Source organism: Medicago truncatula, chromosome 2, assembly GCF_003473485.1.
Source record: "Medicago truncatula cultivar Jemalong A17 chromosome 2, MtrunA17r5.0-ANR, whole genome shotgun sequence".
Taxonomy (NCBI): Eukaryota; Viridiplantae; Streptophyta; class Magnoliopsida; order Fabales; family Fabaceae; genus Medicago; species Medicago truncatula.
In genome coordinates this window covers 46938159-46999106 of record NC_053043.1, presented here as the reverse complement: position 1 = coordinate 46999106, position 60948 = coordinate 46938159, and the positions used below count along the sequence as shown (strand labels likewise).

Below are 60948 nucleotides of genomic sequence, written 5' to 3'. Positions count from 1 at the left end.
ATTTCTAGTCAGATGCCACGTCAGTAAAGTTACAAGACAAATCATCACACTTAACTGATATTTAACCTTTTGGATTAAAATGATTAATGGAGTTAACTTTGAAGGAGTTTTTAATAATTTTCGTTGATTCAGGGATGTGTCTGATAGCGAGTGTCACTTTCAAGGACGAAAATGAGGGTTTACTCCTATGTTTTTTAGGCTTTAGCATCCATTTGTTTTATTTACAAAATGAGCATATATTTTTCCAAATGAATGAGATTAAGAGATCGACCGATGACATATTAGAAAAAACATGGTGGACATCAGTTTTATTATATTGCATGTCTCCTGAGAAGCCATTTGATTGTAAGGTTTGCCCTACAACTTAGAGGTAGTCGGTTCAAGACCCGTCACCGAGAGAAGAGAAGAAGAGGGATCAGTTTTATTATATTAGTATCATATAACAAAAATGACGTTTGTGCAAAGAAAATAAAAATGACAGACATGTAATTTTCATTTTTAATGTGACACCGTTAGCATTTCTGATAAAAGTTTAAGGTGAAGAAATTATGTCCATGAAAGATTGAAACAAATCTATAGAAACATTAACGTTTCATGAATTCTCAAGAATGTTTGTCAAAAAAAAATGTAAATTCTCAAGCAGCTCTCAAAAAAAAAAAAAAAGAATTCTCAAGCATAAAAGGTGTGACACAGGTTCTTCTCGTTGTTTCAACTTAAAAAACCCTAGAGAGACGCAATGTCTTCTTCTCCAGCGAAGAAACACAAATTTGAGAGCACAAAAAACCCTAATTGGGTTGAACTTCCAAAAGATATAACATCAAACATACTTCAAAGGCTTAATACAGTCGAAATTCTAACAAAAACACGCTATGTGTGTCCTTATTGGTGGAACATTTGCAAAGATCCTTTCATGTGGTGCGAGATTAACATGGGAACTTTTCTTTCTTATCTGATGATCATGGGACTCATAATCTTGATTGTTTGGTTAACCTTTGTCAGTACGCTGTTGATCTAAGTTCTGGCCATTTAGAAAAAAATGATATTTATTGTTTTGCCACCGATGATCTTCTCCAATACATTGCTGGTAGGTAATGCCAAATTTATTTTCATATTCTCTCCTTTTAGTGTTATATACTTTGTTATTATCATTAATCGATAGGTAAATATCTCTTTATTGGCAAAGGGGATTATGAGAAGCTTCTTCATCAATGGAATGGAAACCCTATATGTTTTCAACGATGTTTGTTTCTTTGCAAGTTTTAATATTTATTTTTCTGCCACAATCTTAAATTGGCCACCATGTTAACAACCGCTTGTTTCATGGTATTTCGTGTTGCTTAATGTTGATTTATTTTTTAGTTTAGTTATTGGTACTTTGATATGCATTTAGGAATGCTGTGCAGTTGGCTCCATTTATTTGTTTTCTTTGGTTGTCATTTGCTTGGCCACAATAATGTAGATCCTATGGATTGGATCGTAAGGCATTGTTTGGTGGGGAGGGGGAGGAGGACTTTTGGGGGTGCGATATACAGGGGAAAAATTGAGAAATCTTCCACATTGTTTTTCCCACAGAATTCATTATAAGAAAATTGTTTGTGGCACGACAACAATACAAGCACGAAAACGCACGACACCAATATAACCCTTGGATGAAGAATGTGCAACATTGCTTTTATTCTCTCCCCCCCCATGTATTGTATGCTATCCGTTGATTTCAACGTCGTTTGTTGTCGTGGGTTATTGAATCCTGCTAGCTAACATTGCTCTTCATATAAACCCTCTTCGAGTTGTATGGGTTGAGTATCCTTTGTACTCTTATTTCTAATTGAAACTCTTCTCTGCTGTTTCAAAACAAAAACAAACTTGGCCAGGCAAGACAATTCAACAATCGTTTTGCACATGTTTGAAAGTAGGATTGGGTACGTTTGTATTTTATATATTTATTGCCATGTATTTTATGAATGTATCAATGTTATTATTTTTATGTATTTGGAGCCTTGTATTTTATGAATGTATCATATTTATAAAATTCTCCTTTCATCGTATAAATTTTATAGGGCAAGTAACTTAAGGTGCTTACAACTTGATTCATGCGATAGAATATCATATGAAGGGTGGTGCGAATTTGTAAAGAAATTTCCCCTGTTAGAGGAGATTTACATTTCATAATGCTTAGAATCTAATATATCTCTTGAAGTTATTGGGCAAAGTTGTCCTGCGTTGAAATCACTAACATTCTATGCGATGTCGGATGGAGAACACTTCACGTGTGATGATAAGGCATTTATTATTGCAAAAAAAATGCATGGGCTACTCCATCTTGTTCTTCATGGAGACCCTCTCAGTGATGTTGGCTTGCTTGCTATTCTTGATGGATGCCCTCGTCTTGAGTCTCTTGACATTTTTGGATGTTATAATTTAGATTTCGAAGGAAGCTTGTGGAAAAGGTTGCATACTCAGATCAAAGATTTATATTAGGGATAAAATTATTCACGAACCTTTCGATTTGAATCTTGATCTCGATGATGAAGATTTGTTGGCTTGTCGTGGAATTTATAAGTTTTGTGATCACGAGGATGATGATTTTGATGCTATTATCATCGTCATTTTTTGGTATGTCGGAAATTTGAAATGTTACTATCCTTGAAGAAACTTGAATGTTCCTGTTGTTTTAAAGGATTTTTTGGAAGACATTGGACGGCATGTTTGGCTTGCCTTTTCTTTTTTTGTCAATGGTTTATTGACATGCTTTATTAATCTTGTAGTTTCTTTTTCTTTTTCATTTACTGAATGATTCTGAAAGTGGTGTTTTATTTTACCTAAGTTTCTAAATGAAACCAAGTATATTTTGCTCACTATTGTAGTGGGTTTGGTCTATACTCTATATTTACCTCTACAAATCAAAACCAATTTACCAGTTTGAAAAGTGTGCCGGAAGTAAGGAAAATTATTGAATGTTGTAGATAATATCATCAAGTTCTTGCGTGGAATCTCAAGTTTCCATTGGATCATATTAAGTAGGAAAATGCAGATATGGATATGATTTGCCAATTGGAAATATTTTAAAGTGCCAAGGTATAGAATGTAGAAATATTTTACATTTCATAAATAATCTTAACATTAACAGTATATTTTAATTAAATCAGTTAATAAATTATACAAAGATTAAGAAATATACCCAATTTTATTTTATTTTTTTGAATAAAAGGAGCCAGGTCCCAAACAAGAAAATGATCTCATAAAATGTTTATGTATTTAGTCATTTCTCACTATATTTCTACAAATATTTTGGGAATAAATGAAAGTTTGATTTGAATAAAAAAAAAAAAAAGTTTAATTAAGTGTTTAAAGTAAAAGTTTAAGTTAGTGATAAAAAGATGAAAACATAAGCAAGAAAGTTGGAGAAATCTGAAAACAGAGTAACCAAAGAAAATGTTACGATCACTGAGTCACAAACCCTCCCCCTCTTCACTCTTCAACTTCACCTCACTTCGCAGCAGAATTCTAAACACCCACACGCATGCATTCTCCTCCGCCGTATCACCACCGTCAAAAGCAATCATATACGAATCCCACGGCCAACCCGACGCAGTAACAAAGCTAGTCGACATTCCGGCGACGGAAGTTAAAGAGAATGATCTGTGCGTCAAGATGCTAGCAGCTCCAATTAACCCTTCCGATATTAATAGAATACAAGGTGTTTATCCTGTGAGGCCGGAACCACCTGCAGTTGGTGGTTACGAAGGTGTTGGAGAGGTTCACTCCGTTGGCTCCGCCGTAACTTGTTTCTCTCCCGGTGATTGGGTTATTCCTTCTCCACCTTCTTTCGGTACCCCCCTCAATTTCTCTCATTTTAATTTATTTGTTACTATTATGACATTGTTTATAAGCTATGTTCAGCTTATGAAAACAACTTATAGATTATACACAAATAATTTGACTTTATATTATCTTGTGTAATTGAAGTATCTAATTCATAAGCGCTTATGATATTTTTGCAAAATAATTTGTTTATTTAAACAACTTGTTAGTCAATTTAATGGTTGAAAATGTCTTGCAAAAACTAATGTCATTGAGAATTTTAAAATTCAGTTACCATTTTGAAATCTAGCTAGTTTCTAGATGGTATCAATCCATCCTCATATAATCACGTTATTAATAAGTCTAAAATGATCATTAGAATTGCCAAGTATTAATCAGATTTGTTATCAACTTTACCCAAGATATTATTTAATTAGTTTCAAACACATCCACAACATTACCAACTTGATGTCGTTATAGTTCCTGCAAATATTACCAGAGGGACGAATTTGATTAGTATTTTGTAATGTCATACATCATTTTAGAATATTGATAATATGGGAGATTAAGTTGATATGGTCGTCCAATTTTAACAATTTAATTTAGATGTTTGCTATGCTCTATAGTTTACGACATCATATTAGTGATTCACTTGTTGTTAATATTATTATATTTGAAAGTTTGATTATTTATTTTTCCAGGGACGTGGCAGACATACATTGTGAAGGATCAGAATGTGTGGCACAAAGTAAACAAGGGTGTGCCTATGGAATATGCTGCTACAATTACTGTTAATCCTCTAACTGCTCTTCTAATGCTTGAAGACTGCGTTACTTTGAACTCAGGCACTGCCTCTTTAGCTGCAATACTTGTTTTTTATAGTTGATTCATGAGTGGATTTGTTTATGCTTATGTTATGTATTCATGTTTTCAACAGGAGATGCTATTGTACAAAATGGGGCAACCAGCATGGTTGGTCAGTGTGTCATTCAGCTTGCAAAATCTCGTGGCATTCACAACATTAATATTATACGGGACAGGTGATCTTTTTAAGGTTCTTTGCATGCTATTGTTCAAAATGGGGTGACCAGCATGGTTGTGTCTGAATGTTTTTTAAACTGTGCTCTTGTTCCCATTTTCTAGCTCATTGAACTGAACTAGATTTTTTGTGAAAAAACTTATTTTTTAATTTCTAATCTTTTTGCTTCTGATAGGCCTGGGGTTGGTGAAGTAAAAGAAAGACTTAAGGATTTGGGTGCTGATGAAGTTTTCACCGAGAGTGAATTGGAAGTGAAGAATGTCAAGAGTCTCCTGGTATGTCTTGGATTTATTATTCTTGTTAGTTTTATGACTTATGATATGAGATGGATGTTGAATTTTTAGATGAATGTCTGTTATCATAATTTGTTAAGCATTTGGGAAGTAATATGCATGTGGTTCTATCTTTATTGTTGAAGTTTTGTACCTATCTTCCTGAGATGCCATCAAAGCTGAAAAACAACTACATTGTTTTAACTTTTAAGGTTATCTTATCTCCTATCCTAAAATTGAATGATTATTTGACATGGTAGGGTGGTATACCTGAACCCGCACTGGGATTTAACTGTGTCGGTGGCAATTCTGCTTCTTTGGTTCTCAAATTTTTAAGGTATGACATGGGATATTCGGTAAAGACTTTAATGATGGAAACTTTCTCTTTTGTTACTAAATACCATTATCCTGAAGTTTTAGACATGTTTGTGCCTTGCAGACGAGGAGGAACTATGGTGACGTATGGTGGAATGTCTAAAAAGCCCGTCACTGTATCAACTTCATCCTTCATATTTAAGGTTAGACTGTAACTTGCAATCCTTTTTTTCTGCTCTCAAAATTGATATCTTCAGTCTACTATGCAACACCTTTTTTAATTAAAGTCTTGATTTCTATATATAATTTTCGACGTCAAAATCTTGATTTATCTTGGTCAGCAATGATTAGTTTGAAGCATAGAGATATTCAATCACTAGTATGTAAAGTCGAATCAAGTTACAATTGCCAGCAAGTTTTGTGACTATCTGAGTAAAGATTTTGCATCTTCAATTGATATAAATGACGGGGCTTTAGTTGGATCTTGGAAGTGATTGAGATTAAGGAGTTTTCAACTTTCAAGTTATTAAGTTGTTAAGATAATTGATCGCGACACCCTGAAAATTGTTCAATTTTATGCGAAAGTGCTGAAGTTGGGTAAAAATAGATGATATTGATACTTGGTTGTTTAGCCTGGGTTTTGTGAAAGGTTAGAGGCGATCAACTTTGGGCTAGGGATGAAGCTTAAGCTCAACAAGTACTTGTGACTTGTTAGTCAACCAACAAACCTTCTAATAGGTCTGTACTTGTAAGTTCACAAACCTTCTCATAGGTCCATACCCCGCATGACCATATTTTTAGCAGGGCATAGAAGTCATGCTTGTCAACACTGCTATCCGTCCCTTTGCAGTGCTGGGACTCTGTAGTGGTATGGGGTTCTTTTAATATTCATAGAACCTAACCGTCTGTGGTGGTATGGTGTTGCTTGTCGAAGAACTAGGGAAGTATAGATATCAACATCCCTAGATATTTGAATGTTTGGTTGAAAAACTGAAAATGGGTTTTACATTTAGTGAACAAAATTTTCACTTGCCTGCTTGAATAACTACATAGCATTTTCTGTGTGAAGGATCAGAAAGAAGTGCTGAAATTAAGAATACTAATTATTTATCTTGGTCTTAAATGGTATCTCCAAAACTTAATATTGATTGATCATTGATCCATCAAAATAAAAAAGGAGCATAAAAATGGCAATAAAAAACAGTCATGTTGGTCCATGAGCCCTAGGACCTCTTAATATCTGTTGAGCGGAGATTAGACTTGGTCTGTATGCTCAAACAGTTGTTATTATTTTGGGAGACTGACCGCGTATGATGGGGATGCAGAAATGATCATTTGCAAAGACACTCCAATAATCAAATCAGCAAGAATTTGTATGGGTATATTTAAAATTTGTACCCGAGGTCTACGAGGCCCATGTATTTCAAAGTTTGCGTTTTTGGCGTAATAAAAATTGGTAACTGAGGTCTACGAGGCCCGTGTATTTCAAAATTTGCTTGTTGGGGAGTCATAACCCCATCAACGGAGGCCAAGTTTCTTAACTGCTGTGAAATGCAGAAATCTTAGGAGGGAAAGCCTCTGGGCAGGAGCTTGCAAAGATTATGAAATGGTTGTTTGAGGCATGTAACTTTCGACTCCGAATCGCGTTGTTTTACCGAAACTGGGTGCTTTTAGACGTCCAAAACAAATATCGGGACTTATTTGTAGCATAACCTTTTAATAACACATGCTTATACTTTCTAATTGAAATAGCATTGCTCTGGTTTATTAAATGTAACCATGGTTTTAAATCACATATTTGCAGGAACTTTCCTTGAGGGGTTTCTGGTTGCAGAATTGGTTGAGCACAGATAAAGCTGAAGAGGGCAGAAGAATGATAGACAGGCTTTTGGGTCTTGTACAAGATGGAAAGTTAAAATACAAGTATGTCTTATACCTATCATAGAACAAGAAAAATAAGCAAGGGGTTTATATCCACTCTAAATGATCAATTGCTCATAAATATTGAAACATTAACTGGCCGCCCTTCTTTGCAGGATGGAATTGACTCCCTTTAATGATTTCAACACAGCATTGGATAAAGCTCTAGGAAAACTTGGGAGCCAACCAAAGCAAGTGATCAAATTCTAATTTGAAATGTGGGATTGGATTTAAGGCTTGCGGTTGATATTTACTTTCTGTGAGAAAGGAGTTCTGCATTTTATATGGCATTTCTATCTCACTGTTAAGTACTCATCTTGTAGGAATCCCATGTGTATTGTACAAGAATACTGAAACATAGCTACAACTTTTCCAAAATTTGCTCCAAGTAGTTCAAAACAATCTCAGTCAAAGTATGTGATAGAAACTGGTTTTTATAGTGATAAAATTAACAGAAACAACAATTTATTTATAACAATCTACGGACTGTCGTCTCAGAATAGAGAATGAGTTATTTTACATAAAGATTAAGGAAAGAGACAATATGTTGTTACAAAGCAATTGATATCCAAAAAAAATGAGAGTCTTGGTCTCTCTCTCTTTCAGTAATTACAGTGGTATTGCTGGACCTCTTATATATATATATATATATATATATATATATATATATATATATATATATATATATATATATATATATATATAATAGGGATGTGGTAGAAAAATTCAGAGACATCCATTTTTGGGACTTGATACTGATCGATTCAGAGACATCTAGAATTCTTAGGAGACCAGGACTCAATATTTTTTTATTTTTTTATTTTTTTGTGTTTATGTGTTAATTCCTGATTTGTTGTATTGTAAAAGAACACATTCTCTTTCTCTTTTATGAGATAACGGTCCAAAGATTGTTATTTCTACTAAGTTAAACCAAGTGTAGCTAAACTAAGCTGCCAAATTAAAGTTCTCTATCAGAATAGAAAAATTGTGTTAATTGAACATTAAAATGAAGAAATCGAATCTTACAGTGTAGGTTTTTATCCATCTCTCTTACTTTTTATCTTCCTACAACTTATACTAATTTCAAAAGTACACATAAAAACCAAATGTCACCGTATTTGACATCAAAATTATCATTTCTCATCAGAACAACAAACATGAGCAAATGAGGAAATAATCAATTATACGTGCGTCAAATGAATGGCATGATTAAGCCATAAATTATTACATTGTTTTTCTGCTCACAGAATCACAATTTTAATTTAGAAATGTCTTCTCTTAGAACCCTTTCTACCAAGAATCAGAGCCTTCTAAATGTAAAGAAGACCGAACCAACTAAGCACATTCCTTTGCCAATATGTAGTCCACGGCTTCTTCTACAGTGTCAACAACCTGCAGAAGCAAAGCTTATTTTAATCACAGAGTTAAAACACTGGCAACATTTAGTCACAAATTAAATCATCACGAGGCACAATATACGATAGGTGGTGTCATCTTGATCACAAACTTCCCACAAATTTCAGAAAACATTGGCTAGTTCCCATCACGGCACTAACAGTGGAACAAAAACATGATTTCTTTCTTAAAAGAAATAGAGAGGAAAAAAGGATAAGTATCTGAATTATTTTTTAGAGGATGGCAAGGAATTACCAGATCTGCTGGAAATTTGTCATGATTTTCCTTCCCCTTGAAAACACCAGTTCTTGTGAGAATAGAAAACCAAGGATGCCCGGTCTGAAATACAATATTTTTGTTATTAGCATAAGTCGGCAAATAGTTGTCGTACCGTAATACTTGTGAATTCCAACTCCAATAGACATACCTGTCGTGCACCTCTGATGTCAACTGCAGGATTGTCTCCAATCATGTAAAGTGTTTGAAAAGGTTGAGCATTTTTATGATTTATATCGTAGGAATCTTCATCGACTCGTGGTACATGTTTCTGTAACACAATTTCTGCATTCTTGAATACAGATGGATGTGGTTTGCCAAAACATGTGTACTCCAAGGAATGATGATGAGTCCTGCGGATACAGTGTTTCACGATTATAGATGAATGTTCTTAAATATGAATTAAATCAGCACCATCCTACTAAAGAACTTATCTGCAGTTTTGATTATAATAAAACAGCTTCTCATGTTTACACATATATGGTGACACATCTAAATTTTTTGAAATGTAGAGACAACACTACTCATATATATGAAGTTGTGGGGACAATACTCGTATAATATATAGTATAGATAATATATGTTGTGGCAGCTAATCTATAATACTATATATGATACTGAATTTATCAAAATCCTAGTAAATGGCCCAATGTCCCAACGCATGTCATGTTTCTGTGCTGAACCTGAAGTATTCAATTTAAAGGAACTAGAGAACTACCATGAACAACAAGATAATACACAGTCTTACCTATTGAAGATGGATTCTAATGCAATCCTGAAAGCTCCCATACCCAGACGCTCAGAAGGAAATTTCGTCTACCTTTTGTAGAACTTTGTCAGTGAGTATAGTAGTATGATAGTTTAAAAGGGATCCATATAATCTGTATCATAACACTTTTCTGTAACAAACATCAACCAACCTGGTACTCAAGGTCATCATTTGCAAAATATAAGTGTGGCTGTGTTCCAACATTTCTTCCAGGAAGCCCTCCAGTTTTCAAGATATCACAAAGAACCTAAATAAGAAGTGATGATCAGTTCATAGATTCATTGGTTTGATTCATAAAACGTAAATCTAAGAACTTTTAGAAAACCCAAAGAAGTAAAGAACTCTCTTCTTTGTTCTCAGCTCTTAGAAATAGAAGCCAAGTTACAATTCAAATATGATTAAACTAAATTTAGTAATGTGGACAGCAGCTTGTAAGAAAAGGGACAGTCATCTGATATGGAACCAGTTGTAAGATTGTTGTAGTCAGTTACCTGTACGTCCCTGCTCCAATCAACAGGATCACTAACTATGAATGCTGCTTGAACCCTTTCAGAGAACACATCAATTTGTGGACCACTCTCATCAAACTTTGGATTCTGAGTAGTAGCTAACTTGGTTGTCCATTTCTTGTATGGTGCCAATGGATCAATGTTTTCAAAGCGCGATGCATATGCATCAATTGAGATAACATTTCTGAACATAAAAAACAACAACAACAAAATAATAACACATTGACACTGATGTGAAATTAATTATTCAATAAAGTCGTGAAATATGTGACAAGCCAATTATCTTAAAGCCTTACTTAAAACCGTATTCAGACATCACCAAAGCTGGTTCCCCTTTTCCCGCAGCAACAATGAGTTTATCCTCAAATCTGAAAAGTCAATTTCTATATGATAAATATAATTCAACGGAATAATTGCTGGTTTCAGCATTTAATCCTATACAGTCAGATGAGATAAGATAAGATAAGCACATTTATACCTATTAACCAATTGTCTAAATGGTGAATGGCCCTGCAAAACCTGCATAATAATCAAATTCCATTAAAGGGCAGAATCTCTGCAATTTCAGAAAAAGAATTTAGGACAACAATGTGAAAAAGTATTCCCTGGTTGTGACTTTTGAGATAGACATGCATGATGCATGTAGCAAACAGACAGAAAACATAACCACATGCATATACATTACTACTATCATACAGCAGAAGAGAAACAATCGTCATCACATACTATAGATTATTACTACTGAGCATTTCCAAAATCGATAATTTTAAATTTACTAAGAGCATCACCAATAGCAAACTTTTAAGAAATACATTTGCATTATGCCACATCATGCTTAAACAACTCATCCATATTTTGTTCCTATAGTTGAATTTTTAAGCAATCCACTTTTATAATAGTTGAATTTTCATGTTTTTATTAATGTGTCCTTGATTAATGAGAGGATAACACAAAAATCTTCTAACATACCTGTGAAGCTGAGACATTTAAACCCAACAGTTCACTAAGCTCGGAGGCTCTTTTAGCTTCAGGAATGCCACCACCTTTGTAAAACATAAAATTAAAATTATTCACCTAATGCTGGCTATGCATATGAATCATTGATTGAACTAGATTCATGCAAATATGAAATTTCATAATCATCCATAAAATCTTAACCTAATTACACGGAACTAACAGTAAACAGAACAAATAAAAATAAGAGTAAGAACTCACCATTTGTGAGAAAAACGTAAGGAAATTTCAGCGTACCTAACAAAATAAACAGATAAAAAAATTGATGGATGACTCAGTGATAGCGAAAATTGATAGAGAGTATTTACTTTTCGTTGTTTATTTACCATCATAGTTGTATAATTTTCTCAATGCGGCCGGAGAGCCACCAACGGGGGTGTTACCGAGGAGAATGACGCCGTCGATGTCGAAAGCAATGCCGAATGATGGCCTGATTAGTAGATCATTTATCAAAATTGGATAGCATAATAATAATAATGAAATAATTAGAGAAATGAGATTTGTTTCAGTAATGACAAACCTTTCAGATACGCGAGAAAATGAACGATGAAGAATGTAAGAAGAAAACTCGGTGCGGTTTAACGGTTGGATTTGTTGCCGCCATGCTTTGGTTAATAGACGGAAGCTCATCGTTTGCTCAGTTGTTTTCTTTTCCACGCATCCGGAATCAGCTTTGGTTAACACAATTTAGTACGATACAAATCATCTTCAAAATACATTCTAAACTTTGTCCACGTGTGCTTCACTAGATCTACTTGTAATTCGTGATGCAACTCGGGATCTAGCACGCACATGATTTGCAAAAGCTAGTAACACCTCGGTCGAGTATGGTTGCGGTGTACTAGATCCACTTCCCCAGGTTGCTCAAAATCGGTCCAACTTTGAGCATATATATCTTGTCCATCCTCAACATTCATATTATGTAATATGATGCATGACCTCATGATGATACCCAAATCCGCTATGTCCCACAAGCGAGCTGGTTCACAGATGATTTTAAATCGAACTTGAAGCACTTCAAAAGCACGTTCGATGTCCTTCTAACATCCATCCTGATGTTTTGCAAATAACTTATCGGGTTCACTTTGAGAAAGTCTAATTGATTTGACGAAAGTTGGATAAGAAGGGTAGATACCATCAGCTAGACACTATGCCATATTATAGGGACGTTGATTCACAAAGTAATTCACCCTTGGAGTCTTTCCCTATTTCAAATCATCAAACACTGGTGACCGGTCTAGAACGTTTATATTGTTCAACGTTCCCGGACATCCGAAAAAGGCATGTCAGATCCATAGATCATGAGATGCAACTACTTCAAGAATAACTGTGGTGGTTCCCTCATCCCCTCTGGTGAATTGACCTTCCCTTCCCATGCTTTAGGATAATTTTTCCACTCCCAGTGCATGCAGTCAATACTCCCGATCATCCATGGGAACCCTCGCGTTTCACTAACATGTTGTATTCTATGCGGGTCATCTTGGGTTGGTGCTCTCAAGTACACTTGCTCATACAATCGTATGATTCCTTTGCAGAATCTAAGTAAGCACTCCAATGTTGTACTACTTCCTATTTTGATGTATTCATCGACCGCATCTGCTGCCACACCATATGCTAACATTCGCATTGCTGTGGTACATTTTGCTAACGGTGATATACCTTTTTTATTGGCTGCATCAACTTGTTGGGTGAAGTAGTTATCACTACTTGAAAGGTCTCCAACGATTCGAAGGAAAACATGTTTTTGCATCCGGTACCGACGACGAAACATTGCATCATCGTATGTAGGCTCATTGGCAAAGTAGTCGTCAATTAGTCTTTGGTTTGCCGCTACATGATCTCTATTGAAATATTTTCTAGTACGAGATGCACTACCTTCCTCTAATTTTTTTCGACGCTGAATAAATCGGTTGACGATATAAGTGTCTTCAACATCACGTTTTTGGAAGTAGGCTTCGATATCAAAAGGGTCCATTGAAAGTTTTTTTGGAAGTAGATATGAATGAGATTTGTGAAATTGGAACTAGATATGAATGAGATCAAATAACTTATCTGTGTGGTGGACACTAACGGATTTGAAATAAATTATTGTATTGTATTAAAGCAAACAGTGGAGATAATTATTAAAGCAAATAGTATGTGAAATAATGGCCACACAGTAGGCATAATTATTAAAGCAAATAGTATGTGAAATAAGTAACGGGGGACTAGACAACACTAAGGACTATCACCGAGGACTAGACAACACTGACAATTATTAAAGCAAACACTGGGGACTAGACAACACTGACAATTTTGACCGAACAAACAAATATTTGATTGAAATTAATTTCAAAACAGCTCACGCTCCAACTTTTCCAACAGCTCCTTTTTCCGATCATCGAGATGCTCTTTGGAACTTAACTTTACATACAGATTGAAGAAACAAATATGTTTCTTCAAACTGTTGTCTTGTCCTTTGCTGTTGTAATATGAATTTTTTTCCAAGACCAGGCTGCTCCACATATATTGACATGTTAAAAGCACAACTTTTTAGTTGAGTATAATATACTTTTCGACCTGTTTATTTATCTACCTTTGATTTTTCTTCTTCTGTTGGTTCAGCAAAACCTTTCTCTGAAACCATAACTAATAGAGTAACTGCAGTTCATCCTGCTGTAGCCTACCAAACCTGAATAATAGATTCCACGATCTGTATACCAAACCTGAATAGCAGATTCCACAATCTGTTATTCAGTTATCCCAATCAACTAGAGTTAGTTTAACTAATCATAACTACTTGTACCTAACTGCGCAAAGTCAGTTAGAAGGATAGGTTAATTGTTATTAGTATAAATACCAATCCTAGTGTATGCAAGAAATAATTATTCAAATCATTTACACTCTTTCCCTCACTTTCTCAGTAGTTTACGTTTTCTATTAATGATAACCAATTGATTTTAAACATAGTTCCATCGAACTTGTAAATTGTTGATTAGACTTGCTGAAGTTGGGTTACTCCTGTGCTTGAATTTGTTGCCATCTTAGTTCAACCTGGCTCTTGATACCATTTTTTGACAATTAAAACAATAAATATGGATATAATAAAACAGAGCATTTAATGTAACACTGTTGAAATTCTCTTGTAATTCTATTTTATCACGAAGGTTTCTATCAGATTCTTTAGGCTTTGTTGTTCTTTGAAACTCTTTTGTAATTCCACTTGCTAATTAAATTACAACTGTTATCTAGTTACTCTAGACCCTTCAGCATGAGTTGTCCATTTCCCTAATAATTAAGCTTTGCTAAAATAGTTCCGATAGGTACTGTTTTAATTTGAAATCTATTGAACTATTTCTGCAACTTCCTTATCAAAGTTAAGGCATAGGATGGATGTAGAGGAATATACAAAGAGGCTATTGAATAACTCATTCTTCCTGTAGGTAGTGTTTGGGAAAGATAATTCAATAACTGGGAAGCACCGACACATACACAACTATACCGACAACAATTTGAGAAATGAAGTAATTGAATGTGGCAATCACATGTGTTGGTGCTGTGGCGTCGTACTCTAGACACAGCTTCATTATAAAGTGTTAGTGCTACATAGCTCAATAACTATCATCTTTTCATTGAAAGACAATGCATTTCTTACAAAGTGCACATATAACCAAAAAAAATAATATCATTTTTATATGATACCATCTAAAATTGAATTACAAAGCAAGACAGATTGAGTAGATTCAAAAGCATATGGGGTTTATGTAACTCAAAATAACCTTGCTTTTGATATTTAAAGATGGTCCTCATCATATGGGGGTTTAAGTACATTCAAAAATCAAAAGTATACAAGCTGACGAGTTTAAAAATAGTGGTTCGAAATAAAATAAAAAAAAACATATGTTGCCGTTTTGCTTCTGAGTTTTTCAACATAAGCTGTTTCCTCATAGGCTTCATGTCCTTAATTTTGAAAATGAATTTACAATATAGATTAAAAGGCTAATGGAAAGAGTTTAAGTTATAACTTTGAAGAAGATCGTAAAATAATTTAATATTACTACTTTAAACCAATGGCAGAGTCAAGAATTTTTTTAAATTACAATTAAAGCTGTGGTTAGGTGGTTAGTTTGTTTTTATGTTGCTCTCCTAACCATGGTTTGATACTTGCATTTTACAATGTTTTTATTGCATTTTTTGTTTGAAAAATACAAAAAATACGTGTCAAAGTTAAAAATGAACAAAGAAAGAATCAAACATAGGACCCAAGGCTGAAAGGCAAGACACTTAACCGCTTTGCTAGAGTGTAAATACATGATTTGCAATGCAAACGTTAAATATAACATAACATTTAGCTAAAAATGTGTATATATAACTATTAAAAATGATTTTTTTTTAAACTTTGAATGCCATGGCACCCTGCTCCGCCGTTGACTTTAAACAATAATAATTTTCTCCTTCCTCAATCTTTGGAAATTCTTTTTCTAGTTGACCATATAAATAAAAGAATAATTTGAGTTCTATATATTTTATGAGTGACTAAAATGAGACTTCTCCAAAATTAAAAAATCTCCGCTAATAATGTTCATCTGCTGAGTGCGTATCGTCTGAGCATACATCTTCTGTTATTAAGTATTGAGTACAGAATGTAAATGTATGAAGAACGTGCAATAAAGTATAGTCAAATTGTATTGTATGGTAGAAAGAAACAATATCTATAGTGGGTGCATATGCCCAACATCAATAGTCGGAAGATCAGTCCCAAATAGCCAAGTCAGTAGATGAGATCAAGCAGATGAGGTTAGATGATTGATAAGAGTTCACCGTTCAGAGTGCAAGCTGATAAGAAGATCTTGCCACCAAATAAAAGTTAAGGTTCCACATATAAATTTACTAATATCAAGGGACAGATGTGTCTTCCCCATCAAGAACAAGCTACAACGGCTCTAAAATCATGATATGAACCTGAAGTGAAGACTCAGAAAACGAAGAGCTTAACACAACTCGGGTGCTAGCAGGGGTGGCCTTGAGCATGAGCATGGCGGGAGGGCCGTCCGCCTAGGGTACCAATTTTTTAGGGACACCAAAATTATTATTTTTACTTGGTAGTTAGTATTATATAAATATATTTCTTTTTAACTTGTTTGGATTAATTCTATTGAAAATATATTTTTATAGAACCTTGATTATGAGTGAATCTTTTATAATGAGAAATGGAAGAAAAAAGACGTTTGATTAATTAAAAGGGTGCAATTTTACTGATTTGTCACGGACACTGAAAACTTTAGGGCCCCGGATGCAAAACTAAATGGGGGGGGGGGGGGGGGGGGGGATCACGCCAAGTATAATAAAAGTGTGATTGATCTACTAAAAAGTAAGTTGTGAACAAAACAACTGAAGACAAAATCTTTGATATTATACGATATTTTATAGTAAAAATATTATTTTGGTATATTAAACAATTTGTACTTGGATGAAAAGTTGTGTTGTGGTTTAATGAAAGATAAAAATTTGAGCTTTTGTCATGTCCCTTACCTCCGGTGTGTCATGTCCTTAAAATAGTTTTACAAATCAAACATTGGACAAATAAAATTGTCTTATATTGTTCTTTATTTTTTAGCAAATCGAACACATCTTAAATCAATTTATACCTAACTATCAGTGGCGTTGCCAAGACCCTGAGTTAGGGGGTGCAAACTTATAAAACACTAACACTTGGACAGGACATAGACACATCGTCGTTGATAGTAATTAAAGAAAATATCAAAATTGAATGTAAATCACATGTGTCAGTATTGTGTCAGAACCGGACACCGAACACATGTTTGATTAGAAGTGTCAGTGCTATAGAGATGCAAACTTTTTTTATTTCATGAATTATTATTTTATATATAAAATTATAACTATTGTTTTTTTGTAGGGAACTATTGATTGTTTTTGACAAAAAATTAGTGAAAATTAGTGATATCATTGTGATAATATAGTTAAAAGTAGTATACAGAATACTTATTTTATATATTTAAATAACATTTATTTGGAACATAAAGTAGAGAACTAAAGAAATGAAAGATCTTTTTTTTATGACAAAGAAATCAAAGATGATTAAATCATTATATAATACGCTATATATATAAAGTTTGAAGCTATTGACAAAATAAAAGTAGGCATTACTAAACATGTATGAGGGGGTTGATATAGAAAAACATAGGGTAATTGGGGGGTAAAATAACAAATCTGAGGGGGTTCGGGCTCCGCTCCTGACTATGCTCTTATAAGAGTGTCTTTACGTCATTACATGTACCCCCTCACTTTGGATAAAGAGCGTTCAAAAAGAGTCAAGTAGCGACGTCATCATTGCTGGAACACAAATGTAGGATGCTTTGTGTTAGGCATGGAAGATTATCATTATGCCAAATGAAATAGAATTAACGGATGATTGTGTGATTTAATGCATTGTTCTCCCTGACAAAGTGAAGTTTATGGTCAAACACAAGATCAACTAGAAATTCAGATTTTTTTTAGGGAAAATATTTATTATTTAATATGACACATTTAAAAGTACAATACATTTTTGACCAAAAAAAAATACAATACATTTAATTATTTCTTCTTCGGGCATTAGGTGGTCCTGTTCCACACCATGGTCCGCCAACATTTCTTGTTGCATTATGTCACGTTAGTTAAAATTAATTGAGTTACATTTTTATAAATAAATAAATAAATACTAGTCATTATATATATTACCCGTTCTTATACTAAGCGATCAAACTCCGTTCTGTAATGTATGGTGTCATAAGATGGATTATTGTAATAATTCGAGCCCTTTCTGATCCATCTGAAAGAATAGATCAATTAATCAATCATTAATCTTGTAAACAATAATTTTTAAAAATAAAAAATTAATAAAGAAGAAATAAAACATAAAGTTATTTGGGTTTGAAATTGGTGCAATATGCTTCATCCTACAAAATGCCCAAACTTGAAGGAGGAAGTTACACCCACATAGTCCTTTTTTATCGTAGCATAGAGCAAAGAAAGGTCGTCCCACAATTACTCGCATTAGGACCGAGATGGACGTTGTGGAAAATGAGAGGAGAAAATGCGGCATTTGTAGGATGACCAGTCATTCCTGAAAAAATTGCATTACTACTGAACATCAGTAACAATCTAGACATATTTTAGGGAAATGTTGACCAATGCCCCCGGGGCACTGGTTAAGGACTTTAAATAGTAAACTTTTATGAAAGTTAGTGCCATTAGTGCGTTGAAAATTGAAAAAGTTTAACATTTTTAAAAAATAATTACTTAATTTAAAAAGTTTAAAGAGTGTCCCGTGGATACTCGTTAACAAAACCCTTTTTTTACTGCATTTAATTTGTATTGCATTAAATATTTATCCTTCGTTTGAAAGTATTGTACCTTTAAATGTGTCATCTTAAATAATAAATATTTATTTCAATTTTTTTTTTTTAAATTTATAAAACTAATTCTATTAAATTACTTGAAAAAAATCGGAAAAAAATTAGACATGTCATAAATCCCACTTGTGACATACAATAAGAACAAAATAAATGCAAACTTTAAGAATAGGGGGTAGGTCGCAATTGAATCTTGTGACATAGTGGTCAACTTTTCAAAAGTAGGGAAGTTTTGGTTTTTTTTTCTTTTCAACTAGGTAGTTATTGATTTTTGTTTTCATTATAGGGCATAAAAAAAAATTCTCTTGAAATTCAATGCATGAAAACTGTTGTTACCCATCTACACCATTCGGTCACTATTATAAGCAAAAATCACTATTTTAGATTTGAGAAATGATATTTGTACAACCATTTTTTAACAACTTTTGAAACAACCATGTCTCTCATACTCACATATGCTTTTATTCTCCTTCTTCTTCTTTCTCTCTCCATTGTTTTTGTCCAATCACAAGAGGAGAAAAATAATTGTCACCAAAGTTGTCTAATATTAGTTGTACAAATATCACTCCTCTATTAAATATGTCATCGTGAATTTAACTCAGTTGATATGGACAATGCATAAAATATACAAAGTTCGAGGTTCGAACCACGTAAATAAAAAGTAATATCAAATATATTTAGTGGTCTTTGAAGGTATCTTTTGAATCAGAGAGTAGCAAGCATAGTGAAGCATCTTTGCCTAATGCCTTCGATCTATTTGCCTCTTTATTTATTAGAATGTCAATATCCTGTTACCTGCTTCTCCTTTTTCAATTTTAAATTCCTAAAGAAACAATAGGATAGAAACTAGGGATGGCAAAGCGGGTCGACCCGACCCATTTAGATCCGCCCCGTCTAAGCCTGCTAAAAACGACATGAGACGAGCAAAGTCAAATTTTGTGATCGAGTTTAAAATCTCACCCGGCCCTGTTTAGTGGTGGGCTTGCGAGTTGACGGGCCGGCCCGCCAAACAAAAACTTTTTATAATTTTTTTTACAACTTAATTGTTAAAAAAAAAACTATGTTGCTTTTATCGTAAAAAAGTATAAAAGAATAGGTAACAAGTAAATTTGTGAAAAACAAGATAATTATCAAATTGTCGAATTCAACATCATAACTAATAGCAAAATAAGGCAAGCGCAATATAAAACAAATCATAAAATAAATCCAATTTTTTTTTATAAAATAAGCCTTAAAATAAATAAACTCAACAACCAAGATAAATCCAAAAGCATAAAATAAGTCTCAAAATATATCTAACAACCAAAATAAATCAAAAAACATAAAATAAGACTCAAAATAACAAATTGAAACACGAGTTAGGCGGGCCGTCCTGCCACGTCCCGTGCCCGTTTCCAACAAGTTAAGCGGGCCGTCCCGCCCTGTATTTTAACGAGACGAGACGACCCAACTATAGAAAGTAAGTTCAAAACTTCGACTCAACCCGCCAAAAATAACGGGCCAAACAGACTGACCCGACGGATCAGACTCGTTTTGCCACCCCTAATAGAAACTCATTGTCATAGGCCTCTATTTAGCATAGTCCCAAATTGGGAAAATATATACTCATAGTGTTCATTCTACTTGTTGAGTATGACTTAGTAGACCCTTCAACATAATGTGGCCTAGCAACTGCGCAAAAGCGTAGCGAAAGTATAGGACAATATATGATAAACAAGAATTTAATTCACAAACACGGTCAATATAAATTTTTTTACACTATGAATAAATTATAATTGTTATATCATAATAAACGTTTGACTTCTATCACAAGTGCTTATAATGTCACACATAATTGATTATGATGTACTATTAATATTATATGTCCGGAGATGTAGACACAATTAGCCAAACTTTACGATCAATATTGTGTTCTTCTCCGCTTATTTATTTGTTTACTTTAGAATATGATTGTTATTGGCCACAATAGAGAAGGGACCACTTCAACTTTTTACTCTAAATTTCTAGCATCATTGTTATTGGAATATTGGTATTCAAATTCATGTAACAGAAAAGGGCTACCGACAATCTGTGAGGTCAAATTCAGCAACAAAAAGTCCCATGAGAAGGTTCCTTTAGATGGTTTACTTTCAAGGGAACAAGGTCCCTTTTCTCATTTTATGATACCTTAACCATTATTAGAAACATATCCAAATAGATTTATTTCATCACCAATAAGACTAAAGTAACAGTAGTACGCACAAACATCCCAATCTATTTTGGGTAAAATGTTACACAAATAACAAAAACATCACAATCATTTCTTTTTATTTGAAGGGCTAGGATCTTCACTGTTCTTGCAATTATAGACTTAGCACTAACAAACATGTGGGACCATTTCAAAAACCACTCCATGAACAATATGTTTTGTTTATGTATGCAAGTGTAAAAGGTAAATTTAAATCACACCCCAAATTGAACCGAACTAAACATTAGCATTCTGGAGTAAGTGTATGGTCTCTCTTAGGATCATGACAATAATCATAGACCAAGTAATTTTTTTGGACCCATTGCATTGCAACATTTTGCTGACGGCTCAGCTTGCCGCCATAGCCGGGTGGTGAGACAGAAGGTGGCCGGCATGAGGAGGTGGAATCAGTGGTACAACCTTGTAGTTTGAAGTTTTGGTATCTTCCAATGAAGGGTTGGTAAGTATAATTTGCTTTGTATTTTCCATTCTCTGTAGCCCATGCAGATGCATCCCAGATTGATCCATACACATACATTGGTCTTGAAGGGAATGTTGCATCACTCTTCCTAGGATACCTCCTTATTGGAACATCATCCACCAAAAATCTACATATTTTTTTCATATATTAATTAATTGTGCCATAAAGCAACATACAAAAAAATAGCTATATGCTTTGTTTTGTTTAATAAACGTGACATTATAATGTTAATGAGTATATATCTTAGAAAAGGGACCACATGGGACTTTTAAATAAAAATGATCTATTTGATAGGAATATTTTCTAGCAGCTCATTTCTCTATACCTATTAGTAGAGTATGGAAAATTAAACACTCTTGGAATAAAATATTTAACCAAACAGTGATTGATTGATAGCCATAGAGCTAAATGATTGTTGACTTGTTGATCCTTATTAAACATAGAATATTAATTAACACAAAATAAAGTCATATTTATATTTAGAATAGATTGTTTCTGAGGATCTTGGTAAATGTTTTAAAAACAACACCGAGTTTGAAAGGATCGATCGGTTCAACCAATTGAACTAAAAATTGGCTACTTCATTGATTAATTTGATCCTATTTTTAATGTAGCCTGATAGAATCATGTTCAACCCGATTTGGTTTAACCGGTTCGTATTTTTAATAAAAATTGTTTTGGTACTTTTTAAATAAATACTTTTGATATTTTTATTTGTATCCGGTTTAACTATAGTTGAACCAATTGAACTATGATATGTTGGTTTAGATTTCAAAACATCGTGCAATAGTGTATGAAAATATTACATGATCTCACTAGGTTTCCATAGAATGGCATAGTTGTGAAAATCTTGTGTTGGGTCGAACCAAAGATGAAATCTCATCTCTCTTCCTATATTCTTCCCATCTCCACTTCCTCTAATGTACACATTTGTCTGCAACACATATGGCTTATCTTGTGTAGTACCAAGGAACTCAATGTCTATTTCATCATGGGTTCCTTTGTGATCTTCTATGTTTGAAAGCTACAATTCCCAAATGAAATTAATATCAACACCAAAAACATAGTATTTAGTCAATTTTCAACATTAATTCAAAATATAAGGTAATCCTCACATATAAATTTGTATTGACTCCTGCAGTATAACCTGGTTGAAGCTTAACCGCAGTACCAAAATATCCAGATTTATAAGAGTGATATGACTTGAATCCACTCCCTGTGTTGCAAAGAAATGCTTAGAAGTGGTAAGAATCCATACTAAAATAATAATAGATTTTTGCATTATATGGTATGTACTATGTAAGTAGTTGCAGAGACTAATTTCTCAAATTATATTAAGTAGGAACACGTGTGCGACAAGGTACTTCATCAAGAGTTTAGAACGCAATTAACAAATTTAGAATCATATTTGGCTCATCTAAAATTGAGAAGAGTAATACATAGTGCAAAGATGAAAGAAATTAATATTGTAACAAAATTTATGTACACATGCGACAAATTATGAAATGCTTGAAATTTCAAGAGTTATTTTTCGAGTTAATGATTATGTATATATGTCCCTTCACTTAGGTGAACTTGGTAGATGATTTGAGACATTTGATTTCATATACCTGTGGTAGAGTCAAGCCAGATTGATAATGATCCATGGTCTAGTTTCTGATGCTGAGCTCCCCATAGATTTCTAAATTCTTGATCAAAGCTAATAGTGCTTACTTTGGAACTAGGGTAGTACCCTGGTGATGGTGCACCCCCAGCATTACGACTACACATCAAGAATGAGAAGAAAAGAGAGAAGAGAGGAGCCATACAGAGTGATGATGGCAAGAAAATTAGAGGCAGGGTTGGTGATCTGCTCATGAAAAGATTATGACTACACAGTTGATTTATATAAAGAGATTTTGAGGCATCATGTTACTAAAAATGGTGATTACTTAGTTGATTGGGGAGTTTACTTGGGGACAAAATTTTATGAGGTTTTTGATAATAAACAAAGAGGGGGAAACAGTTTAACCTTTGATGTGGACCTTTAATTTTTTGTTTATTCTTGATATGGAACTTCCTTTACAAGTGGAACTAATGTTTTTTATCCTACATCAATTTTGGGAAGGAAAATATGAATCAGGAAATATACCCTTATAGTTTTGTCAGTGACATTGGTTTGGTTCCTTATACACATACTTTTTTTGTGAACTGATAGGTCTCTTCCTATTTAAGATTATGCACATATACTTTTACCATGAGCTCAAATTTTAGTGTAGAAGCAAGAGCGCTCCTATTTTCTTTTAAATCGGTCCATGTTAATAATTAGTTGTTACATTACTACTTTCTCGACCATCAAGATTTGAATATAGTCTTTCAACTTTTTAACTCTTATAACTCGAATGAGTTGAACTACTCGTATGTATATATTATTATTGACAATCTTATTTAAAAATATGCACTATTCGCTCATGTGGGACCTCTATATATGTGAGATATACTACGGCACTGATTGGTAAGACACCTAAATTAGCTTATAGCTTATAGTTTATAAGCTCATTTGACAAAAAAAGTTCTGTTTGGTAACACTTTTTCACCATGAGCTTATAGCTTATTTCATGAGCTTATAAGCTATTTTTCAGAAGCTATTCCAAGTAGCGTTTGAGCTTATAGCTTCTCATTTTTTGTCTCATTTTTACCCTTATCAATTTAACAAAAATCCATATCTACCCTTTGTAATAAATAACTATGTTAAAGAAAAACATAGCACTTTTAATCCTAGATTTCACTATAACTAAATATATATATGCTCACGCTTTTATTTTTTTTTTACAAAAATATATGCTCATGTTTACAAAAATAAAAACTACATTTTTCTTTAAAAAAATATATGTTACGTTTACCTAAATAAATCATATTACATGTTTAATTTTGTTTTTTAAGTCTAAAAACAAAATTTTGTTTGATTTTGGATCAATACGTTTAATTTTGTTTTAGAGGATAACAATTAATTTTTTTTAAAGGTTTTGTTTAATTTTTTTTATAAAGTCTAAAAACTGAAATAAAATCAATTTTAAATAAAACATTAGCCAATTTATGAATTTAAAAATAACATATGAAAGACATTTAGATTACTATGTTTAAACTATGAAATTTTAAATATCAATTGATATAAATTTTATAATGAATTAAAAATACCCTTTTATGTCATTTTACGTTTATAAGCTAGTTGAACCGCTAATTTTATCAAACACTTCAACTAGCTTATCAGTCATCAGCTATCAGTCATCAGCTATAAACTATAAGCTATCAGCTATCCGCTATTTTTATCAAACAGAGCCTACAATGACATAATATAAGTTTAGGTATGAACCATTAGCCTTAACAAATCTTTGTATAATATATCATATATACTTGAACATTTTTAATGTTTATTCATATTTAGTAGAGTTCAAATTTGATACTCACTGGGGGATTGATAATTGGCAGCTAGGGGATTTAGTCAACAACATTAATTGAGCAACTTATAACGACCACAACCCCTATGTTTGAGATGTTAATATTGTGATATATATGACATATCTACTTGAAGCCTCTTCACTTCAGTCCTCAATGCTTAATTAGCAACTCCTATGTTTTAATTCTGCAATTTCATCACTGTGCCTCTAAGATCAATGGGTTTGATAATTTTCTATCTATATGTACAATAAAACTTTGAGTGTTCTTTCGTTGATCATAATTCATAATAAAGATCAATAACAAATCTCAATAACTTTTTTTTTAACAAGCAAAACTGGATTATATTAACAACATAAAGATATAGAGATAACATGTAACGGTAATTTTGTGAGCTTCAAAGAAAGGATTTATTGTAGTAGTTAGCAAAATGCGGATTAAGTTATGCGAGTGCATAATTGATCAACCACCATTTACCTATAAAGGGTGTTGACTAATTGCCACCTAGTGCCATTTTTTAATGTGTACGTCTTAAAGACACTTGTTAAATATTTAAAAATAAAAATAATTTACAAGTTTTATAAAGAAAAAATTTAATTTTTAAACTTTCAATGTGTTGAATACATCATTTTAAAGACAAAACTTCATTTTTAAACTTCTTAAAAAGTGTCATAAAGACACTTCAAATTAGATGATACAAATATTTTTCCGCTTAATCAATCATCTGAGTTCAAATTCAACACCAAAAAAATACAATTTTGTTGGTCATGAGTTAAAAAAAAAAATACAATTTTGTTGTTCGTGTTGCTTCATGAGATTAGTCTCCTCCACAGTCACGCCAAAATGGATGTCTAATTCATACCAAAAGAAGAAATGAAGATCAGCAAGTAGTTTTTGGATTGCTAAATTATCTAGTATATATATAGGAGCAAATAGGATAACATATAGAACTAGGGAGCAACTAAAATTGCAAATTAACTTTTTCTTTTCTTGTGTTTCTTGGTGCTTGGTAGGACCATTATCACATAGTTGAGAAACCTAACCCATTCAGTTATAATCAAGACTTTGCATATCAAGCCAATGACAGAAAATTAACAAAAATCTAAATGTATCTAAATTAGTGTATATATCTGTGTATGAAACCAAAGAAAAAAGTTTAGCTTTATGAATTATGGTGCATTTCATTTTCCATGTTTGTGAATTATGGTGCAAGATAATTGACAATCCTTTTGTCTTCACGAAAAGGTATTCCACTTATGTAAATGTTTTTTTCTCTCTACAAGTTGTAATGCCTATTGCTATAAATGACCGTCGTGTGTGTACTCCTAATGAACTTATTTTTTGTACACACTACTATACATACGTCCAACCAGATTTCACATTTTTATATTTTAGAAAGAGGTATTGCAATATAATAGATAATAGATTTCATTTTTTTTTTGAAGAGATAATAGATTTCATACTATGCCGATATAATATTATATCAATGTTAAATCATTCAATATCATTTTACTTAATTTATATTTTTCATATTTGATTGTTGAATTTTAAGTTTATATCATATAAATCATCCACACAGACGTTTTTGAGAAGGTGTAAACAGCTCTACGGAACTGAGTCTTCAAATATTGAGGCCTCAACAAATTTATTATATGTGTGGACCCAATGACCCTCATCAATTATTTAGAAGATTTCATTTTAGACTCTCTCAATATATCTTTTGACCGAAAAAGATTCTCCTAGAGTTAACTACAGGAGGCGTTGAAGAAGGAAAAAAAAATGTCCTCGAGGATTTCTCTTTTGGATTATTTGTGAGAAGGATCATGAAAATATTATTTTGAAGTTATATTTTATGTCATTGATTAGAATATGATTTTCTTTTATTAGTTACATGATGAATATTTTTTTCATGTTTATGAATGTTATTTACAATTAGATAGAAGATTGTTCTTTTTTTAAAAAAAAATTGTTTTTATTTTATTAAGGGCCCAATTTTACTATGTGAGTCAGATCTTCACTTTGATTGGTACGACCCTGATCATCTATATAAATTTCTATGTGTATAACATAATTTTCTATGTTACTGAGACCTATCAAAATTAACGGTGTTTGATAAAAATGCATACACCCTCAATCTCAATGAGTATTAATAACATGAAATAATTTTAAATATTTAGATGATATAAACTTACAATACGACTGTCAAATTAGAAAAAATATATACAGAGTAAAATGATGTAACATTTATATCGGTGTAATTTGATCATTCATTTTTTTCTTCTTCCAAACGACAAATGTTAATAGTTAGATTAATTTTTTTCATTCTTCCGAATTTAAACTTAAAATCTTCAACTCAATATCCATTAATTCAAATCAGTTAAACTACCATCATAAGATCTAATTGGACGTTGTGCGGGAAAAATCTCTATCAGGCAGACAAATTAAACTCTTATACACTACATTACGGATAGGAGTTATGGAACCTATGATGACAAGTACATATGATTTTATTTTTTATTTTTTAGAGGAACTATATAATTCGTAGATGTTGAATTATCTACAATTCTTTTGATATATAATGGTATACTTTTTAATCTCCAAACCTTTTCTTAATAATAACGATGTCATTATTTTATTGCTTACGCATAAAGTCTTTTCCATATATGTATGTTTTTGCTTACACCAATCGAAATTTATAGATCTCTTGGACTATGATGCAAATATCACACGTACGTAGTGTTCTAGTAAAGTTTATGCACCATGCATGTTACTTTATACAATCAAAATTTACAACCAAAAAGTGAGAAGAGATATTGAGACTTCAAAATCTATGGGAACATTTTGTGTAAATAATTTTAGGGACCATGTGGTCTATACTTTTCAAATCTCCCAATCCGCAAACAACGTAGAGGTTTAGAATTGACTCCCACATGAGCCTTCTCCGTATGGTGAAATTTGTTATTATTGATAATCTTCACTAGCTGAAGTAAAATGCAATAATTTGAAATTAATTGCCCAAGTAATCAAATTCAAAGACCCATGGCTCTAAATAATTTATTGGTTTGTCTATACATTGTTAGGAAAAGATAATCATCCTTTATTCCTTTGACCGTGGTAAAAGTATTTAAAGTCGTTTTTTTTCTCTATCATTAGTTTTTGGTTACAAGGTTAAAACAACAAACAAAACAAAAACAAAGGCAGAAAGTTTCTAAAGCATCATTCCAAAGAAGATTAAACAAGTCTTCCGGAAGAGAAGCATGGATTAAGAGATCGTTGTTTGAGAAAGCTCAAGTTTTGCCAAGAAATCTGCACATTGATTCCCTTCTCTAAGATGTGATAAATAGTGATATTTTTTGTTTAAAAAAGCTATTCTTTTATGTCTTGAATAAACACAACATAGACATGGTACTTCACAATGAGATCATCGATGAGGTTGATGCAGTGAAGTGAATTATAGTAATAAATAAACTCAATGATACCCAGATTCTTGGCCAATATCAAACCTTGGTAAATTGTTAACAACTTAACGAGCAAAATATCAAAAGAATCTAGAATGGCACCTCAAAAACGATCCATCATTATTTCTTATGACTCCCCCAAAACCAGCCTGAAAGACAACTACCATCTACATTCAGGATGGCACAAGGATAATTGTTGCCAGTGGCGGACCCACGTTGGGCTTAGGGGATGCAGCTGCATCCCCTCAAATTTTATAGTTGCACCTAATTTTCTAACTTTTTGTTGAATGAACCCCCTGAAAATTTAACTATGAGCCCTCTGTCTTTGCTCTCTCATTGAACTGTGTAAATGACTGCCTTCCATTACATTTTATTTGATCGAATGGATTGTGTCAGTGAGATGTGCATTATTCGAATTTTATTAAATTATTATTATAAAATTGTAAAAATGATTATATTCTAAGGTTATCGCAATTTGACAAACATATATAACTAAAATTCGACACTAGATAGTTTTCCTTTTAAAAAAATGTTCTAGCTAATTTAATAAACATATACTAAAATTTCATAATTTAAATGTATGTTTTATTTTTTTAGGTCAAGTAGCTTAGTGTCTAGAGCTCATACAATTAAGTTGTGGAGAATTGGAGTGTCCGGTGTTCGAACCCCGGCCCCTGCATATAAAATGCAATATTCCTACCAACTGAGCTAAGCTCACGAAGATATGTTTTAATTTATATACATTATAATAATTATTAATTGATGTTAAAAAGTTTACACAGTCGCATGAGTTTAACTCAGCTGATAGAGGTATTGCAGTATGCAAGGTACGAGGTTCGAACCTCAGATTCTTCGCTTATTCACTTTTAGAAGCGAAATTTTTGTCATTAAAACTTGACAAAAAAATGTTTACACTCGTATATTAGAGCCTGATTTAACCATCAATGTCAAGATTGTTAAGCTTCACATTCTTTGTGGTTATTCGTGTTTAAGCATGATTTAACCATTTATATCCTCTGTGTGTGGATTTTTATGTGGAATTTATCACTCTGGCAATGTTAACAAAAAAAAAAAAGTTTGCATCCCCTGAACCAGGGTCCTGGCAACGCCACTGATTGTTGCCGTTCCATTTGATGAATAACTCGGTAGGAGCAACATTAGCACAAGGAAAGTAGCTTGACTTGAGGACTTCCACTGTATTCTGAATGTTAAAGGAGAGGCGGTTTAAAGACCAAGTTTCATTGTTTAAACACATCAAATTACGGTGCCTCTCCAAGACCACCAAACACCTGTTGAGAACAAGTAAGCTAGAGAACCCTTAGAACACCCCTTGAGCCAATCATAAACATCCGAAAAAATCCGGGCTAGAGAACCCGATGTGATGAGCATCCATAACCTACAAAAAATTCGGGCTAGAGAACCCGATGTGATGCCGAATGGTTCTAGACAAATTACAATCACGAACACAATGAAAGGACGTCGTGTCATGAAGGCCGCAACGAGTACAAACAGCAGGATACGCTATACTCCTATTTCAAAATAATGCTCAAATCCTACCTTAAAGAACATGAAGCAAAACAAGTGACGTGATGCATGACATACATGATCATTACTGGTAAGTTATACAGGAGGAGATTTTCCCAAACTTTACTATTGTGCCATAAAGAACATGAAACACAGTATGTGATCATGAAATACATGAAGGAATTTGTGGCAAGAACTTTGGCTGAAAAATTCTTTTGGTTAGGATATTATTAGACTATACTTGTGTATCGAAGATATTTGCAAAAGTCTTTTTTTTTTTTTTTTTGTGATGGTCGGGGTTTGAACTTCGGCCCTTACATATAATATATATTGTCTTTATCAACGAGTTAAATTCACGAAGACATTTCCTATTCTATTTATAATAATATTGACCCACACAATATTATTTTTTTGATACATAAAAAAAATGGCAAAGTCATCATAAACTCACACACAAAAAGTGAAATCTCAGTTTAACAATTTCGACATAGGAAAACGGTCATATGCCTTTAATGTGCCAAATGAATTTGCCTTGGTACTTTTTCTAAGTAATCTTGATTTTTGCTCATAGTGTACATTACTTTTCTTTTCATAAACTTCTCATTCGTTAGTGTCATCATCATCATCATCATTATAAATAAAATTACCTTTTAAATAGGGAGAGGTTTTCCTCGTGTTTTGATAGTCTCGGTATGATTATTGTAAGGAAGAACCTGTTGTATTTTGGAGGAATTGTGTAATCATGCGGATAATTACTTAGTTCAGTGATTACGTCACACCTCATATTTTACTTTACATTTTATTGTTTTATAGGTTGTGATCTTTCAGTCGAACAACAATACCTTATTATGAAGACCGTAGAGTTATTGTTTAGAAGTGTGACAAATGTTAGAGGTTCATCAACCAATCACATTGTCCACCTGAGGTTCTCCTGATCATTACAACTTGACCTTCTAGTATTTAGGGCTCGACATTCTTGAGCCATTCCCACAAGTATAAGTCCACTGAAATTTATCGTTGTTGTCATAAACTATTCTAAGTGGATAGAATTGTGCAGCCTTCATCTACCATTACGGCTGAAATAATGTGGAAGTTCATATGTAAAATTGTTGGAACATGCTATTAATTATTCCAACAAAAAATGCTTCAATGCTTTGTTTTTTATTTTCTTTTTGGGAAATTTGAAATCTAATATAAGGATAACGTTTCCCTTCTTTAAAGTTGACATTAGATCTATCATATTGTATTCATGTTTTTTTAAGGGTTGTATACATATTTATATTTGTTATAGGCTGTGTTTGGTAACACAAAAAGCTAGTTTATAGCTTGTTGGACTAGCTTATAAGCTTGTTTTGATAAAATGAGATGTGTTTGGTAAAAAGCTTTTCTCACTAGCTTATAGCGTTTTTTAAGAAGCTAATCCAAGTAGCTTTTTAGCTTATAGTTTGTAGCTTTTTATACTCTCTTTCCATTTTAACCTTTTCTTAATTTAATTTTATTCTATTATAATAAAAAAAAAAAAAAACTACCCACTATCTTCTTAAACTAACCATGTTTATCATGTATGACTTTTTAAATTTTCTTGTCCACTTTTTTGTTTTTTTTTACTTTGCTCATAATTCATATAATATATAATTTTATATAGAATTTATAATAGTGAAGCAAGTTTAGTTAAATAAAATTCATAAAAATAAAATAAAATTGTTAAATAAAAAAATTTGATTGAATTCATAAATAATTTATTATTTTGGAGATGAAAATAATTTGAAATATATTTAAATATTTAAAAATAAATGTGTTAAGTAATAAAAATTATATATATGATATTAGAAAAAATTAAACAAGCATGTCCTTTTATGTCATTTTATATTTATAGTCACTTCAACAGCTAATTTTACCAAACACTTTTAATTTTAATCAGCTAACTTTTCAGCTATAAACTAGCTTTTCAGCTATCAGCTAGCTTATAGCTTTTTTTTACCAAACACACCCATAATATATTTGAATCTTGACAACCAGTTTTGTAGTTCATGTTGCTAATATGGCTGACTTTGAATCCTAATTTGATTTCGGTGATTTTTCTTCTTTATTAGTTTTCAAATCAAATATTGCAGTTTGACTTATTTGTAAAGTTTATTGTATTGGCCAAATAAGGATTTGGAAATTTGTTTTGATTTTTTTTTATTTGTATAATTTTTAAATGTTGTTACCGTATCATACCATTTGACAAGGGTAAGTTTGTTTTGGCCAAAATATTGTGTTTCTCCGTTGTGTTGTGGGTGAAGCGTTAGGTTTGTTTCGTGCATTTTAAAAGATCAGTGATATGCAATTTGATAATGTTGACTTCGGGCTTGATTCAAAACAACTACATATGCTTTCCATACGACCCGAGTTGATGTTAGAGAGTTTGGTCAAGGCCGTGATTTCAATCGACAAGGTCTCATCTAGAGCTGTCAAACGAAAGCCCGAATAAAATGTAGGGCTTGAGCCGAATAATTGGAGCCCGAAATTGAAGAGGGCTTTTTAGCCTGGCCCGTAAAAGCCCTTGGCCCGTTAGGGCTAGCCCGTCCGGGCTCCGGGCTGCCCGGAAGCCCGCAAAAAATACAACTGTTTTTTTTTTTTTTTTTGTGGTCTGTGTGTGTGAGAGACTGATACGGGCCCGGGCTGGCCCGTTAGCCCGGCATATTTATGTATGTTCCGTACTTAAAAGAATGGAAAAGGGAAGGAAAAAATACGGGTCAGGGCCGACCCGTTAGCCCGGGAGCCCGTATAGGGCCGGGCTCGGGCTCATTTTTTGCAGCCCATATTCAAACCGGGCTTTTTAGCCCGGCCCTTAAAAGCCCTTGGCCCGGCCGGGCCGGGCCGCCCGTTTTGACAGCTCTAGTCTCATCATCGGCAGCATGCAAAGGAAGATCATGTTGGTTCAGAGTTTAAGAATTTTGTTTGCTTTTACTATAGTATTGTGCCAAAACATATTCTCTATTTTCATTTATGTCAAGGTTTCGAAGTATATGGTATATTGGAGGATGTGTACTTGACTAAGAAGTGCAAAGTCAACTTCCATGTGTATGGTTTTGTCCGTTTCTGCAATGTAAGAGATGTAAGAAAATTATCTAAAGCTTTGAATAATGTATATGGTTTGGTAATTGTTGGATTTTTGCAAAGGTAGCAAGATTTGATCGGTTTGAATATCCTAAGGAGGGGTAGAAGGAGAGGGTGTCTCGGGTGAGGGAGTTTGTAAAGGATGATTAGAGTGTCGAGGGAGCAAAAAGTGTGAGAGATGGGAAAGGAGTGGTGAGAGGGGGGTGTTAAGGAGCTCGTGAAGGTGAGGGAGAGGGGGAGTTATGTTGGGGTGGTGAGGGAAGGGTTGAACGAGGGAGTATAGGGAGACGGCAGAGGAGGGGATCATCTGGTGTGGGGAAGGAGAGAGAGAGGCGATATGTAAGGTGAGAGGGAGTTCTCCCCTCCCAGGAACAAATTTAATAATATTCTTATTGTTATTAAAATTGGTTTATTATTATTGTTATTATTAGCGTTTAAACATGCACTCCTTGCTCGTTTGTCGGATCTTCTTATTGCGCTAATGCGTATAAATTACGAACAATAGTTTTAATGAAATTTTGATTAAAATTATTGGTATAGATAATAAATATTTTTCTTTTCATATTGTACCAAACTATACTTATCTTTTTCAATGATACCAACAATATTACAAATATAATATCTTTAAAAAAAATATAACAAATTTTGTCAAAAAAATATATAACAAATTCTTATCTTTTTGAATGATGTCAACAAAATAGCTTTATTATAATCAAATTTGCTTAAGAGTGTAATTGGAAGAAGAAAAAGATATCCCAAGAAGAAAAAGCTATCCTAAAATGGCCTATTTTCTTTATATATAATATAGATTATAAATGAAAGTTGTTTGTTAAAACTAATAATTAGGCTGCATAAGAGAGGTGTTAAGAAAGACGATGCTAAGAGAGGTGTTGACGAAAAAGGAGAAGGAGATAGAAATGAAGTGTGGTGTGTGAAGGGACTTTGTCTCCATCCGAAGAGGAAGTGAATCTTGGCTGGTTTGAAAATTGCAATGATTCAGGAGTGAAATTATACAACAAAATACGTCATTGATGAGTTTGAAGCGCACATTGTGTTGTTCGTGCTATGAATTTCCTTAATTGTGATGATATATGTGATCTAATTGTCATCCCTCTCTTTTTTATGTTTATTTTTTGTAATTTTAATAGATTTTAATACATTTTTCTACCTTCCATGTGATGATTTTATTACCTCCGCTCTTGTAATTTTATTACTTTATTTGTTTTTTATGATATGGGGCTAACATGATTGTGATTGTCTTGAGAATACCTCATTGATGGAAGTTGATTGAGTAGAAATGAAATTAGAGTCAATGCAAGTAAGACATTTTTTTTTGTTGATAATTTAACAACCAAAGAGAAGTCAGTATTATTCAATTTCGATTTGTCTGTAAGTTGCAACAATGATTGCAATAGCTGCAGATGTTTGGAGTGTGTTACTTGAGCAAGTGCTTCTAAGTCAAACTATACTAATACTTGTCTACTTTTTGTATGTTAATAATGGCAGGAGATGATTGCAAGATTAAGGTATGAGAAGTCGATACTCACAGTTGTTCTTTAACTTTTCTAGGACACAAAGAATCAATAATTACTCTTGAGTTTCATAAGAACTGTCCATCGTTTTTGAGCGCAAGCTTCGACAAAGCTATCAGCATTTAGAACCACAGAAGGCACTTGCATGTCCACTTTACTTGCTCAAGCTGGCTAAGTCACATCGACGAATTTTCACCAAAGTAAAGACCTTATACCCTCCGTTTCCATGAATACTATTGTCTGCATTTGTGACCTTTCTCCTTTCTCGAGGAAGATTGCCCCAGTTTTGAAGTTAAGCATGAGTTGCAGGGTCATCATCTTCCTGTGCATAGGACATGTTTTCATCCCATACAAAATTTGATTGTTTCTGTGGATGCTACAAAACAAACCTAAAGCTTTAAGGTTGATATTTTGAAAATTTATTGTGAAGATATGATTATATACATATATATAAGTAAATAAAATTATGGATAAATAAAAATAGTGTCAACTGTGCTACATGTATAGCTAGAATATGTAAAGATATTGAATTGATGTTATTTATATTGTGATTATATTTTGGTATAAATGTAAAGAAATTGAATTGAAATGTGTGAAGTGTGTGTTGTAATTTGTGAACTTGGTTTTGGTGTAAATGTATAAAAATTGAATTTGTGTTATTTGTATTGTGATTAAGTTTTGGTGTAAATGTAAAGAAATTATATTTAAATATGTTATGTGTGTATTGTAATTTGTAAACTTGGGTTGTAGTTAGGTTATATTTTAGTGTAAATGTAAAGAAATTGAAAATATGTTATTTGTACTGTGATTATGTTTTGGTGTAAATGTAAAGAAATTATATTTAAATGTGTTGTGTGTGTGTGTGTGTTGTAATTTGTAAACTTGGTTTGTAGTGTGGTTATGTTTTTGTGTAATTGAAAATAAAGAAAATTGGTATTATTTGTTCTATGATTATGTTTTGAGGTAAATTTAATTAAATTGAATTGGAATGTGTTATGTATGTGTTGTCGTTTGTAAGCTTGTTTTGTAGTGTAACTTTGTTTTAACTATGTTACGTGTATAACTAGAATATGTAAAGATAGTTGTTGATTTGTAATCAATATACCAAACAAACATAGTTGTTGTTTGAATAAAAAACATTAATGAGAAATATAAATTCATGATCTAAAGTGAATTCAGTGTCGATGATGAAATCAAGTTTGCATGTGAATCTTGATGTTTGATATAACAAAAAAAATTAAATACACAAGTTTATACGAGAAAAACTCAACAATCACCATAGGTTTTGAAATAGTTTCATCAACCATGTTGGATAGAAACCATAGTCAAATAACTTGAACAAACAAAACAAAAATAAATCATTAATGGGTATAATTTCAAAAACCAAATGTTTTGGATGTTTAGTTTTTCTCATTGAATCATCTTGACATATTTGTGTTACTGGGTCCTTTTTACTTTTGAAATTCACGACCGTGGTTGCTTATGTGGCACTTTTACTGCAGGAGTACATTTGTCCAAAATTGGTGAGGCATGTCATTACGTTATCAATATTAAATATCATATAAATTTAGCTAGCTGAAATTTCCGGTGGTTTTTTTTTTATCATTAGGAGGGTGGTTGAATATATTGTGATTGGTAGAGGTCCTTTCTTTGAGGACCTTCAATGCAGGATGGCTTCGATCTGTTTATTAGAGTTGGGATTTGGTTTGTACTCGGCGGTATAACAGGTTTCCTCGTACACTTCTATGGCTTCCAAGATGGAATATTGGGTGCTACAAGATCATATATACCGAGAGAGAATGCGATAAGTGTATGGACTCTCATTTTGACTGTGTTTTGGATGGTCTTCGTGGTACAATTTTAGATTTTAATTTTAACAGTTTTACAAACAAGAATATCATCCCTACTAAAGTCCAACTTGTTTTGACACATGTCCTTTTTAGTAAAAGTGTTTAGGATATGAAAGTAAAGTTTAACATGACCACCAGACAGAAAATCGTTTTTGCGTGTTTGCAAGCAGACATGCTCATGATTTTCTTCTAGCTATCCCCTATTGATGAGTTAGGTTGAAAAATGCCACAAGTACAATACCGTACTATCCTTAGATATTGTCTCATGGTTCCCTTATTTCTTATTAATGAGGTATGACATGTTTTCAGTAAGGCGTGCCTATATACTTTGGGGAGCACACAATTCATTGTAAGGAGCTTTCGACTTCAATGCATGACTTTGTTAGGGATGTTCTTTTTGAAATATTAAGGTCAATGGAAGTATCTATGAAGAAAGAGGGGCATGCGAACTTCTTGATCGACCTACATGAGGGAAGATTGACATTTATGCCAATTGATATTCTGGTGTAATTAAGGAGCTTCTCCACTTTTGGGATTGCGGTTTGGTTTTTTTTACTCTAGGACAACAACCCTAAAAACGTTTCAAGCAAAGTGGTCGGACACGAGAAAAAATGTTATAATAATCATCATGCTTTCTATCCTATTTGTTTTAGACACTTTGGACTTCCTTGCACCAAAGAATGTGGACTTTCTATAAAGAGTTAAATAAATCATGCATATCAATATTATAAAGTCTATGACTCTTATTTTAAAAAAGGAATGCTTTATCATCTATAATGAATTAGCGACACAATTTGTTGTTTAATTGCACTCTATTGATGTGCATTAAATACGATGGTTTTTGCAGATATTACTGCTTAAAGATGAGGAAAAACTAAAATGGGGTAGATAGGTTGATCATAAGAGAGGAAATGTGATAAGAAAGTGAGGTGAGTTAGAAACGTCTCTTTGTTTTAAAGTATTAACAAACAACTTTCTTTTTTGTCATATTCAAAAGTAGAAAAGGTTATTCTTTCATTTTTAAGACATTATTCTTTCATTTTTTATTCTATACAAAAAAGTTTACAGCACATTATGGTAATTTGACAAGGATGTTACGTTACAAAGTGTTGATGATCTTGTACGCCACTCTGTCTCACTCATATCGTACACGCTACACTTTACATTTACTAGTAGCTTCACAAATACAGAACATGAGATGCAACCTTGATTAGAAACATAAACAAAAGTAATTGCATCTATCTTTGTATTTTTTTTATTTGATACAATGATTTGGGGTTTAAACTTTTTTTGGTGCAGTCACAAGATAATTTAAAAATAATTTCAACATAATCACTAATTTATTTTAGGATTAATTAAATTTTTGGTCCCTATAAATATTTGCAGTTTTGTTTTTAGTTCCTATAAAAATAAATCACACTTTTTAGTCCTTAAAATTTTTTGTTAGTGTTTTTAGTCCCTGTTAAATTAAAATTTGTTTAATTATGCTTAAACTTCTAAATTTTTGAAAGATTTTTTATATACATGTTCATAATATCGTAAGACACTCTTTTGTAAAAAAAAAATAGTATTTTAACATGTAATGAATTAAATATGAATTTTTCTAAAAGCCAAATTTTTAAGATTATATTAATGAAAATTTGGACCTAATAATAAATTTTTTCTAAAAGCCAACTTTGTATAATATTCTAAGTAAGTATGTGAAAAATATGTTACAAATTTAAAAGCTTAAGCACAATTAAGCAAATTTTAATTTTACAAGGACTAAAAATATGTGTTGGTCCCTGTTAAATTGAAATTTGTTTAATTATACTTAAACTTTTATATTTTTAAATGATTTTTAACAGACATGTTAAGAACATTATAATAATCTCTTTTATAAAAAATTAGATTTTTTTAACATGTAATGAATTAAATATAATTTTTTTAAAACGCTAAAAATTCAAGAAAAAGTTAACGAAAATTTGGATCTAAAAATAAAATTTTGAGTTAATTTATTGTGGCGGAACCTTTTATAATGTTTTAAACAAGTATCTAAAAAATCATTAACAAAATTAAAATTTTAAGCATAATTAAACAAATTTTAATTTAACAGGGACTAAAAACACAAACGGAAAATTTTGTAGGGACTAAAAAGTGTGATTTTTTTTTATAGGGACTAAAAACAAAACTGCAGATTTTTATAGGGACCAAAAACTTAATTAACCTTTTATTTTAATATTACTTCACTGTGATGTTTTTTGACTATTTACTTTACTATAAGGTATGGTCAGATGCATCTAAAGGTCCTTTAAGTTTTTCATTTTTCCCAAAGTGGTCCTTTAAGTTTCAAAAGTCCCAAACTAGTCCTTTTTGTTTTTGAATCGTTTCAAACAAGTCCTATTGTAGATAGCATAGTTGGTAATTGCTTCCTTGAACTCATCTTTGGTATCAAATCTGGCTCCTAACATCCACTTAAAATTAGTCATCTTTTTAGGCATGACAAATGGTGGATAATGCTCTTTGTTGCTATCATCTGAATCATCACCATCATTCTTTAAAAAGATTTGTTTGAAACGATTCAAAAACTAAAATGACTTGTTTGAGACTTTTAAAACTTAAAAGACCACTTTAAAAAAAATGAAAAACTTAAAGATCTTTAGATACATTTTTGACCATAAAGTACCTTAAACTTTTGACTTATCATCTAACATACCCTTTTTCTTTACAAATTTGTCTAATGACAATTAATCACGTAATAATTTATCACTTATAAATCCATATGATCTCGGGAAAACTATTTAAGGTACCTATACTAATTAAAGTGGCTTTCACATAGCTCTTGATATTGATCTCAAAACATCATGTTCAAGATTTTCTTTTTAGCTACGCATGACACGTTTTTTTACATTATTGTTTACGGAATTTTACGTAGTGACATTACAAATTTGGCATGAGAAAAAACATTGCCATGTAATTTTAGTAGTTTAAAGAAAAATTTCTTTATTGAGAAATAAAAGAAACATTTCTATTTTTAGTGCCAAAAAAAGTTTAAAGAATTAAAGAAAGACTTGTTTTTATTTTAAAAAATGAAACGTGTACTATCACAACTACAGCTCGCAGTGATTAGACGGAAACTTTTTATATGAAAAAATTAATGATTTTGATTGTGTTTGTTAAATTTTTTGAAATTAGTTAGATTGTAAAAAAAATATTTTCCAATTAAAACTAACATGTTTTAAAGGTGTACTTGTGAGCTTAGCTCAGTTGATATGAAATATGCATAATATATGCAAGGTCCGGGGATCAAACCCCGACCACAAAAAAAAAAAAAACTTGTTTTAAGAGATCAAATAGAAAATAAAAAATAAAAAATAATTTCACGAGTCCAAGTTATTATGCATAAGCCATTTCCTTATGCATCCTGCATAAACACTTCACAACCAGATTTGATCGCACACACGCAGAAGCTCATCGTAGCTCCGACGCCGACGTGATTCTCACCCTTGCTCGCCGCTCCGACCTGATTTATCCGGCCAGGTTCATGGCGACGTGATTTCACCGGCGAGGTTGCACGTGATTGCGATTCTGTTTTCCCGCGGTTCTGTTTTCAATCGCACCCTGTTTTCCAATTTCTCCAGGGATTCTCCAATTGCACCCTGTTTTCCGGCGGTTCTGTTTCCAATTTCTCCAGCGATTCTATTTTCTGACGGTTATGTTTCCAATTTCTCCAGCGATTCTGTTTTCCGGCGATTCTGTTTCCAATCTGCGATTTCTGTTTTCCGGCAGTTCTGTTTCCAATTTCTCCAGCGATTTCTGTTTTCCGACGGTTCTGTTTCCAATTTCACCGACGAAGCTCATCGTACCTCTATAGTTGTACTATCCAAAGGGTTTAGTCTACCAAAAGAGACTAAACTTCTATAACATGATGAACCAAAGTTTAAATCCTGGTCGAGAGAAATGGCTATATTTAGCGTCGGACAAACCATATGGTTATTATTGATTATTATTATTTTGACCGGATAAGATTTTGAAATTAGAGTTAAAAACAAATAACTTAATTTTTAAGGTGGAAATGCAATTCAATATAATTGCATGTATGCTAATTTCAAAAGACAAAGCAACCTGAAAATTGTTGGAAACTGTTAACTCTCTCATACTCAACTCAACTTTTTGCATACGTAGAACAAGCACTATAAATTCACATCCATTTCTTTCATTCTTTCAACAAAAACAAGGCAACATGGCATCATCTTTAAGGTTCCTCAAAATGTGTCTGTCTTTTATGATGTTCTTCCTCTTCATTTCACATTCATACTCATCTCCAGCTTATCCCACAAACAATGACATTCTCCTTTCTTCAACTGCATCCTACCCAAAATTACAAGCAGAAAATCTCATAAGAGGGCTTAATCTTTTTCCAAAAGATTCCATAAACACACCAGAGAATGATCCTCATTTTCTTCATGGAAATATTATGGAGAAGAAGTTCACTTTCCCTGGTTTTGTTGACTCTGGTGCTTCTGTTGAAGAACTTGGTCATCATGCAGGCTATTATCGTCTTCCTCATTCCAAAGCTGCAAGGTAAAGGCTTCATGTTGTATGTTCTGGATCAAAAGGAGAAAAGATTATGACTATCCTTTAATTTTAGGCCAAACTAAGATAAAATAGAATGAAATATGAGGTAAATTTTTTGCGGTAAAAAATGATCTGAGCATAAAGTAAGAAAAGCTTTAGTCAGAATAAAATATAGTTCTTGGAAAGCATAAAGTAAAAATAATAAAAGTGAAAGTAAACAAGAAAAGAATTTATTAAAAATGGAATAGTTTGGATTTCTTAGGTTCATTTGATCTGGTTTAATGTATTGGATATTTGTTTGATCATATATTTTTATCTTGTCTTTGATGTCGTTATTACTCGTGTATCAACTTAATCAAAATATATGTCAAAGTTTCATAATTTGAAATATCTGTTACAACATCTTCACTTCTAAGATCAAACTAAAAAATATGAATTTGATGACAACTCTATTGATTTATATTAATTGGTTTTTTGTCAACTCACATCATAATAATGTGTGCGAAGACATGTTTCCATTGAACAATTTGTTATGTCGATTGCAGGATGTTCTATTTTTTCTTTGAATCTCGAAACACTAAGGATGACCCTGTTGTTATATGGTTAACTGGAGGGCCAGGATGCAGCAGTGAAATTGCTATGTTCTATGAAAATGGTCCTTTTAAATTTTCCAAGGATAAGAACTTGTCCCTTGTTTGGAATGAATATGGATGGGACATGGTACCTATTAAATTATTCTCTGTTTTGTTTTTCTTTTTCCACTTTATTTCTCACTCATATATGATCATCTTGCAATAATGACATGTTTGGATTGACTTATTTGCGCTTAATTGCTGACATAAACAATTGTGAGACTGTTTGAGAATTTTTTTGGAAACAACTTATGACATATCTGTAGGTTTTTTTTGAGAGGTCATATCTATAAGTGGTTTTCAGTTTATTTTCATAAGCTCCAAACTAAAGCTTATGAAACTGTTTGACTTTATTTACCTTTTATTGTAAAAATAGCTAATGCATAAGCATTAACATGACAAGCGCTTATGATATAAGTACTTAATTAAGTTGTTTATCCAAACATAGATTTTCCCTGTTTTGCTATGTTTAATCAATGTAGAGTGTCAACAACAACAAAAAAAAGTAATGATATTTATGCATATACCAGTCCACACAAACAAACTCAAACAATCAAGTTATTGTTTATTAGCATTGAGGTTGTTTTTAATTAGTGTCAATACATATTTTCTTGTTTGTAGGCATCAAATATTATATTTGTAGACCAACCCACTGGAACAGGTTTCAGCTATACCACTGATGATAGTGACGTTCGACATGATGAAGACGGTGTTAGCAATGATCTATATGATTTCTTGCAGGTAACTTGATCTGTTAAGTGAATAAAGAAAATAATATCACAATAATATTTGAAATGATTACTTTATTTATTGAATTATTCACTTGTATTAAGTGGTTAAACTTGATTCACATTACATAAACTCTAAATTGCAAATTTTATGTTAAACTCTAATGTTGTGCATACATAAGATTCTCTAAATTTCACAATGACAGGCATTTTTCAAGGAACACCCTCAGTTCACAAAGAATGATTTTTATATTACCGGAGAGTCATACGCTGGACATTACATTCCAGCTTTTGCATCTAGAGTTCACCAAGGAAACAAAGCAAAAGAAGGAATTCACATAAATCTAAAGGTATTATTATTACATTGTCATATAATGTAACTTTATATTCATGCAAAGGTAAACTTTTGCCAAAACAGTATCAATGCAATGTAAACTAATTTGTAAACCTTTATAATAAACAGGGTTTTGCTATTGGTAACGGATTAACCAATCCGGAAATTCAGTACAAGGCATATCCAGATTTTGCATTAGACAATGGACTAATTAATAAGAATGAACATGCCAACATCAACAAGTTGTTCCCACGATGCCAAAAGGCTATAGAATCTTGTGGTATGACATTTTAATAAGTTTTCTCCCTTCTCGGTCATAAATAGAACATTTTACCAATTTGTTGTGCCATTTACTTGTTATTTTTCCTTATTGACACTAATAGTTTGTATTTGATTTGTTAGGCACTAAAGGTGGAGACGCATGCATGACTTCAAGAAGCATTTGCAGTGAAATATTTGATCAGATAATGGACATAGCCGGCAACATTAATGTATGATATCAAAAAAGAAAAGAACTAAAAGTATTTGACAAAGATTGTATGATAATTATGTTGTTTCGATTCACTAATGCATTATGTTTATTCCTAATGCAGTACTATGACATTAGAAAGCAATGTGAGGGAAGTCTTTGTTATGACTTCTCAAATGCGGAAACATTCTTGAACATGAAGTCAGTAAGGGAAGCTTTAGGTGTTGGGGACTTGGAATTTGTTTCTTGCAGTAGCACAGTATACAGTGCCATGTTGCAGGATTGGATGAAAAATCTTGAAGTTGGTATTCCTGCTCTTCTGGAGGATGGAATCAAGGTGCTTGTGTATGCTGGAGAAGAAGATCTCATATGCAATTGGCTTGGTAAGTTCGATTACTTTTTTGGTGTTAGTCCACCAGTTCCCAAGGGGAACCGGGCAATCAAGTGTTTGGGTGGAAAGTAAGTAAAGTTCTGCAATAAATCTAATCAGAATTTGAAGTCCGGCTCTCTTAAATAATTTGTCCTTAACTGAAGCACATTAATTATAAGTTTGATTAATTTGAAACCAAAATTGCTTGTGTCAAAATAGAATACACAAATATGTTGGTTAGATTTATAAATGTGTTTCTCATTTTGGCAGGGAATTCAAGGTGGGTCGATGCCATGACGTGGTCAGGTCAAAAAGAATTTAAGGTGTCTCCTACGACCCCATATTTGGTTGATAGTGAAGAAGCAGGAGATCTGAAAAGCCACGGACCTCTTGCTTTCCTCAAGGTTTGTGTTGAAGGATGTATTCTTTAGTGTATTAGACGATTGATCTATATAGCACTGACACTTCAAACTAAATGTGTGTTTGGTTTTCAATGCATGATTCGACATCGAGACAAGCATTTGCATTCGATCATTTTTATTTTCTCAAATTGTTACTGATGTTTACATGTCTCACTATTGATATTGTATCGGTGCTCTGTAGTTATTGATTCGCCTGTGTTTAACTTCCTTATTTTTTTAACAATAGGTGAAAGAGGCTGGTCACATGGTTCCTATGGATCAACCAAAAGCTGCACTTCAGATGTTAAAAGATTGGATGCAAGGGAAACTGATAAGGACAAAGGGAGGAGATAATGTCTCGTCTATATAATGCACTCATCTTAAAACAAAAATCACATTCTTATCTTATTGTATACACATTAATGGCATTTCCTTGTGAACATTGGAAGGATGAATAAAATACATTTCTTTTTCCCCAAGTCACTCAATTTTTTGGCATTTTTGCTCCTACTTTTTCTTAAATTCTCAATACCAATTGATTAGACTATGCTCTTCATGGTTTTCTCTACACTTGTAGAGTTATAAACAGTGATTGGAAAATCGAATGTGTAAACTTCATTACAAATGTCTTCAAATTTTACTATTACAAACAAATCAACGAGATACACTATAGGCAATGAATAAGATTAAGGCTCACTAACTAATTTACGGTTTTGTTTGTTTTTAGTTTGTGATTAGTTTTCTATTAATCTTTTTCTTATATAAAAGGAGTATCCTCCTCCTTCACTTAGGTTGTAATCATTTTTCTATTTTACAATGATTCAATAATGAATGAGGTGCACTCAGTTTATGATTAATAGACATAACAATGGGAAAAGGGAAACAGCCAAATGAGCTATAGAGAGTTTTAGAAGGAAACGGAAGAAAATGATGAGAATGATTCAAATGTCCCTCCAGAACAAAAACAAAAAAAAATCATTTATACCATGCAAATCTACGAATGCAAATGAAAAGTTACGAAATAATTCAACTAAATAGATACGTTACCGTGAAAGAAGAGTATATTTTTTAACCATCTTGTTGGAGGACAACTATTCTCCTTGACACAACATAATGAAGTTTATTTTTTTCTTCAAAGGAATCCTCTTTGGTATAACATCAAATGTCTTCGACAATATAATACCAAATATCTTTTCTAATAGAATCATCATTGGATTGTTCTCATACATCCTCGACAAAATAATAATTAGATAGAATATCTTCTTCAAATTATCCGCTAGACTCAACAAAATCCAAAGTTTCGGTTAAGACAACATTATTCGAATTGTCTGCTGCGACTCAACAGAATCCGACGTTTCGGCTAAGACGTCATTTTTTATGTCATCATTAGATATGCGAAGTCACCACGCCAATCCATCAGAGATCTAGACCAACTAAAATGTCAAAACTTGGCCAACACTTCTCCTTCAAGCTAGCAATAACTAGTAAAAATTGTCAAGCTCGAGGCGAGGAAAACGGCGGAAGGTCAAGGAAACGTTTCTACAATTACAATCTCGGTTATAAACATCCCAGCTCCTCACGTATCTCTCAATCCTCTTATGATAGAGGCAAATGTAAACGATTCTCACATTACTTACCTATTATTTTACTTTTCTTGCTTATATACTTGAACGTCAGAATATTTACATGTGCAATTTCCGTCAATTCATACGAAGGGATGTTGGACCCTTTCCCACGGATGAAATCTCTAGATCCAATTCGGATCAATCATCAATGTGTTTTATTGCTACTTTATTGCAATGCATCTTGAACTTTTGAGTACTTGTATCATATGCAGTTTGTTGTTTTTAGATTTTCAAACTGTTGTATTTGGATTTCCAAATTATTATTTTTTAAATAAGAATAACTACCGAAGTTGTTACTAGATTGAGTCACGACCATGTCGTTCTCTTTAAGACGTTTTGTGGCACTGTTCAAAGTTGTGCAAGGCAAACTATCAACCACGCCACCTCCTGGATAAAACAAGTCCAACTACAACTGTGTGGTTAACTACTATAGAAAACCGTTCGAGATTTACACTCTCAAATATGGTTACCAAGACCACTCTTTAATATTGAAACCACTTTAATATGATATTGTTACCACTTTGTAATGGTGTTGAGACCACTCAAATATGATGTTACGTCCATTCTAACTTTAAGTTCTCCAAACTATCAAGATGATACTACGACCACTCAAATATGGTGATACCACCATTTCGACTTTTTAATTTCACCTCAAAAATTATTGAAAGAATATTTATATACTTTTAAGATCATTCTTAATTACGACGGGACATTATTGTTCCAAAAGGGACTATGATATTAAAAGCACTCTTTATTCTTAAGGGAGATATGTTATCAAAAGGGCTATGTTTTTAAGACCTTTCTTAATTTCGAATGGACATTATACTGAATAGGGACTAAGGTCTTAAGAACACTCTTATTTTCGAAGGGATAGAAAAAAGGAGATGAGGAGAAGAATAGCTCGTCAGCAGAAGCTGGATGGAGAAGAGAGAAAGAATTCTCGACAACTCAATATAAACTCTTTTGTGTGATTTTTGAACCGAGTGGAGTCCTCTGTTTATATAGAAATTTTGTAATTATTTTAGCAAAAATTGCGGCAACAGTTATTCTAATGGATAGTATCAAAAGGAAATTTATTCATTAATCAGTTCAACAACACTTGTGGATAAGATAAAAAAAGAAACAAATCCACAAAAGTGGAGGAAACAAACTCATTAAATTTGAATGAAGGAAAGATAAGAAATTCAATTGAATTCTTATTCTTATCACAACCATCATAAACTAAATTTATAGGAAGTGATATTCACAAATAAAAATAAAAATTACTATTATTTTTATTATTATCAAGTATTTAAAATTAAATACCACAATTTAAACACTACTAATGTGTGTGTTCTATTTTATGTGGGATCCCCACACTCTATTTTTTCAACATTAGATCAAAGTACTCCCTCCGTTTTAAAATATAAACAAAATTCACTTTTTAGGTTCATTCATTTAATGATGTATGTGGTTCATAATTATTTGGTGTTTAATCTTCCAATTTTTCTTCCAACATCACACCAATGTTCCAACACACTTGATTCGTAGTAATGGCCCACATAGTTGATACGTAATAATGGCCCACATAGTCTAATTAAAGTGACTTTCATGTAGGAATTTCGGGATACTGATCAAAAGCTTCATGATTATTTTTAGTTGAATGACACTTTTATTTTTAGCTGAATTGAAGTTTAGTAGTTTATGGAAATTTTCTTTATTGGAAAAAGAAACTAACTTTTCTATTTTTAGTCTCAATTTTTTTGAAGAAAGTCTCAAAAAAGTTTAGAGTTAAGCCTTTGATACTCAACTCAACTTTTCCGTTAATGATGAAACTAAAGCAACTTTGCATGCGTAGAGCAAGCACTATAAATTCACATCCATTTCTTCCATTTTTTCAACAAAAACAAAACAACATGGCATCATCTTTAAGGTTCCTCAAAATGTGTCTGTCTTTTACAATGTTGTTGCACTTCCTCTTCTTCATTTCACCTTCGCTCTCCTTTCTTCAACTGCATCCCAAAAACAATGACATTCTCCTTTCTTCAACTCTCATAAGAGGACTTAACCTTTTTCCTAAAAGTTCCATAAACATACCAGAGAATGATCCTCATGTCCTCCATGGAAACATTGTGGAGAAGAAGTTCACTTTCCCCGGTTTTGATGACTCTGGTTATTCTGTTGAAGAACTTGGTCATCATGCAGGGTATTATAGTCTTCCTCATTCCAAAGCTGCTAGGTAAATGTTTTATGTTGTGTGTGCACGCGCGCTTTTTTTTAATGTATTTTCTACCCTTTTTTCTTTTATAAAGTTCAAGATTATTAATAAATTCCTCTAAAAAAAAGGTTATTAATCAATGTTTTTTATTTTAAAAGTGGACAGACAGACACTAATATGCTTTTCTGTATATTATCTATCCACACATCATAATAATGTGTGCATGGACATATTTCCATTGAACAATTTGTTATGCCAATTGCAGGATGTTCTATTTTTTCTTTGAATCTCGAAACAGTAAGGATGACCCTGTCATCATATGGTTAACCGGAGGTCCTGGATGCGGTAGTGAAATTGCCTTGTTTTATGAAAATGGACCATTTCAGTTCTCAAAGGACAAGAACTTGTCCCTTGTTTGGAATGAATATGGATGGGACAAGGTAGCTGCTATTCATTATTCCCTTTTCTTTTTTCCACTTTAGTTCTCACTGATACATAATCATCTTGCAACATATACTTTTTTCTTTCTCTTTTGTAGGCATCAAATATTATATTTGTAGACCAACCCATTGGATCAGGTTTCAGCTACACCACCGATGTTAGTGATGATATTCGCCATGATGAAGACAGTATTAGCAACGATTTGTATGACTTCTTGCAGGTAACTTGATTTGTTCAGTACCTTATTAATTGATTAATCACTTGAATTAAGTGGTTAAACTTTTTTTATAACGAGAAATTAAGTGGTTAAACTTGATTCATCGTTAGTTAGTAGTACTTATATTTAATTTTAAAATTCAAAGACGACATTACATAACTATCTATGGTTCTAAACTACAAATTTTATGTTAGACTATGATGTTGTGCAAACATAAGATCAACTTAAATTTTTACAATGACAGGCATTTTTCAAGGAACACCCTCAGTTCACAAAGAATGATTTTTATATTACCGGAGAGTCATACGCTGGACATTACATTCCAGCTTTTGCATCTAGAGTTCACCAAGGAAACAAAGCAAAAGAAGGAATTCACATAAATCTAAAGGTATTATTATTACATTGTCATATAATGTAACTTTATATTCATGCAAAGGTAAACTTTATATTAATGTAATGCAAACTAATCACGTTGATTGTATTAACTCCTTTCATCTTTTATAATAAACAGGGCTTTGCTATTGGTAATGGATTAACCAATCCTGATATTCAGTACATGGCATATACAGATTATGCATTAGAGAATGGACTAATTAATAAGGATGAATATGAAAGAATCAACGAGTTGATCCCACCATGTCAAAAGGCCACAAAAAAATGTGGTATAGCATTGAGCTCTTTTCTCTTTCTCAGTCACAAATCATTTAGCACCAAGAGAGAATTTTACCAATTTATTGTGCAAGTCACGTGTTATTTTTCCTTATTGACACTCTTAATTTATCTGTTAGACACTGAAGGTGGACATGCATGCGGGACTGCATTAACTACTTGTATGAAAATATTCTATCAGATCACAAACATCACCGGCAACACTAATGTATGTTGTCAAAAAAGAAAAGTAGCACTAAAAGTATAAGGTAAAGATTGTATGAAAATAATGAAGTTTGAATACACTAATGCATTATGTTATTCCAACTGCAGTACTACGACATTAGAAAGAAATGTGAGGGAGCTTTCGGTCATTGTCAGGACTTCTCTGACATAGAGACATTGTTGAACATGAAGACAGTAAAGGAAGCTTTAGGTGTTGGGGACTTGAAATTTGAATATTGCAGTTTCTTAGTACATGCTGCCTTGACGGAGGATTGGATGAAAAATCTTGAAGTGGGTATTCCTGCTCTTCTTGAGGATGGAATCAAGTTACTTGTGTACGCCGGAGAAAAAGATCTAATATGCAATTGGCTTGGTAAGCTCAATTAATTTTTCCAATCTTAAACAAGATACAAATTAGTTAGTTATAGAACTCTAAATGTGCTTCTCATTTGTTAGGGAATTCGAGGTGGGTTGATGCCATGAAGTGGTCAGGTCAGACAACATTTAAGGAGTCTCCTACAACTTCATTTTTGGTGGATAGTGAAGAAGCAGGAATTCTGAAAAGCCATGGACCTTTGGCTTTCCTTAAGGTTTGTGTTTAAGGATGTATTCATGAGCATAAGAGTCTATTGATCTACATAGTACAGACACTTCAAATTAAAAGTGTGTCTGGTGTATGTGTGTGTCTGTTGGTGTTTTGTAGCTATTGGTTCGCTTGTATTTAACTATATATTTTTTTTTGGAACAATAGGTGAAAGAGGCTGGTCACATGGTTCCTATGGATCAACCAAAAGTTGCACTTCAGATGTTACAAGATTGGATGCAAGGGAAACTGCACTCAGCACAAAACCAAAATCACATTCTTGTTGTATAAACATTAATGGCATTTCCTTGTAAACATTGGAATGATGAATAAAACTCATTTGTTTTTCCCCAAGTCACTCTCAAATTCTTGGCATTTTTGCCTTCTACTATCTCTTAAATTCTCAAACAATTCATTAGGTCATGCTATTCATGGTTGACTCCACACTTGAAGAATTATAAAGGATAGGAAAATCAGACGTGGACACACCTTTTAAAAAAAATTCGAATATTATAATTACAAACAAATCAACGACATCAAAGTTTACATTGTAGCACTTGGGTTCCATTGAATTATGTACCTAATTTTTTATCATGCATGCCCTTAGTCAAAACTGTAATTGGATCCATGTAGATTCCTAAGTTTGATATCAAAGGTTCTGCCCCTGACTTGTCAACAATTAGCTTCAAATACTGAGATTTTGGTTTCGGAAACATCGACAACCTCTGATATCCAATTGTGGTGCCATTTACAACACTCTTCCATAAACCGTCTCGGTTCAGCACCTCAAGATGAAACTTAACCACCCTTTGTCACATATGAACATGCTCTTGAGCTTGCAGAACAATAAAGGATACTAGTTCTTTGAGATATGTGTATAGTATCCATTTAGATTGGTTCTCCTCATGAGCCCAATAAGTGTGTATACCTTCTTCAAGAACTTTGTAGGGACTAAAGCGAGTATCTTGGAATCCTCCTCTTGCGCTGCTGGAATTTTGGGACGCACTTGCAGCCAAATTGTGGGAAAATATGGAGCAACGGAGTTTGCTGAACTCTCGAAGAACCTGAATATCCTCAGCATAAATAAGGCCTGATGAGTTTGGGGGGACATTCAATAATAGCTTATAGTTTCGACCAAAGCATTAATATGTAGCTATTTTAAGTCCTGTTTGGGTAAACAACTAAATTACAAGCACTTATCACATAAACAGTTATGATGTAGAAGCTATTTCTATTACAAAAGATAAATTAAAGTCAAATTGTTCTAAAATTAAAGACTTGGGTAAACTTAGATATTTTCTTGGTTTAGAAATTGCTAGGTCTCCTACTGGTATTCTTCTAAACCAAAGGAAATACACCCTTGATCTTCTATATCAGATGACACTGAAACATTTTCTTGTAAACCATAATCCACTCCTTCTGAACCTTCCTTAAAAATACATGATTTTTATTCCCCAAATTGTCAGACGGAGGGAGCATCAGTATTACCTATTTAGTTGTCTGTCTAAATCTGAGCATGAAAGTTTAGGTGGTTGCTTTCTGTGCATATTTTCCCTTTTCTCTTCAATGACTATTTCACATACACAAATTTATATATATGGCTGGTTTAGAAATCTTGCTTATTTTGAAGAGTGAAGTGAAGACAGATAGAGGAGTAGGAAAAGGAAATTAAGTTAATGATATAATAGTACTTACAATTGCTAAATGTTACCGTTGCATCGAGGTATGTTTGGCCAACCCTCTCAGAGCTCAGTTGGTATGGGCAGTCAAAGTAATGTTCTTGTGGAGAAGTGGAAAAGATTACTTGACCTGAAAAGGGAACACCGAGAAATTCAAGTTCTCAACATTCAAAGTGTTTTCGACGAGGAAAAAAATATATAGGGAGATTAAATAACTCCTTTCATAACATGAGATATTACCATTCTTTTCCAGCATAGCAATGATGCTTCACAGAATCACAGACAAGAAATGGTTGAGGCATATATATTGTGGTAGAATAGTTTAAAAATTAAAATGCATATCAATGTTTGATCTTTTTATCCCAAATTGGCAACCTAAATAAAAGAGGATAAATTTCACATCTCTTGCACTATAAATTCACATCCATTTCTTCCATTTTTTCAACAAAAACAAAACAACATGGCATCATCTTTAAGGTTCCTCAAAATGTGTCTGTCTTTTACAATGTTTTTGCACTTCCTCTTCTTCATTTCACCTTCATTCTCCTTTCTTCAACTGCATCCCAAAAACAATGACATTCTCCTTTCTTCAACTCTCATAAGAGGACTTAACCTTTTTCCTAAAAGTTCCATAAACATACCAGAGAATGATCCTCTTGTCCTCTATCGAAACATTGTGGAGAAAAAGTTCACTTTCCCTGGTTTTGATGACCCTGGTTATTCTGTTGAAGAACTTGGTCATCATGCAGGGTATTATAGTCTTCTTCGTTCCTGGTCATGCTAGGTAAATATTTTATCACTTTATGTCACCCCACATCATAATAACGTTTGCATGGACATATTTCCATTGAACAATTTGTTATGCCAATTGCAGGATGTTCTATTTTTTCTTTGAATCTCGAAACAGTAAGGATGACCCTGTCGTCATATGGTTAACCGGAGGTCCTGGATGCGGCAGTGAAATTGCCTTGTTTTATGAAAATGGACCATTTCAGTTCTCAAAGGACAAGAACTTGTCCCTTGTTTGGAATGAATATGGATGGGACAAGGTAGCTGCTATTCACTATTCCCTTTTCTCTTTTCCACTTTAGTTCTCACTGATACATAATCATCTTGCAATATATACTTTTTTCTTTCTCTTTTGTAGGCATCAAATATTATATTTGTAGACCAACCCATTGGATCAGGTTTCAGCTATACCACTGATGATAGTGACTATCGACATGATGAAGACGGTGTTAGCAATGATCTATATTTTCTTGCAGGTAACTTGATTTGTTAAGTGATTAAAGAATATAATATCAAAATAACATATGAATTGAATTAATCATTCGTATTAAGTGGTTAAACTTGATTCATAGTTTTTTTGTTTTGTTTTGACAATATGATTCATAGTTAGTTAGTACTTATATTTAATTTTGAAATTGTATGTTACACTATGATGTTGTGCAAACATAAGCTCAATTTAAATTTTTACAATAACAGACATTTTTTAAGGAACACCCTCAGTTCGCTGAGAATGACTTTTATATTACCGGAGAGTCATACGCTGGACATTACGTTCCAGCTTTTGCATCCAGAGTTCACCAAGGAAACAAAGCAAAAGAAGGAATTCATATAAATCTAAAGGTATTATTACATTGTCATATAATGTAACTTATATTTATGAAAAGGTAAACTTTTCTCAAAAAATTATATCAATATAATGTAAACTAATCACTTTAATTGTATTAACTCCTTCCATCCTTTATACTACTTCTCAGTAAGATATTTCAAATAGATATCAAAGGTAATGGATTAGTAAGTGATTAATAAACAGGGCTTTGCTATTGGTAATGGATTAACCAATCCTGAAATTCAGTACATGTCATATACAGATTATGCATTAGACAATGGACTGATTAATAAGGATGAATATGAAAGAATCAACAAGTTGATCCCACCATGTCAAGAGGCGACAGAAACATGTGGTAGAACATTGATCTCTTTGCCCTTTCTCGGTCAAAACTCACTTAGCACGAAGAGAGAATTTTACCAACTTATTGTACAAGTCGCGTGTTATTTTTTCTCATCGACACTCTTAATTTATCTGTCAGGCACTGAAGGTGGAGATGCATGCGTGACTTCATTAAGTATTTGTATGAACATATTTATTCAGATCATAAACAACACCGACAACGTTAATGTATGCTGTCGAAAAAAGAAAATTAGCACTAAAAGTATAAGGTAAAGATTGTATGAAAATAATGAAGTTTGAATACACTAATGCATTATGTTATTCAAACTGCAGTGCTACGACATCAGAAAGAAATGTGAGGGAGATCATTGTTTTTACTTCTCCGGCATAGAGACGTTCTTGAACATGAAGATAGTAAAGGAAGCTTTAGGTGTTGGGGACTTGGAATTTGTTTCTTGCAGTAGCACAGTATACAATACCATGTTGCAGGATTGGATGAAAAATCTTGAAGTGGGTATTCCTGCTCTTCTTGAGGATGGAATCAAGTTACTTGTGTATGCCGGAGAAAAAGATCTAATATGCAATTGGCTTGGTAAGCTTAGTTTATTTCTCTAGTCTTAATTCTTTGGTTTTTAGGGAAAGGGCCCCTATTAATTTGAAATTCCGTCGAGAGGTTGGTAATGGCTGACCAATTATTCTTTTAGGCAGAATCCGAACTAAGATTCCCCTAAACTATTTGCCATTAACTAAAGCTCATTAACTAAGCTGAATTAATTTGGAACCAAAATTGTTTGTGTCAAAAAATTTGATGAAATTTAGTTAGTTAGAATTCTAAATGTGCTTCTCATTTGGTAGGGAATTCAAGGTGGATTGATGCCATGAAGTGGTCAGGTCAGACAGCATATAAGGAGTCTCCTACAACTCCGTTTTTGGTTGATAGTGAAGAAGCAGGAATTCTGAAAAGCCATGGACCATTGGCTTTCCGCAAGGTAGTTTAAGGATGTATTCATGAGCATAAGCGGCTATTCGTCTACAATGTACAGACACTTCAAATTAAAAGTTTGTCTGGTGTTCGACATATGTCGTGTCCCACACCGATAGAAGTATTTACATCTGATCCTTTTATTTCGCAGATGTCTACATGTCAACATTGGTGTTGTGTCTATTGTATGTGTGTGTCTGTTGGTGCTTTGTAGCTATTGATTCACTTGTATTTTTAATTATTTTATGCTTTTTGGAACAATAGTTGAAAGAGGCTGGTCACATGGTTCCTATGGATCAACCAAAAGTTGCACTTCAGATGTTACAAGAATGGATGCAAGGGAAACTGATATGATGCACTCAGCACAAAACCAAAATCACATTCTTGTTGTCTAAACATTAATGTCATTTCCTTGTGAACATTGGAATAATGAATAAAACACATTTGTTTTTCCCTGAGCCACTCTCAAATTCTTGGCATTTTTGCTTCTATTATCTCTTAAATTCTCAACAATCCATTAGCTCATGCTATTCATGGTTGACTCCACACTTGAAGATTATAAACAATAGGAAAATCGAACGTGGACACACCTTTTAAAATATTTTCAAATTTTACAATTACAAACAAATCGACGACATCAAAGTTTACATTGTAGCACTTTGAGAATCATTTTTCATGGCACTGCGAAGAACTTGGGTTCCATTGAAATATGTACCTGATTTTTTATCAGGCATGTCCTCACTCAAAACTGTAACTGGGTCCAAATAGATTCCTAAGTAAGATATCAAAGGTTCTGCCCTTGACTTGTCAACAACTAGCTTCAAATACTGAGATTTTAGTTTCGGAAACAGTAACAGCCTCTGATATCCAATTGTGGTGCCATTTACAACACTCTTCCATAAACCGTCTCGGTTCAATGCCTCCAGATGAAACTTAATCACCCTTTGTCCCATATGAATAGGTTCTTGAACTTGCAGAACATTAAAGGATACTAGTTTTTTGAGATTTATGTACAATATCCATTTAGATTGGTTCTCCTCAGGAGCCCAATAAGTGTGTATACCTTCTTCAAGAACTTTGTTGGGACTAAAGCGAGTATCTTGGATTCCTCCTCTTGTGCTGCTGGCATTAAGGGAAGCACTTGCAGCAAAATTGTGGGAAAATATGGAATGGCGGAGTTCACTGAACTCTCGAAGAACTTGGATATCCTCAGCTGAAATAAGGCCTGATGAATTTGGGGGGACGTTCAATAATAGCTTACAGTTTCGACCAACAGATTTATAGTATATTTCAAGTAGTTTCCTTGCAGACTTTGGATGCTCTGAAGCATGCCAAAACCAACCAGGTCTGATAGAGACATCACAAAGTGCAGGCACCCAATCAAGACCAAATGGATCTCCCTGCTTTTGGTATCTGTTAGATCCCCAAAACATTAATAAGTAGGTATCTTAAGTCCTATTTGGATAAACAGCTAAATTATAAGCACTTATCACATAAACACTTTATGATGTATAAGCTATTTCTATAACAAAAGATAAATTAAAGTCAAATTGTTTTCATATATGTTGTTTTAATAAGCTATCATGTAGAGCTTATGGAAATAAGCTGAAAATAGCTATGGACAATATGTCATAAGATGTTTTCATAAACTCTCCCAAACAGTCTCGTGTTTATGTCAGTAGATAAGCTCAAATAAGCCAATCCAAACAAGCCTAATCTGAGTTGCAACAAATGGACCTCTCACGCTATGCAACCATGACACTAAATCATTTTTAGGGTTTGGATTCCATGTTGTCAATGTGAAGAGAACACACTGTCACACAGTCAGTGAATTTACACAGCATTGGATTTCATGCAGTCTTTAGTTACAAGAGAAAGATAAAAGTAATTAATCTAATGCTGTAAATCTCTTGACAACAGGAAATTCAAATCCCATTTCTACCCATCTACATCCTGACGCAAAGAAAAATGATTGAAACTTGCATGCTTCAACTTCATTTGAGATCAATAAATCCTCTTAATCAGGGTAAGTTAAATCCTTTCAATCCCGATGGACGAATAATGCAACGATTCAACTCCAAGACTATTTAAATTTTTTTAATGAAAAATGCATTAATTATATAATGATGACTGACAATGTAACAGATTTTTGAATCCGAGATAATTTCAAACAAGGACATAATGAACCAACCAATGCGAAAGCCAAGGAAACTATATTAGGAGTGTTAGTATGAAAGAGAACTCACTGTGGATCATTGTCAACGCCACCAATTTCAATGACGGACTGGTTGAAAAGAGACCAACAAGTGGATCCAGCAACCCCTTGTTCATTGCCAACCCACCTTGTGTCAGGACCAGAATCAGAAAAAATGGCGGCACCTGGTTGGAGCTGGTGAATGAGAGAAAACCAACTCTCAAAGAAATATTTCATGTTCTTCTCCCCTTCTCCTTTAGCACCATCCAGAAAAACGTCCTTTATCTCTCCATACCTGGTTTAAATGCAAAAGTGAATGCACATTGTATTAGCAATACATTGTCAAACGGAAAGAAACCAAATTGGTCAATCCAAACCAATCACAAATATCAACTTCCTCAATATAAAAATAAAAATCAAGTATAGTTTTAAAGAAAAAAGATCCTTTAAAACTAGCATGATTCTAAAATAGAAAGGATGTACTTATTCTCAAGTTAATTGTACGGGCTTACTTCATAACTTTTAGCTTAAATATACTGAGCACACACCCTAAATTTATTACTTCAGAATTCAGTTACAAGCTTACTTTACACTAGTGTTTGTTTCAAGAGTTACTTCCAATAAGTAACATATTAATTACAAGTTTGTAAAACAATTACATTTCTTAAATAAATTAATACCAGTTGAAAAGGATAAAAAACTAACCAACCAAGTGGTTGGGCTAAAGTGGTTAATAAGCTTCAGTGGGAACAACCAAGTTCAATCCCTAGTTGAAAACATGTTTTGCCAGACTTTTCTTACCTACCAGTCAAACTATGCATTACAATGACCCCGGATTATAACAACCCTTTTTCCTTAGAAACCACAGGGTTAAACGTGAAGAAGAGAAAAACGCTAACTGATCACATGAACATACATATAACAGTCATAATAACTAGCTTGATAACTACAAAAACTAATTTCTTTCAAAAAAAAGAGCTAAAAAAACTAATTGTTGTAACAACAAGGTGGAAGCTTTTTAAGATTGTTAGGAATCGAACTCAATAACCCGATGTTTAAAATACTAACACACTTTTTTGCGCACTTACCACTCACGCTAGATCCTAGTGATAATAATGAGATGGAAGCTAATAACTCATAAAACAATTAAAATTCAACTAATTGGGCAATAATGAAGACATAAAATAAACTTAGCTTCTACTCCTTAAGCACAAAATTGAAAGATTAAGAGCCTGTTTGAATTGGCTTATCTATTGACATAAATTTTGTCAAAACAATTTTCACAAGCTTTTTTTGGCTTATTTTCATAAGTTCTCCAATATAGCTTATTAATTATATCACATACAAAAACAATTCAACTCTGTTTTATCTTTTTCTATAAAAACACCTTATGAACGTGTGTGCTATAAGCTGCAAATAAGTTGTTTATCCAAACAAACCCAAAATGATCAACCAAGTCAAAACAACAAATACCTAGTGAGCAACTCAGTCATTTGAGCCAAGTAATGTTGATTATACCGCAAGGTATCACCATAACACAGTTCATGCCGATCCCACGGAGAAAGATAAATCCCAAACCCAACACCAGCCTCTCCAGCAGCAGCAGCAACATCAGCAACAACATCACCATTCCCATTTCTCCAACCACTGGACCGAACCGAATAATCAGTATACTCAGAAGGCCACAAACAAAACCCATCATGATGCTTAGCAGTTAACAAAACCCTTGAAAAACCAGTGTCTTTAGCAACGTGAATCCATTGAGAAGCGTTGAGTTTTGTTGGGTTGAAGATTGTTGGATGAGCTTGACCTGTACCCCATTCGGAGTCAGTGAAGGTGTTTGTGCCGAAGTGGAAGAAAAGGGCCATGTTGGAATTTTGCCATTGGAGCTGGAATGCTGTTGGGAGAGGGAGGATTGGAAGTGGTGGGGGGGTTTGGTTAGATGAGACTGGGGTTAGAGATGAACAGAGAAGTTGTATAAGGAATGTTTGGATTGGGAAAATGAGTAAAGTGGAAGTTTGGATTTTGTGATTGGGATTGTGGATTTTGGTGGAGAAGCTTAATCTTGTTTTCATGTTTTTCTTCATGCTTTGAGTTTGAGTTTAAGTTTGACTTTCCTCAACTTAAACTTTCATTTCTACATTTTTGTGGGAACCACCACGGTGTATGTGCAACTGCATAATTAATTTCTTGAATTCACATACTTTTCCTACAAGAGATTTCTACATTTTCGTTTGTGCTATGTTTGAAATTACATTCATTGAGATGATATGATTCCTAGAAATAACATTTTTACTCGTGTGTTTGGAAAAAAATATATATTTCTCAAGAATGTTTTTCAAAATTTGTTTACATTTAAAAAAAAATGCAAATGAATGTTAATGGTAGCGAAAAGTTATAGTTAATTAAAGATGCAAATGAGTGTTTAACATTTTTCAAAATTTGTTTAACATGTTTAAAAAAAATGCAAATGAGGAGACAATTACTAAAGATGGTTAGTCAAACTTTCTATAGTGGTCATTGACAGAGCCAATTGGTACTTCACATTAATGTCATGGCTATTAAATAATATTGAGACAAATATTTCAAACTTTTTTTTTGTGATATATACATATAATTCTAAATTCACGTGGAATTCTAAGTAAAAAAATAAAATAAAAATCACATGGGATGTGTTTTCCCCTCTTTTTTCCCAAGACAAGACTGTCAAAGAAACTTGTTGGGCCAACTACCCCAGAACAGGCACTCGTAAGGTAAGTGAATTACTATTTCCAAACCTTTTTTGCTGATACACCACCAGTTTTTAAGATTTTTTTATGGTCCTTAGGACATTGTTTAAGTAATAAAAGAAGTAACTTCTAAATAAAAAGTTGTGTATTTATTTGACTGGCTAGTATTTCTAAGACAGTTTGTTATAAATTTCTTCTTTCTTTTTTTTACAATTTGTTTTATGAATTTCTTAAAAAATATCTTTATGATATCCGTTATCATTACATTTTCTATAATATTCAAAATAACATTTTTTGGGTTAGGAGAAATTTGAATTGTTGGAAAATTATTAGATGATGCATGATAGTTGTGGTTCTCATTTAATATGCAAAACTAACTAGTTGTGTTATACTCCCTCCGTCCCAAATTGTATGACGTTTTGGGCATTTCACACATTTTAAGAAATGTAATTAATATTGTGTGAGAAAGAGATATTATGAGTTATTTTACAAAATTATCCTTAATAAATGATATGATAAAGATAAATGAAAGAATTGAAAAAAGAAAGAGTAATAAATAGTTAAGGATATAATAGAAAAAGTAACATTAATGTTTCATTGGTATTCTAAAGTGACATACAATTTGGGACAAATATTTTTTCTAAAGTGACATACAATTTGGGACGGAGGGAGTATTAGACTTCATTACAACGTGTTTTTGATAGACTAAGTAGAGACATTGAGAAATGAGAAAAAGTTGAACCTTTGAGAATTACTCTATCCGTTTCTTTTTAGTTGTCATTTTTTTTAAGAGAAATGATAACCAGACATCAAATTACAAAACAAATTTGACACCAAATATTGTTGACCGTATGTTTATACGGTATTTATACGTCCAAGTTTTTTTTTTCCTTTTGTCTTTTCCTCTTATGTGACACTCTCTCTCCACCATGTCTCTCTCCCCACCGCCCGACCACCGTCCGACCACCATCTTCTCTGATCAACTCAGATCTGACCACCACAACCAACAACGAGCGTCCTTCTTCTCATTTCTGCAAAAGCCCTACAATTCAGATTTGAACACCGACTGACAAACACTGATCGGATCTGAAAGAGATTTGGCCGGAAATAGCTACGACGGCGCACAAGTTAAGCTCAACGACATGGTTGTGGGTGTGGTTGTTCTTGCAGGGAAGAAAGGTGGTTGAAAATGGAAGAAGAAGAAGAAAAGGACGATAGGATGGTTGGTGGTGAGGATACGATGGAGAAGAAAGAGAATAGAGAAAATGATTGCAAGGGTTTTAGGGATTTTACAAAACTGCCCTATTTTATGGATGAAATGTCAAAACTACCCATGGTATTGTATTTGTGTCCAATATTATGTGTTCATTTATCATTTCTCTTTTTTTAAACCTCTATATTGTTGTGAATTGCAATGCCACGAAATGTTGTGAAGTGTAAATACACATTGGGTGTGTTTGGTTTGCAAAACAGTAGTAAGTATTAGACAGAATAGTACAAGATAGAACAGCACAACACAAGGTAGAACAACACATGACAAATTTTTATATTATTGAATTATTATTTTTGTTTTATACGATTTTTGGGGGACGAAATACTATTTTGGTATTTTAGACTACTTGTACGTGAGACAAAAAGTTGTGTTGTGGTTTGGTGAGGGACAAAAA

General features: G+C 33.0%; 10 protein-coding genes across 11 annotated transcripts; 6 read left to right on the top strand and 4 right to left on the bottom strand.

Annotated features, from left to right (window-relative positions):
- The first annotated feature begins 736 nt into the window (after positions 1-736).
- Positions 737-2169, top strand: LOC11420127 (F-box protein SKIP19). Its single transcript, XM_024777170.1, has 3 exons — positions 737-871; positions 1000-1088; positions 2058-2169. The coding sequence occupies exons 1-3, from the start codon at positions 737-739 to the stop codon at positions 2167-2169; spliced, it is 336 nt and encodes a 111-aa protein (XP_024632938.1).
- Positions 2170-3387: 1218 nt separating this feature from the next.
- Positions 3388-7755, top strand: LOC11422155 (enoyl-[acyl-carrier-protein] reductase, mitochondrial). Its single transcript, XM_003597232.4, has 8 exons — positions 3388-3829; positions 4503-4646; positions 4739-4841; positions 5016-5115; positions 5373-5449; positions 5552-5630; positions 7232-7350; positions 7464-7755. Exons 1-8 carry the CDS (start codon positions 3433-3435, stop codon positions 7555-7557), a joined length of 1113 nt encoding a protein of 370 aa, XP_003597280.1. The 5' UTR covers positions 3388-3432; the 3' UTR covers positions 7558-7755.
- Positions 7756-8443: 688 nt separating this feature from the next.
- LOC11414990 (uncharacterized protein YKR070W) lies at positions 8444-11992 on the bottom strand. Its single transcript, XM_003597231.4, has 12 exons — positions 11831-11992; positions 11637-11740; positions 11512-11547; positions 11266-11339; positions 10775-10815; positions 10593-10664; positions 10279-10480; positions 9939-10034; positions 9767-9834; positions 9170-9371; positions 8998-9081; positions 8444-8739 (listed from the first exon to the last, which is right to left on the bottom strand). Exons 1-12 carry the CDS (start codon positions 11938-11940, stop codon positions 8683-8685), a joined length of 1146 nt encoding a protein of 381 aa, XP_003597279.1. The 5' UTR covers positions 11941-11992; the 3' UTR covers positions 8444-8682.
- A 630-nt stretch (positions 11993-12622) lies between these two features.
- Positions 12623-13285, bottom strand: LOC112419458 (uncharacterized). Its single transcript, XM_024777169.1, has one exon. It carries the CDS (start codon positions 13283-13285, stop codon positions 12623-12625), a length of 663 nt encoding a protein of 220 aa, XP_024632937.1.
- Positions 13286-20974: 7689 nt separating this feature from the next.
- Positions 20975-23358, bottom strand: LOC11418068 (xyloglucan endotransglucosylase/hydrolase protein 31). 2 transcript variants are annotated; one of them, XR_005644216.1, is made up of 5 exons: positions 23023-23358; positions 22528-22628; positions 22219-22436; positions 21110-21539; positions 20975-21068 (listed from the first exon to the last, which is right to left on the bottom strand). XR_005644216.1 is itself a non-coding variant. In XM_003597228.4 (4 exons), the coding sequence occupies exons 1-4, from the start codon at positions 23267-23269 to the stop codon at positions 21176-21178; spliced, it is 930 nt and encodes a 309-aa protein (XP_003597276.1). In that variant the 5' UTR covers positions 23270-23358; the 3' UTR covers positions 20975-21175. The 2 variants fall into 2 exon arrangements, 1 of the variants encoding a protein (XP_003597276.1); XM_003597228.4 differs by having other exon boundaries at positions 20975-21539.
- Positions 23359-40518: 17160 nt separating this feature from the next.
- Positions 40519-44292, top strand: LOC11416083 (serine carboxypeptidase-like). Its single transcript, NM_001423433.1, has 9 exons — positions 40519-40876; positions 41416-41590; positions 42124-42243; positions 42437-42580; positions 42694-42844; positions 42967-43055; positions 43158-43416; positions 43674-43807; positions 44052-44292. Exons 1-9 carry the CDS (start codon positions 40536-40538, stop codon positions 44172-44174), a joined length of 1536 nt encoding a protein of 511 aa, NP_001410362.1. The 5' UTR covers positions 40519-40535; the 3' UTR covers positions 44175-44292.
- A 3006-nt stretch (positions 44293-47298) lies between these two features.
- LOC11414988 (putative carboxypeptidase C) lies at positions 47299-50098 on the top strand. The gene is made up of 9 exons (XM_003597222.4): positions 47299-47647; positions 47892-48066; positions 48165-48287; positions 48529-48672; positions 48796-48946; positions 49073-49161; positions 49266-49530; positions 49614-49747; positions 49909-50098. The coding sequence occupies exons 1-9, from the start codon at positions 47325-47327 to the stop codon at positions 50029-50031; spliced, it is 1527 nt and encodes a 508-aa protein (XP_003597270.2). The 5' UTR covers positions 47299-47324; the 3' UTR covers positions 50032-50098.
- Positions 50099-51879: 1781 nt separating this feature from the next.
- LOC120575794 (serine carboxypeptidase-like 49) lies at positions 51880-52701 on the top strand. Its single transcript, XM_039831129.1, has 3 exons — positions 51880-52169; positions 52294-52468; positions 52567-52701. The coding sequence occupies exons 1-3, from the start codon at positions 51880-51882 to the stop codon at positions 52699-52701; spliced, it is 600 nt and encodes a 199-aa protein (XP_039687063.1).
- A 1080-nt stretch (positions 52702-53781) lies between these two features.
- LOC11408904 (serine carboxypeptidase 3-like) lies at positions 53782-54712 on the top strand. The gene is made up of 3 exons (XM_039831128.1): positions 53782-53968; positions 54232-54365; positions 54623-54712. Exons 1-3 carry the CDS (start codon positions 53782-53784, stop codon positions 54710-54712), a joined length of 411 nt encoding a protein of 136 aa, XP_039687062.1.
- Positions 54713-54725: 13 nt separating this feature from the next.
- On the bottom strand, positions 54726-58736 carry LOC11420126 (alpha-L-fucosidase 1). Its single transcript, XM_003597219.4, has 3 exons — positions 58026-58736; positions 56605-56847; positions 54726-55771 (listed from the first exon to the last, which is right to left on the bottom strand). Exons 1-3 carry the CDS (start codon positions 58637-58639, stop codon positions 55003-55005), a joined length of 1626 nt encoding a protein of 541 aa, XP_003597267.2. The 5' UTR covers positions 58640-58736; the 3' UTR covers positions 54726-55002.
- Between the last annotated feature and the right edge of the window lie 2212 nt (positions 58737-60948).

Excerpts from the sequence above, each read along its gene's own strand:
- LOC11420127 (XM_024777170.1), top strand. The coding sequence starts at position 737 with ATGTCTTCTTCTCCAGCGAAGAAACACAAATTTGAGAGCACAAAAAAC. Across the intron at positions 872-999 it reads TTCTAACAAAAACACGCTAT|TACGCTGTTGATCTAAGTTC; the intron begins GTGTGTCCTTAT and ends AACCTTTGTCAG. Across the intron at positions 1,089-2,057 it reads CTCCAATACATTGCTGGTAG|GGCAAGTAACTTAAGGTGCT; the intron begins GTAATGCCAAAT and ends TAAATTTTATAG.
- LOC11418068 (XM_003597228.4), bottom strand. The coding sequence starts at position 23,269 with ATGAGCAGATCACCAACCCTGCCTCTAATTTTCTTGCCATCATCACTC. Across the intron at positions 22,629-23,022 it reads CTGGCTTGACTCTACCACAG|GGAGTGGATTCAAGTCATAT; the intron begins GTATATGAAATC and ends TTTGCAACACAG. Across the intron at positions 22,437-22,527 it reads GAGTCAATACAAATTTATAT|CTTTCAAACATAGAAGATCA; the intron begins GTGAGGATTACC and ends TGGGAATTGTAG.
- LOC11420126 (XM_003597219.4), bottom strand. The coding sequence starts at position 58,639 with ATGAAGAAAAACATGAAAACAAGATTAAGCTTCTCCACCAAAATCCAC. Across the intron at positions 56,848-58,025 it reads ATGACTGAGTTGCTCACTAG|GTATGGAGAGATAAAGGACG; the intron begins GTATTTGTTGTT and ends CATTTAAACCAG. Across the intron at positions 55,772-56,604 it reads GGCGTTGACAATGATCCACA|ATACCAAAAGCAGGGAGATC; the intron begins GTGAGTTCTCTT and ends GGGATCTAACAG.
- LOC11422155 (XM_003597232.4), top strand. The coding sequence starts at position 3,433 with ATGTTACGATCACTGAGTCACAAACCCTCCCCCTCTTCACTCTTCAAC. Across the intron at positions 5,631-7,231 it reads CTTCATCCTTCATATTTAAG|GAACTTTCCTTGAGGGGTTT; the intron begins GTTAGACTGTAA and ends ACATATTTGCAG. Across the intron at positions 7,351-7,463 it reads GATGGAAAGTTAAAATACAA|GATGGAATTGACTCCCTTTA; the intron begins GTATGTCTTATA and ends CCTTCTTTGCAG.
- LOC11414990 (XM_003597231.4), bottom strand. The coding sequence starts at position 11,940 with ATGAGCTTCCGTCTATTAACCAAAGCATGGCGGCAACAAATCCAACCG. Across the intron at positions 11,548-11,636 it reads AAAATTATACAACTATGATG|GTACGCTGAAATTTCCTTAC; the intron begins GTAAATAAACAA and ends TTATTTTGTTAG. Across the intron at positions 9,372-9,766 it reads TTAGAATCCATCTTCAATAG|GACTCATCATCATTCCTTGG; the intron begins GTAAGACTGTGT and ends CTGTATCCGCAG.
- LOC120575794 (XM_039831129.1), top strand. The coding sequence starts at position 51,880 with ATGGCATCATCTTTAAGGTTCCTCAAAATGTGTCTGTCTTTTACAATG. Across the intron at positions 52,170-52,293 it reads GAACTTGGTCATCATGCAGG|GATGTTCTATTTTTTCTTTG; the intron begins GTATTATAGTCT and ends TGCCAATTGCAG. Across the intron at positions 52,469-52,566 it reads ATGAATATGGATGGGACAAG|GCATCAAATATTATATTTGT; the intron begins GTAGCTGCTATT and ends TCTCTTTTGTAG.
- LOC11416083 (NM_001423433.1), top strand. The coding sequence starts at position 40,536 with ATGGCATCATCTTTAAGGTTCCTCAAAATGTGTCTGTCTTTTATGATG. Across the intron at positions 42,244-42,436 it reads ATCTATATGATTTCTTGCAG|GCATTTTTCAAGGAACACCC; the intron begins GTAACTTGATCT and ends TCACAATGACAG. Across the intron at positions 43,417-43,673 it reads TCTCATATGCAATTGGCTTG|GGAATTCAAGGTGGGTCGAT; the intron begins GTAAGTTCGATT and ends TCATTTTGGCAG.
- LOC11408904 (XM_039831128.1), top strand. The coding sequence starts at position 53,782 with ATGAAGATAGTAAAGGAAGCTTTAGGTGTTGGGGACTTGGAATTTGTT. Across the intron at positions 53,969-54,231 it reads TCTAATATGCAATTGGCTTG|GGAATTCAAGGTGGATTGAT; the intron begins GTAAGCTTAGTT and ends CTCATTTGGTAG. Across the intron at positions 54,366-54,622 it reads GACCATTGGCTTTCCGCAAG|TTGAAAGAGGCTGGTCACAT; the intron begins GTAGTTTAAGGA and ends TTGGAACAATAG.
- LOC112419458 (XM_024777169.1), bottom strand. The coding sequence starts at position 13,285 with ATGGACCCTTTTGATATCGAAGCCTACTTCCAAAAACGTGATGTTGAA.
- LOC11414988 (XM_003597222.4), top strand. The coding sequence starts at position 47,325 with ATGGCATCATCTTTAAGGTTCCTCAAAATGTGTCTGTCTTTTACAATG. Across the intron at positions 48,067-48,164 it reads ATGAATATGGATGGGACAAG|GCATCAAATATTATATTTGT; the intron begins GTAGCTGCTATT and ends TCTCTTTTGTAG. Across the intron at positions 48,947-49,072 it reads AAAGGCCACAAAAAAATGTG|ACACTGAAGGTGGACATGCA; the intron begins GTATAGCATTGA and ends TTTATCTGTTAG.